Consider the following 72089-nt stretch of genomic DNA (forward strand, 5'->3'; position numbering starts at 1 on the left):
AGCAAATTGGTTTGCTTGTTTCTTCCCTTCCTCTCCTCCCACCCCATCTCTTGCTCTCTCTCCTTTACTCTCTCTCTCCCTTTCTTTCTCTGAAGATCAGTATTTCCTTTGGATGTCAACAATTGGTTTACAATTTTAATTTCATGTTTTCCTTTCAGATAGTACATGGGAAAGAGAGTCTTGCATCCTTCAAGGAATTCCCCCTAATTGACTGAGGGGTGGGTGAATTCAGGCTGTCATTGCCTGACATATGCCAATAAAAAGCCAAGGACGAGACAAAAAAAACAGTAGATGACTGACATCTCTCCAGTGGTACAGATGAGGAATTACACATCCAAGCAGGAAAGACATGCCTGTATGAGGAGTCCAAGTTATTCCATAGGAAAGGATCTAAAACTAACATGGAGGGATTTGGGTCCAAAAGATTGAGGCAATGGGAAACACAGTAGAGAGAGAATATAACAGCCTCTGTGAGTGGTAAGCACCTCTCTCCACCCAGCCACCTGTTCCACTGACTCTTATTGAAATGCCCATATGTTTTACTCCTTGAAGCCAATGTTCTATTTTGTTCATGTTATGAGCATATACTCCTGCTACATGAAGCCATAGAATTTCAGAACTACAGGGATAATGTCCTCTACTCCAGCATTTTTCAAACTTTGCGTGATGACCCACTAAAGGATCGTAAAATTAATTTAATGGGCGATGATCAGCAATTTTTAAAAAGTAAAATATAATGAAAGTATCAGATTGATATTATTCTGTTTCATGGAATGTATTATATTTTTACATACATATATGTAGGTGTGTATTGGGTCATGATGTACAATTTATTTCTTATAGGGAGTGGTGTATCAGTCATTATTGCTGCATAGAGATCCAACAAGCATTTGTTATCTCACCATTTCTGAGGGTCAGAAATTTAGGGGTAACTGAGCTTAGATGGTTCTCATTCAGGATCTCTCATGAGGTTGCAGTCAAGTTGTCAGCCAGGGCTGTGATCACCTGAAAACTTGATTGGGACTGGAGGATTTGCTTCCAAGATGGTGCACTCACATGGCTAGAAAGTTGGTGATGGTTAAGTGGCTGACGGCCTCATTCTTTGCTGCGTGGTCCTTACTATAGAGTGGCTTTAGTGCCCTTGCAATATGGTTCTGGCTTCCCCCAGAAGAAGCAATCCAAGACAGCAAGGAAGAAATGACAATGTGTCTTATGACTTAGCTTCAGAAATCACATACCATCATTTTTGCCATATTTGGCTGGTAATACAGACCAACATTGATACAATGTTGGAAGCAACTATATAGGGGTGTGAATACCAACAGATGAGGCTTATTAGGGGCCATCTTGGAGGTGGCTACCAAAATCGGGGTCAAAAAAGTTTGAGAACCTGACTGTCCAAACACCTACTTTATGCAGAAATCTCTGATTGTCAACAAACCCTGAAGACTGACCATTCATATGTAGGTTTTCCTGTTGTAATTACATGATACTTACAGAGTTAATGTGGCATGTATTCGGTGATTAGTGAGCACTTACTGAGGCCATGTAATAATCAAGCTATAAAACACTGGTGGCCTCCTAACTGGTCTCCCTGCTTCCATCCTTGCCCCCATCAGTCACTTCACAACACAGCAGCCAGAGCAACTTACCTACTTAGTTACCTATTTATTTTACTTTTTGTGATGAACGTTTTCAAACACATAATGAACCCTCATATATCCATTACCCAGCTTCAACATTTATTAACTTCTTGTTGTTCTTGTTTGCAGACACCTTTCTCTCTTTGTGTTTCTATGTCTGTCTGTGTCTGTCTGTCTGTCGCTTTTGGCGTGTGAGTCTCTCTGTCTCTCTCTCTCTCTCTCTCTCACACACACACACATACACACGGGGTTTGTTATTATTGCAGTTGCTGCTTGGCTGCAGTATTTTAAAGCAAATCTCAGACATTATATCATTTCACTTGTAAGTACTTCAGGATGTATCTCTAATAGATAAGAACATTTTTGAAAATCATAACCACAACCCTGTGATCACAACCAATAAAATTAACAATAATTCCTTATTATTGTCTAATACTCCATTCATATTCATTTTTCCTTGATTGCCTAAATGTCTTTTGTACAGTTGGTTTGTTCAAATCAGGATCCTACTGTACTACATTTAGCTGGTATTCTTCTTAAGTCTCTTTTAATCTATAATAGCTATCTGTCCTTTTTTCATGTTATTCACTTATTTAAGAAACTGGGTCATTTATCTTATAGAATTTCCTGCTTTCTGAATTCAGTAGATCATGCATTTTAAGGTATTTATTCTTCTTATTTCCTGTAAATTAGTGATAAAGCTAGAGGCATGATTAGAATTGGGATTCATTATTTTTTCAAGAGTATTTAAGGGATTTTATCATAAATTTGTGAGACTTTATTTATTAGTTATGTTTCAATCCATTGCAAGTAATTATTTTTTTTATGTTAAAAGCGTCCTAGCTTTGGTCAATGGGAACCTCTTCAAGTTGGATGTCTGTAGAATTTATAATGTTCCGTTTTCCATTCCTGATATAGGTTATTTGTGCCTTCTCTCTTTTTTTCTTGATCAGTCTTTATTCATTCTGTCCACTGTATGTTTCTTTTCTGCTTCATTAATTTCTTAACTTTATTATTGCTTCCTTCTATATTCTTTGCACTTGATTTTCTCTTTATTTTCTGGCCTTGATGCATGTTTAATTTCTAGACTTCTTTTGTAGTATGTGCATTTAAGGCTACAATTTTCTTCTAAGCATGGCTTTAGCTGCATCCCACAAGTTTTAATATGCCAAGTTTTAATAGTCACTCACTTAAATGTTTTCTAATTTCCCTCTATTTCTTTTTTAAATTCAGGTTATTTAGAATTGTGTTTCTTAATTTTTAATCATATGGGGACTTCTTTTTTTTCATATCTGGCTTAATTCCATCATAGTAAGAGACCATATCCAATATTATTTCAAGCTTTGGAAATTTTTTGAGATTTGCTTTATGGTTCTACACATGGTGTATTTTGGCAAATATTTCACGTGCACCTGAAAAGAATGTGCATTCTGCAGTTGTGTAACTTGTTCCACCTATGCCGATTATGGCAGGTTCTTAACCCTGTCATTCAAATCTAGTATACTTTTACTGATTTTATTTTGTTTTGTTATTCCATTAGTTCCTGAGAAATGTATTAAATTCTCGCGCTATGACTGTGGATTTGTCTATATCTCCTTATAGTTCTATAGTTTTTGCTTGGTATATATTTGAGGCTATGTTAATAGGTACATGCAAGTTTAGAATTCTGTGTTATGCTCTGTATAGTGTCTCTTTTTCCACCCTTTTATTTTCAATCTTTCTATATCCTTCATTTTAAAGTGTCGTTCGTGAGCAAGTTTTTTTTCTCCCATTCTGACAACTTTCATATTTTAATTGGGGTATGTAGACCAACTAAATTACATTTAAAGTAATTGCTGATATTTTCAGGTTTAAATCTTGCTATTACTATTTATTTTTATTTGTTCTGCTTTTTACTCTCTTGTGTTGTCCTTTTATAAAAAAGGTTTTTAATTAAAACATAGCCTACATACAGAAAAGATTACAGTCCATAAGCTTAATGAATTATCATTTCATACCCTTGTAGCTATCATCCAGGACCAAAGAAACTTACCAGCAAACCAGAAGCTGCTCTCATGACCCCTCCTAATCACCACACCTCCTCCTTTCTCCCCGAAAGTAACCACTATCCTATTTTCTAATATCATAGATCAGTTTTGCCTACATTCGAACCTTAAATATATTAATTAATAACTACTCAGCCTAGCTTCTTTTGTTAAATTTTTGTGAGTTCAGTGATGTTCTGTGTAGCCACAGTTTATTCATTTTCATTGCTGCATATATCAATACATTTTTGAAATTTTCCTTATCTGTGAAATTCTGAAGTCCTGGAAACACTGATCTATGCATTCTTGATATAGGAAGACTTTTTCCCCCTTAACTTTTTATTTTTATATTATTTCAAACTTACAGAAAAATTACAAGAATAGTTCAAAGAATTCCTGTATACCCTTCAGCCAAAGTAACTAATTGTTAACATTTCATCACATTTATTTTATCACTCTTGTTCTCTCTCTCCCTCCCCATCTCTCCCCCTCCCTGTGTATTTTTATTAGTTCATTTCCCCCTCTGAAGTTTGTAGATGTTCATTCACTACTCTTTTTTTTATTGTGGTAAAGTATACATCACAAAACTTTACCATTTTCACCGTTTTTAAGTGAATGGCTAAGTGGCATTAAGTACATTCACATTGTTGTACAACTCACTACTCTTTTAGTGGTTGCCCTGGAGCTATCACTTTGAGACATCAAAGACTAGCATTATCGCCTACTTGTACTACATTAGGGACAAAATGATGACCTTAGAGCACACTAATTTTATTTACTCTTGTCCCACCTTTTGTGCTACTGCTGTCCTATATTTCAACTATGTACATGTTTTAAATGTTGTAGGATTTTGCTATTACTGTTTTATAGAGTCCATCTTAATTTTTATTTACCCATACATTTACCTTTCCTGTTGCTCTGTATCTCTGTGTTTCCATCTGTGTTCAGTTTTTTTCTGCCTAAAGTATTTCCTTTAGGTTTTTCCTTTAGTGCATTTTTGTTTGTGATAAATGTTCTCAGGTTTTTTTTTAAGTCTCCATTTCACCTTCATTTTTTTCCACCTTCAGTTTTGAAGGAAACTTTGTTTTATATCAAATTTGAGGTTGACAGTTTTTTCCTTCAAGGCTTTGAAGATGTCATTCCCTTTTCTGCTGGCTTTCAGTATTTCTGTTGAGAAGTCTACTATGAGGCTTATGATTGTTTCTTTGAGGCAATGCATGTTTTTTGATCATTTTTAATACTTCAGTTTGTCCTTGGCTTTCAACAAAAAGAAAATCAACAGAAAGAAAACTTGGTTTCAAGTTTTATTATGATGTGCTTAGGAAGGGTTTTCTTTGTATTTTTCCTGGGGTCCGTGGTGCTTCTTGAATCTGTAGCTTGATGAATTTTGTCAGCTTTGGAAAATTCTTAGGTATTATTTCTACAAATACTTTTCATGTTCCATTGTCTCTCTCCTTCTGGAAAATAAGGCATAGAGCCTTTTAACCATGCCCTGTATTTCTCTTACACACTTTTCTGTATTCTTCACCCTTTCATTTTTTGTGTATGCTTCAGTATGAATTTTTTTTCTTCTAATTTTCCTTCCATTTTACTGACGTTCCTTCAGCTATATCTAATCTGCTGCTACACCTGTGGATTGCACAGTTAATTTTTTATTATTGTATTTTTTAGTACTAGAATTTCCATTTAATTCTTCTATATGATTCTCAGTTCTCTGTTGGTAATCTTTAGTCATGTGACGACATTTAGCCATGTGATTTCTTGGACCTATTAATCACAGTTATTTTAAAATCCACGTCTCGTAGCTCTGAAATCTGTATCTTCTGTGGATCCATATCTATTGTTTATTTTTTGCCTCTTGGCCAGGTGATTTTTATCTCCTTGTATACTTGATAACTTTTTATTGAATGCCAGACATTATATATGAATATATAAAGAGAAAATCTGAGGAACTGGATGATGTCGTCTTCCTGGAGAGAGGTCTACTTTGACTTCCTGCAGGTAGTGTGTGTAGGAGCAGATCAGTTAAGCCTAGAGAGGTACTGAGCCAACTCAAAGCTGGCCTTCAATATTTGTGAGGATTGGTAACTTTCTTGTTCACTCCTAATCCTAATTTTAGCCCTTTGGGGATCCCAAATTTAGAGCCTGTTTACCAGACCTCTCCTCCTTGGGGGGCCCTGACTGACAATGTTTTTTCCTCCAGCCCCGAAAGACTATGGGAATCCTACTCAACGCCCCAGTCTCTTAGCCACTGCTTGGAACTGGCAAATGCCTTGAGGGGAAAAGTGGTGCCCAATGTTGGGCTCACCCCTGTGTGTGTGTCCCTTCTCTATGGTATCGTGGTTTCTCAAATCCTCACTGCATGGTAGTTCCCCAGTGTCTTCAAAGAAATTGTTTTCCATATTTTGTTCAACTATTCTAGTTGTTCTCTGCAGAAAGGTTGGTCTGCAAGAAGCTAATCTGGCATTAGCAGAAGTGAATTTCCTCCTATGACCTTTTGACTCGACTGTAAGTAACCTTTGATAATTTTAGGCACCACAAGACGTTTTCAGCTCATCTTGCATATTTTCTGCCACAGCCCTGAAATCAACCATTTTTCCAATGATCCCTGGCATGCTTCAGTGGGAAATAATATTTAAAGACCATAAGCTGGACATTAAGAATGTTCTTTACTACTGGATTGCATTGTTTCTTTGCCTTTTCAGTGGATAGAGTAAGGAAATATGCACCTTTTCGAAAGCAAAACTAACGAGTTCATACTGATAATTTCAATACCTGAGAAAGATTATAGTGAATTTTACTTAAATTCTTTGATTTTATAAGCTCTCTTTTCTCTTATGCTGAAAATCATTGTTCCTAATAACATGAATATTTTTACTTATTTGCTTTATATATGTATGTATATATATACATATATATAATTTGTTTAAATATACATAATGTTCTTTATTTTAGTATGTATGTCTGTGTTAAAATAACAATACCATCATAACCACTAACAAAAGACTGAATGCAATTTAATACCTCTTTCCGTTTGTCTTCAGTATGTATTCCACCAGGGATATGCAGTCAGCATACTGTGTTTCAGAATCTTCAAATTATTCTGTTTTGTATGATTATGCCATCAATTTGATATACAGATAGGTTTACTTATTTGAATTTGTTTTCAATTTTAAGGGATTGATTTTTTCTCTTTGATTTAATTTTGTTTTAAAATTATATGAAATATTAAACGATTCTCAATCTAACACTAGTAAGCAAGTTAGATTTCGAGAGGTGTAACTTTCATCACTGTCTCCTCTCCCCATTTTCTCTCTTCACGTACAGGCAACCACTTTTTGTTACTTTTTCATTTATTCTTTCACTACTGTGTGTGTCTGTGTGTGAGTATGCTTTCACTACTGTGTGTGTGTATATATATTACTATATACTATACGTCACTATATATAAATATATATGTATATGTGTGTGTGTATATATATACATATATACATATATATAACAGGGACATGGAGGTATAGAGAGATATATTTTGAAGACATATAGAGATATCTGCAGATCCTCATTTTCTTTACATGAAAGATTTCATACCATGTACATTCTTCTTCACCTTGCTTTCTTTACTCAGCTACATATCCTCTATAGATATCTCTATAGCAGTATATCAAGATCTTCCTTATTCTTTTTCAGTACAGCTTTATGTAGATGGACTTCAGTTTATTCAACCAATCCCCCACTAATGGACATTAGGTTGTTGCCAAACATTTGATATTACCAACAGTGCTGCAATAAAGAGCCTGTGCACATATAATTTCATATTTTTGTCAGTGTACTTTTGTGATGGAATCATAGATGTAAGATCGTTGGCTCAAAGGGTAAAGGAATATGCAATTTTGCTAAATATTGCCAAATTCTTTTCCATAGGGGTTATCCTATTTTAGAATGAACCTTTTAGAAATACAAATGTGACCATATCTGCCCTCTGTCTGAAACTCTTTAGTGGGCTTTCTGTGGTCCTGAGGATATGATCCAAACTCATCACCAAGGGCAACAAGGATGGGCACAACCTGGCCCTGTGGGCCTCCTCAGCCTGACACCACTGATCCTTTGTGCAACATGCCCCCTGATCTTACCTTGTTCTCTCTCTCCGTTGTGCCTTTTCACATGCTGGAATTCTGCTCCCACAACTCCCTGGACTTCCGTGATCACAGAACGTATCATCTGCATGCATGGAAAGTGGCCATTCAAAAGTCCATCCTCCCCAGAGGACTGTGACCTTCTAGTACCTCTATTTTTAGCTTTTTAAGGAACCTCCATACTGTTCTCCATAGTGGCTGCACCAATCTACATTCCCACCAACAGTGTAGGAGGGTTCCTTTTTCTCCATAATTCGAAAAGATATGTGTACCCCAATGTTCACCTCAGTACTATCTACAATAGCCAAGACATGGAAGCAACAAGGTCCTACTGTATAGCACAGGGAACTATGCTCAATATCTTGCAGTAACATATAAGGGAAAGGAATGTGAAAAAGAATATATATATATATATATATATATATATATATATATGCATTTGTGTGTGTGTGTGTATAACTGAATCCCTTTGCTGTACACCTGAAACTAATACGACGTTGTAAATCAACTGTAAATCCAATAAAAAAGGAAAAATAAACATTTACTGAGGCCTCTTTCGGTTCCAGAAGACATACATACCTATCACAGCCACCACTTCAGGTAATCCTGTTATCTATCTGTGTTCTGGACCTCTCCACTTGGATGTCTAACAGGCATTTGAAATTTAACCTGACCAAAACCCAAGTCCTGATTCCCAAGCACCTTAGTATGGAGAGATAGCATAGCATGGTAGTCAAGAACACTGAACCTGGAGTAAATCAGTTGGTTTCATATCCCGTCTCTGCTAACTTACTGTATGACTTTGGCAAATTATTCTCTGTGCCTTAATGTCTCATCTGTAAAATGGGCATGATAACAGTGGTCCCTAGCTCATCAGGTTGTTAGGAGTATTAAATCCATTACTGTACATAAAGCACGTAAACAATGCCTGGTACAGAGAAAGTACTGTAATTTTTTTCCAATAACACTCCCAAATCCACTCCTTCCCAGGTATTGCTGGGGAGGCCATATTCAAGAGAAAACCTAGATACCATCCTCGAGTCTTCTCTTTTCCTCACTCTACAAATTCCATCCATCGATAAGTCCTAGCGCTAATTCCAAAGTATATCTCAAATCCCAGCAGAGCTGCCTTTTCTCCTGCCTGGACAATTGCAACAGCCCTCAGCAGCCCTCAACTCATCCATTCCTGTGCCTCCCAAAGCTGGCACCCTGCTGCAGCCAGACAGAACTTTTCCAAGGCACTTTTCAAAAGCAGCACTAATCTGCTCCTTTGCCTTCTGGGAACCCTCCCACATCCAGCACGGTCTCGTTCCAGCCTTCTCCTCCCTAGACCGCTAGCCACATTGTAACCTGTGCCTAGATACACATACGTTCTCCCAACACTCCCGAGAACGTGCCAGATCTTCTAACACTTTTTCTTGAGCTGTATACCAAGCCCTATCCTTAGATATTTAGAAAGCAGAGATGATTTAGCCTAGAGCTGCCTTCCCTAAAGGAGATCTTGGCTGTGAAAGACCCTGTAAAGTAACGCAGAACTGTGAAGATGTAGGTGTTGCCATGAGCATCTCACTGAGCATCTATTGGTATCCCTACCAATCCCACCCCTTTCTGGTCCCTGCCCTTCCCCCATCTGGCCTGGTCCTCGAGACAGTACACTAGGCAGTGAGCTGTCCCTACTGCTGCTGCTGCTGGGGTGATTTATAAAGGGCATTGGCTGTTATGCCTTGTAATGGCCTTGCCTCTGGAGCCTCAGTCGTGCCCGCCTTTTTAAAGAAGCAGCACGGGGTCCCGTGCCAAGGACAGCAGCGAAGCCAAGCTGGTAGCCTTGGGGAGCAGCGGCCTTTCACTGCATCCTATTGCCCAGGCTCCTGGAGCCCCACAGGGGCCAGGGTGCCCAGAGAGCCTGGGAGCATCTTCCTCCAGCCTGCACCCTCCAGGCGACACAGAACAGCTCCATAGTGCCACCCAGAGGCCGCCAGAGCCAGTCGGTGGAAAGAGTTTTTGTCTCTGAATGGGGGACTCTGGGGGATTGCAGTAGCTGGTACTTTGGAGGTTTGGAAGTGTGCCTGGCTGAACTATATTTGGAGAAGGTCATTTCTGGGTGTGTGGCTGTACATTCAGTCCTCTCAGAGCCTGTCTCCTGTAGCTGTCACCTCACCCCCAATGCATCCTCTTATGGCCACCATGACATAGAAAGCTCAGGAGACAGCCAGGAGCCACCCCCAAACCTCTAGTCTTCACCAACTAGTAGAAACAAGAAAACATGTCCTGCAAGTCACCCCCATGCAGGAGTTGTTCAGAAGATGAGATAAAGATAGCATTGCCAGGAACCGAAGTGGAGGGACTGCCAGTTTGGGTGTTGGGACAGTGAGGTAGCCATTTCAAAAAAGGCCATTTGAACCTCCACCACACAACCATGCTTTCAAATAACATCCAAACGGATTGAAGAGTTTAATGTCACTGTAGAAGAAATTATTGGTAAATGTTTGTAAAGACTTGGAGTGGGAGGACTTTCTAAATATGACACCAAACACAGAAACTATAAAGGCAAAGACTGATACATTTAATTCAAAGTTTAAAAACTTCTGTGTATTAAAAAAATCATAGATAAAGTTAAAAACCATAAGAATGTACTTGGAAATAATGACATATATGAAAAACAGTGATGAATAGCCTTAATATATAAGGAACTTTTATAAATCAAGGAAAAAAGACAAACACCCCAGTGGGAAAATTGGAAAAATACATGATAAGCAACTCATCAAAAGACAAACAGATGACTGAGAACCATTAAGAAATGGCCAGCCCTAGGAGTAATCAAGGGAATGATCGTTAAAACGACACAGAGATTTTTTTTCAACTACCAAATGAACAAAAATTTCAAAGAGTGGCACTGACTCGTGGGGGGGAAAGATTATGTGGAGACCAGGCTGGCCCACATGCTGCTGAGGGATGGAGCAACGGCAAGGCTTTTCTGGAAAGCAATTTGTTGTCATAGATTAAAATCCTTGACAAGCTTTACACATCCTTGTACCCAGCAGCTTCATTTTTAGGAATTTATCCTAAGGACATAATACTAGATGCATGCAAAAATTTAACTGCCCAGGGGTGCTCACAGTAGCCTTTTTAAAAATAGAGGCATAGGGCTTCCCTGGTGGTGCAGTGGTTGAGAGTCCGCCTGCCGATGCAGGTGACACGGGTTCGTGCCCCGGTCCGGGAAGATCCCACATGCCGCGGAGCGGCTGGGCCCGTGAGCCATGGCCGCTGAGCCTGCGCGTCCGGAGCCTGTGCTCCGCAACGGGAGAGGCCACAGCAGTGAGAGGCCCGCGTACCGCAAAAAAAAAAAAAAAAAAAAAATAGAGGCATAAAAATGGTACAACCTAAGTATAACAACCATTGAAAATGAAAAGAGATGCATTTTTTTCAACTTAGAAAGATGTCCATGCTATATTATTAGGTGAGAAAAGCAGGTTAAAAGGGAATAGTATGCATAATATAATCTCTTTTATGTAAATAAAAGTACTGTGTGTATAATATGAATGAAGAATAGATTAAGCTATGCAAGAAAATATTAATAGTGATTGCCTCCAGGTGGGGAAGTAAGAATTATACATGACGTTTTTCCTTTTGGCTTTTGATATAATTTTCTTTCTATTTCAATGTAGAAATATCCATACTAGCTCTTCTCTGGCCTTTATTTTTCTTTTACTTTCTTAGATTTTTGTTTTGAATTACAAGAGTAATACAGGCTTGTTTTTTTTTACATCTTTATTGGAGTATAACTGCTTTGCAATGGTGTGTTAGTTTCTGCTTTATAACAAAGTGAATCAGTTATACATATACATACGTTCCCATATCTCTTCCCTCTTGCGTCTCCCTCCCTCCCACCCTCCCTATCCCACCCCTCCAGGCGGTCACAAAGCACCGAGTTGATCTCCCTGTGTCATGCGGCTCCTTCCCACCAGCCATCTATTTTACGTTTGGTAGTGTATATATGTCCATGCCACTCCCTCGCTCCGTCACAGCCTCCCCCTCCCCCTCCCCATATCCCCAAGTCCACTCTCTAGTAGGTCTGTGTCTTTATTCCTGTCCTACCCCTAGGCTCTTCATGACATTTTTTTTCCTTATCTTAAAAATTCAAACCAGACAGAAGTATACAGAGGCTTTTCCTCTCACCTCTACACTCCCCAGACAGGACTGCTGTGGACATGTTGGTATATGTTCTTCCAGACATTATGTATGTACATATAAACAGATACATGTGTATTTTAATACAAATGGGATCACAATACATACACTGTGCTGTAACTTGTGTTTTTCACTAAACTATATGTTGTGGACATCATTCCACGTCAAGACATATAGACCTATCTTAGGCTTAAAAAAAATGCATGCCTTTCAACAGCTACATATTATTATCATGTACAGATATACCCAAATCTTTGTTTTCTGATTGCTCTGCAACGAGTACGTATTACACATGTAATGGAAATACAATAAAATGTTTTCTTGAAAAAAATAGGAAAAAAAAGATCAAGAAAGGAAGGGAGAGAGGGAGACAATTTTGTTTATTCACTTTCACTTTCATATGCATTTGGGCTCCCTACTACTAGGGAGATACCTTTGATTCCAGAGAGCTGTCCGGGCTTGATGAGGTCCAGAAGAAAAGATGCACCTACTCCATGAGTAAAGAAAAGAGATCCAGGGACTTTGGGATTTCTGGTGGGCTTGGAGAGGAGGCCAGAGTCAGAGCAGAAGGTCTAGCTGGGACTCCAGTGACATTTAGAGAAGACGACAATCAAACTAGAAACGAAATCAATCATAACAGCTGTTACAGCAGCAAACAAACTGCCTTTTGATCACTTGCCAAGACACAGGACAAAGCTCTCCGTCCACCTACACCCCAGTGATGTGTCCTCTGGGTATGATGACCATAAGCTTTTTGTACGGTGGCCCAGTTCACCTGCTTTCTTTTACAGAGGTAGGAAAGGAGGCCCGGAGAAGAGAAGGGCCAAGGCCAAGGCCAGCTGGGAGCTGGTGGCAGACATGAGCCTAAGACCCAGCAAATCTGATCCTGACTCACTGATACCTTACCTTTCCCTCTTTTTTTCCTTTTCTTTTTCTATTTACTGAGACTATTTCCATCATAAAATGTATACATACTAATTATGTAAAATGTGGACAGTAAACATAAAAGCAGAAGTAAGGAAAAGACCCAATTCCACCACCTATCTGTGGCAGAACGTTCCTGGGTCTCTCTGTGGCTCTTGTCTGTCATCTGTCTTTTAGCCATCTTTCCATCTAGGGTGCATTGAGAGCTGCTCTTCTTATTTCCAAGCAGGCCTCTGTCTGGGTGTGGGCATCCTTCTCTCTGTCCCTGCACGCCTGTGGTTCCACTCAGGGGTACCTTGCGGTATGTCGAGTTGGCATCTCTCAGCCAGTGTTTGTCTGGCATCATTTCCACGGCAGCCCCAGGGCCAGATTTCATCTCAGGGATGGCACACGATTATCAAGAGGTTTGTGGCTCAACTCTGGCCCCAGGTGCAATATGGAAGCATTGGGCATGTTTGCTGTATCACTCAAGCCTTGCCTCGTGCTTGGACTGAGTTCTGTAGCTTTGAGTTCCAGAAGAGAAAAGACCCCAAGTGAAGGAGTCACAGCTGCAGCCACACAGCATTGATCTGCAGTAAAGGAAGAGCTCCCCACCCCTGTGAGAGTCCCTCTGGGATCTCCGAGAGCTGCTCCTCTTTACTGGGGGAAAGCATGGGTAGGCGGGTCAGACCAAGTCAAGCAAATCAAGAATGGGCCGTGGGCATGTGGAGAGACTAGGATTATAAGAGTGAGAAATTTAAAAAAAAAAAAGAAAAAGAAGAAATGAGATTGTAAGAACAGGCCCTTACTGTGTGCAAGGTACTGTTGTAAGGCTATTCCATGCACTAAGTCATTTCTCCCGGTGACACTGTAAAGTGCATGCCGTTTTACAGGTGGGGACAGCTACTGGGAATGCCACTGTCTGTCTCTAGAACCCATGGGCCATGGCGGGGGGGGGGGGGACGGGGCGTGGAGGGGAAACAGCATTCATTCGTTGATTGATCCATTCAAGGCACATTGGTGAACGCCACGATGGATCAGACACTGTGCGGGGTGCGGGCAGGGTGGGATGGGCGGTTTTGGCGGCGGGGGATGGGGGGCGACACAAAAATCAGTCAGATACTGACCCTGTCCTCCAGGAGTATGTAGACGGGCGAAAGCAAACGGCTGACTCTGAGACGAGGTACAAAGGACACGTGCATGAGCGGCCATGAGAATTCAGAGAAGGGAGAGGTGCCATCTTCCTGGAGGAATCAGGGAAGTCTTCACGGAGGAGGGGGCTGGCTTTGCAGCGCGTTAGGTGGCAGAGGGCGTGGCAGCACAAGAGGCCAGGCACAGTGTTGGGGGAGCCCAAAGTGTACATGGGGAACATCACGGGGGCCAGTTTAGCTGAAGAGCAGGGAGCCTGAAAGTAGAGATAGAAATAAGCTGGAAAGATCCCCAGGGTCCTGCCTATAGAAGGCCTTGGATGAGAGGCCTAGAAAAGGAAGCTGAGGCCTGGGAGTGGGGGTGTGTGGCGTAGTGAGACGGGGACTTGCCCAAGCTTGCAAAGAGAGGTAGTAGAAGACACCAGTCGGAGCCGGGCCCACCGGACCCCCACGTTAGCGGTTTTCCACCACCCAGCAGGTCTCCAGATCCCCTTCCCACCACACTGAGCCAGTGTGGAAACGTTTTATGTGCAGAAAGGATGAACAAAGAGGGAGGTGACCCAAGGGTGTGAGACGAGTATCGGTTTTGGACTCAGGCAAGACCTGGATTCCCGTCGAGGCTCAGCCCTCATTCCCTGTGTGACCTTGAGCAGGTGACTCAACGTCTTGGAGCCTCAGTTTCCTCAAGCGTGAAGAGCGTCTGTGGGAGGAAGAAATGAGCTAGTGGATGCAAAGGGCTCAGCCCAGAGCCGGAAGTTAGCATTTTTGCAGCGGTTGATCCTCTCGCCGGCGCCGTCATTCTTATCCATTTTAATAAGGGGTGAGCATGCGTCCCGGTTGCTAGGGACAGGCCCATGTGTGCTGCTGTTCCAGCGTAATTATTAAACAGCTGCCCCGCCCACGCTCAGAAGTAGCCCGGTTTGGATGATAAATGGCCTGTTCACTGTAATTACGAAAAGCAGGCTGGCTCTTGAACTGCTGCCAATGTTTCTCGTCCACCATTGCTGTCCTCTGTCTTTGTCCAGTCCCAGAACCGAGGCCACGTGTACCCTCCATGAGTCCTGGATTAAGCACGTGTGAGGACAGCCTGAGTTCTGCCCCTGAGTTGCAGTGTGTCCACAGGCAGGTCCTTCCGTCACTCTTCCCATCTGTAAGTGACAAGAGTGGATTAAATGATCTCCACGGGCCCTTCCGGCTTGGACCTTCTATGCTGTGAAATTCCTCCATGCCTAGGGAAATAACAAAGGCCCTCCTGCATGCCACGGCCATTTACTGGCCACCTCCCATAGGCAAGCCCTGTGGGACGCAGACATGTGCACCGTCTGCGGGGCTTGGTAGATGGCAAGGTGAAGCTTCCCTGTGACCGCTCTTGGGGCCTGATCTGTCCTTTGATGGTGGTTAAGAGCGTGGAGTCTGGAATCAGATGCTGTAGCACTGATGACTTCCCCACTCTGATCCTCAAGCTTCCTCATCAAGTCGTCATTATTGCCCAAGTATGGCTGGGCTCGCTGGTGGGTGGGGCAGGCACTCCCCTCTCATCAGTGAAGGTTACAGTGGGTGCCTCATGGCTATAGAACACCCTGAGCAGTTCCTGCTCAGATTAAGCACTCTGTTTCTTAAACTCAATATCTAAGTCGCTACACCAAACAGGTGTCACCATTCAACATGCCTGAGATTTGAGACGCCAAGTTCCGTAAAAAATGAGCAGTGTTCTATTTGTTTGCTTACTGTCAAGCCAGAATCCCACACAGTCGTTTCATTTAAAACACTAGAAAGCTTGTTGAAACGGTTGCAAGATGATTCCTAGCAGAAAAGGGGCGGCTTGGGGACGGGCTCTGTGCTGTGACAACCCCGCCCAGAAAATGAATAGCCCGGAAGCAGTTCCTGTCCCAACACGTGCCATCACTTCTGTTGTGGAGAGAGGCCCGAACAGCTCGGGGCTGTATGTTTGTCCCGGGAAGTGCAGATTATTGGAAAAGTCCAACCCAACGAATCTGTGCCACTCAGGTGGTCACTCAGGTGGTCCCTGGGAGTGGCCCCCCTTCCTGTTTCATAGTAGCAAATCCACTTGACTTACACGGGAAAGACGTCAGACATAATTCCCAGTAAAAGTAAGGGACACTTTGGGAAAAGTAGGGGGCCCACAAAGAAAGCTTACACTGTTGGCCCCAGGATTTCACCAAAGAAATATGTCTTCAAAAGAAGCTGTCCATAGTAATTTGTTTAAGGGAGATGACCATTAAAATTCATAACATAAAGGACAAAACTGAAATACTGGCCCAAAGACAACTTGATCAAATTAGGGAAAGTGTACAGAGTGCTGCACCCAGGTTGTGTAGCTGCACTGACCGCATTCTGTTGTTCTTGACTTTCCACTCACTGCCTGGCACTCCTGTACCCATTACCTTGCTTCATCCCTATGGCAACCTAGGCAGGAGCATCAGCTTTACCTGTGGGGTCCACTGGGGATTAGTGTCCCCAGCGGGTGGGGATTAGATCCTCCATTTGTTTTACTGAATGGGTTTCTGGTGGAAGACGAGATAGGGCAAGAAATGAAGTCCCCTACACAGGATAATTTCAAGGACAGAAAGATTTAGGGTAGAAATACAGGCTGAATGCAACAAAGCTCCGGTTCTGAAAAAAAAAAAAAACACCAGCTTTTTTCAATTAAAAAAGAGAGGTAACCAATTGCAAATGATTGCAAATCCATGTGACTAGGCATTATGGTGCTTCAGAACCAGATAAGTACTCTGGAAAAGATTATACAGAAAAGCACACCCTTTGAATACAAAATTGAGGCCATTATTATGCGAAAATATTCCCTGGGCGTTTCATAGACTAATCATCCCTCCTTTACAAAATTATTTCCCTTCTGTTATGTCATTTGATCCTTACAGCAGCCCTATGAGGGATGAAGGGCAGGGTGATTATCCTCATTTGGGAGATACGCAGATTGCAGCTATTACTGCCAAAGCAACATCAAGAGAAGAGTGTGGCAGGGCTGGACCTGGAACCCAGGGCTTGGATCTCCAGACCATTGGGTTTTCTACCTCACCCAGGAGTCTGCCTCTGAGCAGATTCAGAGGTGAGGTGAGAAAGCCGGGCTTGGTTTCTAGTGGGAAGCACTGGGATCAAGGCCTTGGGAACTGGCCATGGGTGGTGGTAGAGCAGGGGAAGAGGGCACTTTGCCCCAGTGCAAGCCAACCCTGCTGATGGGCCCCCATACCCCAGGACAGAGCCGGTGCGAGCACTTTACCATGAGCAGGAGTGTGGACCACTCTCATATCAACTCCAGGAGTTGGTAGGCTCTATTATTCTGCTCATTTCACAGATGAGAATGCAGAGGCACAGAGAGGTCAAGTGTCTTGCCCAAGGAACACAGCTACCAAGTTTGAGGTGATCTGAACCCACCTGGTCTGATTCCAGAATGTCCTCTCCCTCCAAGTCTCCTTGTTCTTCTACCTGCTGGCTAGACCTCTTTTATTCTGATGAATCCATAAAGAAGCTGCTTCTGTTTTCAATCCTCTTATTTGAGGTGGGCCATTACTCCTGCCCACGCACCGATGGTTGGGAAATTGCTCCTTGATTCGGTCCACCATTCCTGGGCAGCTGCCCCAGTCCATTCATCCGATTTTCCCCAAACCTGTCTCCCCTTATATCCTAGTAAGCGTATCCTGCTTTTGTTCATAGAGACTTGGGACGGGACTGTTGTTGCATGAACGGATTCTGTCCATGTTTTCCTCGGTACACTTCGCAGAGTTGGGTTACGATTTAGTTTTTCTTCCTTTTTATGGCCTCGGAGGAACCCAGAGGGCAGGAGGGGCCCTGCAGAGTGGCCCCGCCCCTCGCCGCCTTCCGGAGCCGGTTCCCGCGCCAGGCGGACTCTGACGCTTCACTTCTGCTTCTCTGGCAGTTGGTAGTCCCGGGACTTGTCGAAAAGCACAGCGCTCTTCCTGATGTGGGAATGTGCGGAGCGGCCCGGTCGGCCTTAGACTGGGTGAGGTCAAGGAGGATTCGCAGCCAGGGAACAAAGCAGCCCCCGCCTCACTCCCCCAGACCGGACGGGGCCCTCGCGGAGCATCCGCCGGACAGGGGAAGGCGGGGCGGGCAGGGAAGAGGTCTCTTAAATGACTTTTCCCACACATCCCAGACAAGCTGTAAAACCATGAGAAAGGGTAAAATATGAAACAAAAGTCAGCCCTAACCCTCCCAACCGGTGTAAACCATTGTAAACATTTTGGTATATATAAATAAGTAAATAAATAAAAAATAAATAAATTTACTGGGATTTTTACAAATTTGGATCACCCATTACCCAGCTTGGATCTTGATATTTTAATATTTATTGAGAATTTCCCAATATTATTCAACATTCTTCAAAAATGTGAATTAAAACAGCTCCATTATATTAACGAGCCAAATTAATGTAACTATTCCCATGTTGTTGGACATTTATTTTGTTTTCACTTTTTCACCATTATAACATCACTGAGTTGAACGTCCTCGAACATAGTGATAGATGGTATGTCATGGTCATTAAATGCTAGGCATTTTGCTAAAAACGACATTAGGGCCATCATATAGGTGTACGGAACAAAGGTGCCAGCCAGGGGACAAAGTAGGTGCTTACGTCAAGCCCACTCTCTACTCGGCAGGCAAAGTATCCTGGACATCTGCGTGGAAAAGACACAGTTCACGCCCAGAGTGCGGACACCTTTTATGAATTTCCCCAAAGGATCATACAGGTTAGCAGCCCTAAGGGCATGGTCTCATTAATGCTCAGAACAAGTCTACGACGAAGGCACTATTACCCCCGTTTTGCAGATAAAGAAAGTGAGGCATGCCAATCTGATGACTTCCCTAGAAGTAATGTCTAGAAGTAGAACTGTTCGATGTATGTGGCCAAGTGTCCTACAGAAACATGCACATTTGTACTCCCATCAGCAGCATAGGAAACAGATGTTTTCCTTCCCTCCTCACACTGTGAAGACCCAATGAAATGTTTACCAGACTTATGGGTGAAAAAATATATCATTGTTTTTAATCTCTTTCTTTGCAAGTGAGGTTGGATATTTTTTATGTTTGCTATTCATTTATGTAATTTCTTGTGGGCACATCCTATTGAAATCTTTTACCCACTTTCCTCCTGGAAGAATCAGTATTTTTCTTGTTGACTGGTGATAATGTTTTAGGTTAAGGGGATTATCCCTTGGTCCAAAATGTTTGTTGCAAATGTTTACTGACAAATATATTTTTCAGGTTAGGTTTGTTCCTGGATATTTTATATATTTTATATTACATTTGTGAATAGGAGCTTTTTTCTATTATGTGTTCAAATTAATTATTGCCAGATTATAAGGAAGCTTTGGCTTTTTGCGTATTTAGTCTGTGCCCAGTCACTTTGGTGAAATCTTTCATTGGTGCCAATAATCTTCCAATTTTCCAAACTATTCAGAGTTTCCTAGCATCAAAAATTTAAAGTAAATAAGAATAAATTTGACAAGAGATATGCAGGGGTATTAAGGAAGGCCTAAATACATTAAGAGATATACTGTGTCCATGGTTTGGAAATCTCAACAATGCAAAGATGACCATTCTCTTCCAAGTTAACCTGCAGATTCAATACATTTCTAATAAAAATTTCAACGTATTTTTCTTGTGGTATTTGACAAGCAGATTCAAAACTTTAGATGAGAGAACAGATGGCCAAGCAAAACCAAGGCATTTCTTGCTGGAGAGGGTGTGGAGAAAGGGAAACCCTTCTACACTGTCAGTGGGAATGTAAATTGGTACAGCCACTATGGAGAACAGTATGGAGGTTCCTCAAAAAACTAAAAATAGAACTACCCTATGACCCAGCAATCCCACTCCTGGGCATATATCTGGAGAAAACTATAAATCAAAAAGATACAAGCACCCCAATGTTCATAGCAGCACTATTTACAATAGCCAGGACATGGAAGCAACCTAAACGTCCATCGACAGATAAATGGATAAAGATGTTTTATATATATATATATATATATATATATATATATGATGTTTCTCATATATATATATATATATATATATATATATAAAATGGAATATTACTCAGCCATAAGAAAGGATGAAATAATGCCATTTGCAGCAACACGGGTGGATTTAGAGATGGTCATACTAAGTGAAGTAAGTCAGACAGAGAAAGACAAATATCACATGATATCACTTATACGTGGAATCTAAAAACATGATACAAATGAACCTATTTACAAAACAGAACTAGACTCACAGACATAGAAAACAAACATATGGTTACCAAAGGAGAAAGCGGGGGAGGGATAAATTAGGAGTTTGGGATTAACAGATATACGCACTACTATACATAAAATAGATAATCAACAAGGACCCACTGTATAGCACAGGGAACTCTACTCAGTATCTTGTAATAACCTATCATGGAAAAGAATCTGAAAAATTATATATATATATATATATATATATATATATGTATAACTGAATCACTTTGCTATATACCTGAAACTAAAGCAACATTGTAAATCAATCAACTATGTTTATATAAAAATTGAAAAAAAGCGAGGCATTTCTGAAGAAGGGAACGAGGTGAGGGACGTGATCTTACCAGATATCAGGGCCATCTTTATAGATCATTGGGGTGCAGAAAGTGGACTATTTGCAAAAATGGTCACAAAACAACTGATTCTGAAAAAATGAAATTGGATCCCTACCATTCACCACACGCAAAAATAAATTCCCTACGGGCTTCCCTGGTGGCGCGATGGTTGAGAGTCCGCCTGCCGATGCAGGGGACACGGGTTCGTGTCCCAGTCCGGGAAGATCCCACATGCCGCGGAGCGGCTGGGCCCGTGAGCCATGGCCGCTGGGCCTGCGCGTCCGGAGCCTGTGCTCCACAACGGGAGAGGCCACAACAGTGAGAGGTCTGCGTACTGCAAAATAAATAAATAAATAAATAAATAAATAAATTCCCTGGGAATTAAAGACTTAAATGTGGGTCTCCAGGTCCAGAAAAGATGGATTAAATGCAGTCCACCCTACTCCTCCCACTAATTGCCATGGACATTAGGGATAAGTATCAGAAGACTGAGAGGTGAAGAACGGAGGGAGGACTGACTAGGGCTCTCAGGATTCAAGGGATGGCCGAGCAGTGAGTTCTCTAGATGTTTGTTTGTTTTTTTTGCCTCATAGCTTAGGTGCTAGAACAGGCCACAACCCAGAAATGCAGACAAAAGCAGTCCTAAGAAAAGCCTATTCCTTCTGGCCAGTCCTCTTCAGGAATGGGAAGAGGGCAGCTCTGCAGGACAGAACCCTCTTGATAAAACCTGCTCTACTTCACCAAAAACGTAACCATTAAAGAGTTGATAAATTGGACTTCAAAATTTAAAATGTTTGCTCTGTGAAAGACACTGTTAAGAGAATAAAAAGACAAGCTATAGACTAGGCGAAAATATTTGCAAATCACAAATCTGACAAAGTACTTGTATCCAGAAAATATAAAACACTCTCTGAACTTGGCATTTAAAAAACAAAAGAAACCAAAGTGAACAATTCAATTGGGCAAAGAGAGTTAAACTGACACTTCACTGCAGAGGAAATATAGCTGGTAAATAAGCACATGAAAAGTTGTTCAACATCATTAGTCATTAGGAAAACACAAATCAAAACCACAATGAAACATCAGTACATACCCATCAGGTGGCTAAAATAAAAATCATAAATAAAAAGTAAATAAAATTTTGTGATAGCACTAAATGCTGGTAAGACTATGGAGAAACTGGATCACTCACTCATTGCAGTTTCTTATAAAGTTTTACCATATGACCAACAATCCCACTCTTGTATATTCATCCCAGAGAAATGAAGCTTCATGTTCACACATAAACCTGGACATGAATGTTCATAGTAGCTTTTTTTTTTGTCATAGTGAAAAGTTGGAAACAACGTAAATGTCACTCAGTAGGTGAATGGAAAAAGAAAATGTGGTACATCCATACAATGGGACACTACTCAGCAAGAGCATTACGCTGAATGAAAAAGAAGCTAGTCTTAAAAGATTCCATACTGTATGATTCTGCTTATATAACATTTTTGAAAGGACAAAACTAGAGTGATGGAGATCACGTCAATGGTTGCTGGGGGTTGGGGTGAGGGGAGGGTAGTTGGAGGTACTACACTGACTGTGATGGTGGTTGAACACATCTATACGTGGGGTCAAATTTCATAGAACTATACACCAAAATGAAAAAGCCTGCATGTGAAAAGTAGTGAAATTTAATAAGGTCTGTAGTTCAGTTAATAATATCATACCACTGTCAATTTCCCAGTTTTAATAATTGTGCTATGGTTAGACAACTATTAACATTAGAGGAAGCTGAGTGAAGAGTACAGGAACACTCTGTACTGCTTTTTTCAATTTTTATGAGTCTAAAATTACCTCAGAGTAAGAGCTTTAAAGAACACTAAAATGAAAGACAAAGCTATAGAAGTTTTAGAAAGTAATACAAAATGAAATCTTTATAACCTTGGAGCAGGGAAATATTTCTTAAGCAAGATACGAAAGTACAAACCACAAGGGAAAAGACTAATAATTTAAAATATACTACTAGTAAGAGCTTCTGTTCATCAGAATAACCCCATATGCTGTCTCCTGAGACAGCATATGGTATGGCACCTTTTAAATATAGCTAATAAAGCAAGCAAAACTAAAGAGTATATTATTTAGACATACATAAATATGTAATAAATGTTTTAAGTCAATTAAATTAGAAACACAAAATTTTATACAGTGATTAACAATAGCCGGGGTTCAAATTCTGACTTTGTCACCAAATGCTGGCATGACCTTGGCAAGTAACTTGACCTCTCAGTGCTTCAGTGGCCTTGTGTGTAAAACGTGGCTAACACAGGGTTATGGTAAGCTTTAAATGAGCTAATGCATATAAAGTGTAAAACAATACCTGGCAGGTAGTGAGAACCGTATAAGGGTTAGCTACTATTATTATTTTGAGGGAATGAATGGCAGAGGGATGGAATAGGTGATGAGGCCATAGGAGAACTTATGTTATTATTAATGTTCTAGTTTTTGAGTTGGCAGCAAGTTCACAAATATTCATTATATTATTAAAATAAAAAAATAAAACACATGATATGCCAGCATAGACCAGTGAGGATGGTATAAAATTGAGTGAAAAGAGAAGCGACACACTGAGAAGATATAGGTTGCAATACGTATATGGCCAAATGATTAAAGTCTGGAATATATAGAGAGGTAGTCAACAAACTAACAAGAAAAAGACAACCCGAGAGTAATAATAACAACAGCAAATGGGCAAATGGTCTTACTAGCCATTTTCCATGGGTGAGGAAGCCAAATAGCCCATCCACATATGAAAAGATGCTCAAACTCAGTAAATGCAAATTTCAGTTACAGCAAAACACTGACACTCTACTAGTTGCCTAGGGTTGCCATAACAAAATACCACAGACTGAGTGGTTTCAGCAACAAAAAGCTCTTATTTCACAGTTCTGGAGGCTGGAAGTTCAAGATCAAGGCACTGGCAGGTTCGGTTTCTCCTGAGGCCTCTCTCCTTGGGTTGCAGATGGCCGCCTTCTCCCCGTGTTCTCAGTCTGTCTGTTGTCTGTGTCCTAATCTCCTTCTCTTAAAAGGACACTAGTCATATTGGATTAGGGCCCACCTTAGGGATCTCATTTTGTCATAATCATCTCTTCAAGACTCTATTTCCAAATACAGTCACATTCTGAGGTACGAGAGGTTAAGACTTCAATATATGAATTTGGGGGAGACACAGTTCAGTCCATGCCATACACCCATAAGGATGGCAATGTCTATTTCCGAGGAGAACCTGTGCACATGTGCAGCTGGAGACATACAGGTGTATAGGAATATTCATAACCACATTTTGCTTATTACAAATGTTCACCACCAGTAGAAAGCATTAATAAATTACAGTAGATGCATATACAATCAGATCATATATGCAGAGAAAATAAATGAAATGCAGTTATATATGCAACAATATAGATTAATCTCAGGAGCATCCTTTCTGGCAAAAAAAACAATCACAGTAAAGTATGCAGTACAGCTGGCCAAGGTAAAATATTTAAAGGGCCCAGAACTCTTTACACAGAGCAAGCAATAAGGGTGAATTTGAAGGTAAGAGGCAACAGATTGATAACTGGCACACCAACCTAGCTCAGGTAATAGTAACTCTCTAATAGTGTTAGCTCCTAGCCCCAGCTCATCTTCTGAGTGGTCTCTCTTCCTCTTACAATTTGGGATGAGGAGATAGAAATCACAGTAAAGTACGCAGTACAGTACAAAGTTCAAAAGCAAATGAAAGTAAGCAGTATGTTGTTTAGATATAAATACAGGTGTTAAATTTAAAGAAAATCAAGGGAGGGCTTCCCCGGTGGCGCAGTGGTTAAGAATCCATCTGCCAATGCAGGGGACACAGGTTCGAGCCCTGCTCTGGGAAGATCCCACATGCCGCGGAGCAGCTAAGCCCATGCGCCACAGCTACTGAGCCTGCACGCTAGAGCCCGTGAACCACAACTACTGAGCCCTCACGCCCCAACTACTGAAGCCTGCACACCTAGAGCCTGTGCTCCACAGCAAGAGAAGCCACCGCAATGAGAAGCCCACACACCGCAACGAAGAGCAGCCCCGCAGCTAAAGAAAGCCCGCGTGCAGCAACAAAGACCCAACGCAGCCAAAAATAAATAAATTAATAAATTAATTAAAAAAGAAAATCAAGGGAATAAACAACAACAAAATAGAATAGTGGTTAGCCCTGAGAGGGAAAGGAAAAGGATACATGTTTTAAAAATAAACTGAGTGGTAATTATGTGGCTATTATTTTAAAAATAATTTTTTTAACATCTTTATTGGGGTATAATTGCTTTACAATGGTGTGTTAGTTTCTGCTTTATAACAAAGTGAATCAGTTATACATATACATATGTTCCCATATGTCTTCCCTCTTGCGGAAAAAATAATTATTAAAAAAAATTGTCGAGTCATTATTTTTTAAAATCTTGTACATACTTTATAAATATTTTCTATTTACTCATTATTTTATTTTAAAAATATCTTCAAGAACTAGGCATTTGAAGAATTTTAAGGAAAAAAAGAGCTGGAATTGAACCCATAATGACAATTCTTTACAAACAAACAAACAATGAAAGGATTCTACATACCTTCTCAGCCAACATTCCTTGCTAGGCAGCCTCTAAAATGCTCTCTAAACATCCTCACCTTCTTGTATTTGTGTCCTTGTGTAATCCCTTCTCCTTGAGTGTGGGCCAGACCTAGAGACTCATTTCTAATAAATAGAATACAGCAAGAGTGATGGGATGCCACCTACAAGATTAAGTTACAAAAAGCCTGCAGCTTCTGCCTTGCTGGCCCTCTCCTGATCTCTCACTCCTTTGCTTCGCTGTGAAGTGAAATGAGGAGACAGAATGTTTGTTGCTTTAGACCACTGAGTTTGGGGGTAATTTTTATGGAGCAATAGATACAAATATAAACTCTGGACTTACCTAAAGTCCTTTCTAGGACTTACCTAAAGAAGTCAGACATCCTTACAAAGCTGTATATACATATGTGTTGATCATACTCATAATGGTGAAAAAACAAAAGTAACCTAAAAGTTCAACAATAACAGAATGGTTAAATAAATTTTGATACTTTATATAATGTAATATCAGGCAACTAGAAAAATGACAATATACTACAGACATTAACAGCATAATAGGGACTATAAGTAATACACTATGCCCATAAATTTCACTACTTAGATGAAATAGACATATTCCTTGAAAGACACAAACTACCAACATTTACTCAAAAAGAAACAGATAACCAGAATCTATTAAAATGAATTGAATGGAATTCTGACTTGAAAATCTTCCCACAAATTAAAGCCTCATGAATTCATTTTCAACTTTTATCAAAAGTTTAAGGGACATGTAATACCAATTCTACAAGAACTCTTTGAGAAAATAGAAAATGAGGGGATACTTCTTAAATTATTTTATAATGCCAGCCAGCATTATTACCCTGACACCGAACCCAGACAAAACAGTATGTTAAAAAAAAAAACACAACCCTAAACTAAAACCCAATATTCCTCATGAACACAGTGCAAAAAATGTTCAGCAAAATATTAGCAAATTGATCAAGTAATATGTAAAGAAACTAAGTGATGTTCATTCTGGCAATGCAAAATTGTCTCAACATTCAAAAACAAATCAGTGTTATGCATCATATTAAGAGTCTAAAGAAGCAAAATCACATGATCACACATTCATTCATAATAAAACTCTCAGCAAATCAGGAATAAAAGGGAACTTTCTCTTCTTGAAAAGGGCATTTACAAAACAAACAAACCAACAATAACAACAACAAGATGCTCCTAACATTATAATTAATTATGAAAGACTGAATGCTTCCCCTCTAAGATTGGGAGCCCGATAAGGATGTTCACTCTCATCACTCCTATTCAACATCATACCTGAGGTCTTAGTCAATGCAATAAGTCAAGGAAATGTATAGAAGCCTTCAGATTGGAATGGAAAAAATAAAGCTGTCTATATTCACAGGCAACATGATTGTCTACGTAGAAAATCCCAAGGAATCTACAAAAAAGCTTCTAGAATAGGATATAAAGCCAACATACAAAAAGTCAATTGTGTTTCTGTAAAATAGAAGACGAATACAATAAAAAATAACAGAAGTATCAATTTAAAAAAAGAAGAACCAAATTGGAGTATTCACACCATCAAATTTTAAGACTTACTGTAAAGCAATGGTAAGCAAGACAATGTAGTACTGGTGAGAGGACTGACACAAATCAACTGAATGCAACAGAGTTCAGAAATAACTAGATATAGTCAACTGGTTTTGGACAAGGTACAAAGGTAAAAACCAGCACAAGTGGTGCTGGAACAATAATTGGCCATCCACATGTTAAGTAATGAACTTGGACCCATATCTTGCACCACTTACAAAAATTAACCCAAAATTCTTATAGTCTTAAATGTAAAACCCAAAACTATAAAATATCTGGAAGTAAATATAGGAGAAAATCTTTGTAACCTTGGCTTATGCAAAGATCATTTAGATAGGACACACAAAATACAAACCACAATAGAAAAAAACTGATATAATTTATAAATTGGACATCATCAAAATAAAGTTTTAAAAATTGTGCTCTTCGAGAGATAATGTTGAGAAGGTGAAAAGATAAGCCACAGGTAGGGAGAAGATATTTGCAAAGCACATATCTGATAGAGGACAGTGAATCAAAATCATGAAGAACTCTCTAAGCTCATGTGGTAGGCTGAATAATGTCCCCCAAAGTTATCCAGGGCCTAACTCCTGGAATCTATGAATGTCACCTCATGTGACAAAAAAGAACTTTGCAGATGTGATTAAATTAAGGGCCTTGAGATGGAGAGATTTCCCTGGATTATCTGGATGGGCCCTAAATGTAATCACAAGTGTCCTAGTAAGAGAGAGGCAGGAGGAAGTTTGACTACAGAAAAGGAGAACACAATGTGTCCGGGGAGGTAGAGAATGGAGTGTTGTAGCCACAAGCCATGGAATACAGGCAGCTACCAGAAGCTGGGAGAGGCAAGGAATGGATTCTCCCCCAGAGCCTTCAGAAGGAACTCACCCTGCTGATACTTTGATTGACACCTTGATTGACACTCCAGAAGACTCAGTTTGGACTTCTGGCTTCCAGAACTATATGAAAATTTATTTCTGTTGTTGTAAGCTTTTATATATAGGATGGATAAACAACAAGGTCCTACTGTATAGCACAGAGAACTATATCCAATATCCTCTGATAAAACCATAACGGAAAAGAATATTTTTAAAAAAGAATGTATATATATGTATAACTGAATCACTTTGCTGTACAGTGGAAATCAACACAACATTGTAAATCAACTAGACTTCAATAAAAATTATTGATACAATTTTAAAAAATTAAAAAGAATTTATTTCTGTTGTTTTGAGCCATTAAGTGTGTAGTAATTTGCTACAGCAGCCCTAAGAAATTAATATAGCTCAGCAGTGAGCAGATAGCCTAATTAGAAAATGGGCAAAACTTGAACTGACGCTTCACCAAAGAATGGCAAATACGCACATGAGAACATGCTCGACATCATTAGTCATTAGAGAAAAAGCAAATTGAAACAACAATGAGATATCATTACATACCTAACAGAGTGGCTAAAATTTAAAAAAGAAATGACCATGTGGGGCAACTAGACTTCTCATGGTTTGGTGGTGGGAATACAAAACGGTACAGACATTTTGGACAAGAGTTTCTTATAAAGTTAAACATACCTTTACCATAAACCCAGCAATCCCACTCTTAAGTATATAATCAAGAGAAATAAAGACATGCCCATTAAAGAAAGGTGTACGTCAATATTCATAATAGCTTTATTCATGATTACTAAAAGCTGGAAGCAACCCAAGTGTCCCTCAACCAGTGAATGGATAAACAAATTGAGGTACATCCATACAATGGAATGCTAATTAGTAATAAAAATAATTATTGATATATAACAGTGTGAATGAATCACAGAGAACACCGTTCTAAGTGAACTAAGCTAGACCAAAATTCTATGCACTCTGTTATTCCATTTATATGATATTCTGGAAAAATTAAAACTGCTGGGATATAAACCACATCATTGGTTGCCAGGGATCTGATCCGGAGGTGGGAGAAGGCAATTTAACTACAAAGGGGCTTGAGAGGACTATTTGGGATAATGGAAAAATTCACTCTCTTGATTATGGTGATAATTACACGACTGTATACATTTATAGAAATGCATAGAAATGTACACTTTAAAAGGATGAATTTTACTGTAAGTAAATTATATTTCAGTAAACAAAAAGACAATTTGAAAATTGGTACAAACACTATGTTGAAAAAAATCACAATGTAGATCAACGGTTATGGACATTGGAAATTGTCCTTGAATACGTTTAAGTGGGAAAAAAAGTTTGCAAAATAGAAATTAATGAGAAAACGACGTGTGTGGTTACATACACCCATCCATCCATACATACACATGTGCATATATTTATATATCTGGAAGAAAATACATAAAAATATTTATCGTGGTCATCCATGGGTGTTAGGATCTCTCATTCATTCACTCCCTCTGTGATGTGTGGCCTTGGAAAAGACATCTTCCCTCTTTTGACCTTAATTTTTTCATTAGCAAGGTGACAGAACCGTACTAACATATTTCTGTCTCAGGGCCTTTGTACTTGCTATTCTTCCCTCACTGTTCCCTTTGCCTGGGACATGGCTTGGCTCATAGCGACACAGCAGGAGACAAGCGGTGGGCAAGCGAGCGAGCAAGCGACTGAAGCTTCATCTTTATTTACAGCTGGTACAGGTCCATGGCCTGGGGGTTGGGGACTCCTGTTCTAGCAGGACAAACAGACAATAAGCATAATATGTATACAAGACAACGTTGGGCAGTGATAACTGCCATGAAGAAGATATAAAACAGAGTAAGGACACTGAGAGTGATGGGGGTCTTTGCAGTCCATGACCTGTTAGGAACCGGGTCACACAGCAAGAGGTGAGTGGTGGGTGAGAGAGTGAAGTTTCATCTGTATTTACAGCCTCTCCCCATCATTCGCATCACTGCCTGAGCTCCGCCTCGAGTCAGATCAGCTGCCGCATTAGATTCTCACAGGAGCGCGAACCCTACCGTGAACTGCGCATGCGAGGGATCTAGGTTGCACCCTCCTCATGAGAATCTAATGCCTGATGGTCCGAGGTGAAGCTGAGGCGGTGATGCTAGCTCTGGGGAGCAGCTGCAAATAGAGATTATCATTAGCAGAGAGGCTTGACTGCACAGAGACCGTAATAAATCAATTGCTTGCAGACTCATGTCAAAACACTGTCAGTGAGTGGCAAGTGAAAACAAGCTCAGGGCTCCCACTGATCCTGCATTATGGTGAGTTATATAATTATTTCATTATCTATTACAATGTGGTAATAATAGAAATAAAGTGCATAATAAATGTAATGTGCTTGACTCATCCCCAAACCATCCCCCCCACCCCGGTCCGTGGAAAAACTGTCTTCCACGAAACCGGTCCCTGCTGACAAAAAGTTGGGGACCGCTGTGCTAGAATATGAGCTCTGTGAAGAAAGAACTTGTTTGTTTTCTTCACTGCTGTTTCCCAAGCACCGAGAACAATGTAGGCACGTAGTAGGTGCTCAATAAACACTTACTGACTAGTTGGCTGACTACATCTTCCGAGGGATCCTTCTAAAATCTGTCGTCTCCTCCAAAATGTTCACGCTCTCAAGGAACTCACAATCCAGTTGCAGGGACACAGTCCAAAAGTGAAACGGCTACCACCTGAGGCACCATGAGCAGCACTGAAACAGAAGGAAGGGGAAGAGTTGAGTCAAGGAGCAAAGAGGGGACTTGGAATTGGCAAAGTGACTTTTGAGGATAGCTTTTGTGTGTCTGGGGTGTGGGGATGCCAACGAGGAGGACTCCTGTGATAAATCCTGCCCTCAGAATATGCCTTGATCTTACAACTCTTTCAGGAGTCATTCCTCCAAGAAACACAGAAACCACTCTCTGAATCCTCCACAGCCAAAACTTTTGTAGTTCATGCATCACTAAAAATTCAGGACTCGCCCAGTCTGTTCCACCAGCCTTCCCAGGTAAGAGGAAGCCCAGCTCAAGAAAAAAGTGATGCGGTCCCATGGGAGTGGCAAGGCTGCAGCCGAACTTCCTACTGCAGGCCCTCATTAGCTAAGATGCTGAAGGGCTTTGGCTCCCCCAGCCGCCTCTGTGCCAGCTGCCAGGGTCATGTTTGCTCCACAGAGGCCCAGCAGCTGCCAGACTTGGCCACAAGTGTTTACCCTGCTGTGCTGGCCATGGCCCCGGTTCCTTGCCTGCTCCTGTGCCTTCTCTAACTCAGCAGCAACTCAAGGCACTTGGTCTCTAAGAGTTCTCTCTCGAAGGATCACCTCCCCAAAAGATGCTTCTGGGCGCAAGCAACCCTGGGGCCCTTAGTGAGGGTTAGAAAAACTGCGAGATGGCCAGCCCCAAGCTGCAGGTTCAAGGTGATGCAGTTACTGCACAAGTCTCTCCATGAGGCCCATAATGACCATCATCTCTAAAATTGCAATCCCTACCTGCCTACTCCCAACTTCCCTTACCTGATGTTTATTATTTATCATTATTTATTGTACATCATTTATCACTTCCTAATGCAATTTCCTTTGTTGTTGTTGCTGTTAATTGTTCATCTCCCTCTACTAGGATTTAAGTTCAATAAGGGCAAAGATTTTCATCGGTTTTGTTCACTGATGTATATACTCACAGTGCCTAAGATAATTGCTACTGCTTAAATAGAGCTTACTATGCACCAAGCCAGGTTTTAAGCACTCAGTATCAATTAAATCATCTATAATCCTCACAAGAACCTATGAGGAAGGTGCTGTTATGGTCCCCATTTTACTGATTGAGCAACTGAGGAACAGAGAAGTTAAGTAACTTGGCCAAGGTCACATAGCTAGCAAGTGACAGAATTGGTATTTGAACCCAGGCTTACTCATAACCGCTAGGGTACACCACCAAAGAACGAAACCAAACAGCGCCTTGTATGAAGCAGGCACTCCATAAGTGAATGAATGATTGAATCAATGAATGGAGCTGTGAAGTGTTCCCCCTCGTGTGGAAAATCTGGTCTTCCATTCCACCACCGCCACCATCACGCATGTCTCTCCCCAGGAAGCTCTCAGGACAATGAAAGCCTATGTGTTTTCTCAACAGCCCTCCTTCCATCCCTCCATCTCAGCATCCCTTCCTCCCCTCCTTTCCTCTGTGCTCAATAAATGAACAACGGGAAGGGAAGTCTGAGCAAGGGATAGAGACGCGATCCCCAGTACACCAGCGCTGATCCAGGAGAAGGCTGATGCAAAGCAGATCGAGATGAGTGCCGAAGAAGGGGACATCTCGGATGGTGGGGATGAAGAACGACGTGTTGACATTGAAAACTGCTTTACTGAAGAGGTGGCATTTTGGCTGAACTGTTAAAGATGGGTGGGATTTCAAGATTATCAGTGAGAAGTGCATTCCGAGCCCCCAAGGCTGTTGGAATTGTAAATTGGGGACAGAGGGTTCCACCTTCCACCGAGGGCGGTGGGGTGGGAGAGAGAGAGACTAGAGTTGAGGAACAGAGGGACCTGTTCAGTGTTGGCTGACACCCCACCTCCACAGGGATGACGTCTTTCCTTGAGCTTCCAAGTCACACCTGAGGGAGGTACGGGCTCATGTTCTTGGTCCTGTCACATCACAGGGACCCATAGGGTGATCTTCCGCAACAGGGCTGCCCTCCTCCTTTCTTTTATGCCTCCTTTCCTGCTCTCTCCCATCTGTCCACGCAATCTCATTTCCAGTTCCTGTGTATATCACCATCTTACCGGCAGCCACCTCTGCATCTCATTTGGACCCCACTGCCTTGCCTGGGTGGTGACAAAGACTGATCTCTGGACCCACTCTGCCCTCGCCTTGCTGGGCTTGTGGTCAAGCAGGCAAGCAGCAAGCCTCTGGTAGGTTCCAACTATGTGCCAGGCCTTGGGCCAGGGAAGCCATTCCCCTCCCCTCAGCCCCGTGGCCAGTGCCTTGGCTTCACCATCTAGGAAATGAAAGGGTTGGATTCTGTGATCTTGAAAGTTCCTTCCAGCTGCAACCTTCTAGGGGAGTATTTGAATGCCCTCCTTTTGAAGCTCCGAGTTCTGTAGGGAAATGATTACCATAAAAATGTTTCCAGGTCGGTGCACTGGCTTCTGTCAGGGCCTCACTGTTTGACAACCACTGTGCAGACTTAAGTGATATTTACACACAAAAATGTTTTACTGTGGGACGCCATCATTACCCCAATGTCAGGGGCCAAGGATAACACCCCATTACAGGCCTTCCCTGTTATATGAAGAAAGAAAGATTCATTCACTCATTCAGCTAAGCCCAACTGTGTACACAAATCTGTAGTAGGTGCTATAAAAAATAGGCCTGATCTCACCAAGGGCTCAGACAACAAAAAATCATCCGATCTGGGGAGGAAGGGACTAGTCACCTAAGAGCATCCACCCTCCGCTTCCACCTCCACCCCAGGGGACGAGCCCACCAAGGGGGCAGATGCTTGCGTGCAGAAGCTCTAATAGTCTGACAGGTAGAAAGTGATTCTTGAGAATGAGAGGAAGCAAACTCCCCATGGCTTCTGCCCTTGGATCTACTTCTCTACCTGCTCCGCTCTGTACTCCCTACTCATTTCATCTCCCTTCCCTGTGAAAGCCCTTCAAACACCTGAAGACAGAGCTCTTCCCGTCCTTTTCTTCCTCAGGCTACATGGCCTGTTCCTGCAGCCATTCCTCAGGTGACACCAGTGTGCCAGAGGCTTACCACCCACTGTACTGACTCTCTGCTCTCATTCCTTTGAAGCAGCGTCTGGTGTTTCATCCTGGGAATCTTTCTCTTGCGGCAGATCACAAAACTGTCCGTGGAACAAAGAGATGCCTTGGCTCTTAGAAAAGAACTTGCGCTTTCAAAAAACAGATGAATCTCCAACTGCCACCTTTCTTCACGTATCCTGGAAAGCTAACTGGACATGCCTTTAGTCCCACCCAGATCTAGTTCAGACATTGACCGATGGGAAAGTGAAGAGACTTGCTCAAGGGCACACAGGAGTTGCAGACAGAGTCACACGTGGCCCCCAGCTCTTTTTGCCCCCAGCCCAGTTCTCTGTCTCCTGTGCCACATCAGGGCTTTGCAGTTTATCCAGTGACTACTACACCTGCTTGGTCATCAGATCCTCATAACAAACCGTCTCCAGATGAAGTAAACGAATGCCCAGAAAGGGATATCGACTTGTGGGTGGTCCCACAGTAAGGAAGTGACAGAGGAACCCAGATTCAAGTCCAGGTCCTTGACGTCAAGTCTAGTCCTTGCCACAAGTCTAGTCCTTGTTTCCCCCACTGGCTCTTGTGCGTTGGCCTTGTGGACACAGAGGTGAGATGCCACAGTGACCAATGTGAGGACACACATTTGGCTCTAAAAATCCACCTGGGACAGGACAGAGAAGACCTGCAGAGAGATGATTTGAGGCCCTTGTTGACAGTGAGATGAATGTGTTTCAGCAATGAAATGTGGTCAGCAACAAGTGTTGGCAAGGTTAATAGGAGGCCACCATCCACAGGCTACCTATGGAGGCAAGAAAAAAATTTTGGCCGTCTTGGGAGGCACTGAGCTCCTTGTTTCTGGAAGGGGAAATAGAGGCTGAATGGCCACTTGGCGGCAGTTCTAGGAAGGATTTCTTTTGTGGTGGTGTGAGCCTCCATTGCCTCACACATTTCCAGAGGCAATGCTTGCTCTAACTTGTCTCGTGGGGCTCAGGGCCTTTTTGAGAGGAAAGATAGGGATGGTGGCTGTCTTGGCCAGGCTCTAGGACAGGTGGAAAACCAGACGCCAGTGCCATGAGTCCAGATAAAGTATGTGACACCAATGTCAAGGTGGCGCTCCTAAACGAAATTGGGTGGTGGGTTGCTGCCAGGCTGCCTTCCTAGTGCAGAACTTTCCAGGCAAAAGTTCTTTTAACTATCATTTTCCTGCGGTCAGATCTCAGCATGACCTGGAATCAGAGGACTGAGCATACACCTTCTCCAAATCAGGATTTCCAAAAGAGCCACAGTTATGTGGTGCAAATTTTGGGCTTCTTGGTTGACAGGGCCAAGGATGGACCCACCTGGACAGGCCTCTCCAGGAAGCTGGTTCCTCTCTCACCCCCTCTGGCTTCCTCAGGCCTGAAGTACCAACTTGTCCCCCACAAGGGGGTGCTGGACATAATTCCTCGCAAGAAAACCTAGATTCCCTGGGGCTTTACACAATGAGTTGCTCAGAGCCTGGAGGGTGGGAGGCCACGTGGGGAGGCACGAAGCTTGGCCCTGAAATATTTCAAGTGCTCTGGGTCAGCTCTGTACTCTAAGGATTCTTAGCGGAATTGTTTTGGGAACAGATCTTGTAAATTCTTATTCTTCTGGCTTTAATATTCTCAGAGCAGAGTTTAGGGAGCAGGGAAGCAGATAGAGGGTGGGAGGGGGGAAGCTAGAGAGGTGGGCCTAGCAGGATTCTCAGTGCAGCTCTGACTGAGGGCACATGTTCAAGGCAGTAGAGAGATGAGGTAAGGGAGGAGCCAGGATATGTAGGAAGTTTTGCTAAAAAAAAAATAGTGTAGTTGAACATCAAAAGATTACTGTTAATCACAAAACCCAGACATCTCAAGTTAATGATTTTAGTGCTTTTCTGTGTATGGGAAGATGCAAGAGTCTGGGCTCATTGAAATTAGTCCTTGGATATGCATCCTAACTATCGAGGACCAGTATCCTGTTTTTCTCCATCCTGAATGCCCCTCAGGGCTCACAGGTGGAGGTGGCTACAACAGCTGTTGGCTTGATAGCAGGCAGCATTTTCTCATCCACAGCAAGATCGCAAACTATCACGTAGGCCTGAAGTGCCACAGGGGATACTGAAAGGAGAGATGGCACTTGGGAGGTGGCAGAAATGGGGGCAGTGTCACTTCAGGTGGGGACATGGAAGGTTCCGATCCATGACTGGCCTGTTTTGGATATCCTACAAAGTGGTCCAAGGTGTTTGTGTTGGGGTGAGGGGAGAGCACACTAGAGAGGTGGGTGTCTTGGGGCCACGTGGGGCCAGCCCTGACCCGGGAGCCGAAGGAGCCAGCAAATGTATTATATATAAATGTTTTTAATGAGTTTTGTTAACTGTAGGGTGGAGCTTATTTCTGTTTTCTTCACGGCTTAGTTCTTAAGATGCCACGCTGTGCAAAGATCCCTTCAGAAAGTATGGGTTGGTGTTTCAAGTATGACTGTTCCTCTGCAACCCTATCGCGGGCCACCCAAAGGGGGACTTGAGGGGGAGAGGATGTTATGGTTTTGAGTCAGTAAAGCAAATTGGGGATTGTTGTCAAATTGAACTTTGCGGGAATTCCCTGGCGGTCCAGTGGTTAGGACTCCGTGCTTTCACTGCCACGTGGGGGTTCCATCCCTGGTGGGGGAACTAAGATCCCCAAAGCCGCGCAGTGCGGCCAAAAACAAAATAAAACCAACAAAAAAATTGTACTTTGGGTGTACACTTTCCATGTCACTGGGTTTGTACTACAGAGTATAAAACGATACAGTGGAAAATAATTATTAGAAGAATTAGGAACTATGAATTCTCTAATCCCATCACTGATCCAGTGGATTTGAAGCAAGTCATTTCCCAACTTTAGCTCTCACTTTTCTCAACTAAAATGAAAGGGCCTGACTGGCGCTCTTTCAGTTTGAGAATCATTTTCTGATTCACAGGGGGAAGACCGGAGGTGCTACTTCCGGATGCCTCCGTAATGACCACGCCCCTTGACATGCCATTTCATTCCCATGGCAACAGCTCTGTTTGGGCTCCACTGGCCTCTAGCTCTTTAGCAGCTGCTGCAGGTCCGAGGTTTCAGGACTTTGTTCAGGGGCCCCAGGACTGGCTAATTTCTGTCTTTCTCTTCCAGTTTCGGAGTTTATGCTGAAAGTTCTCTCTCCATTTACTGTGAGGTGAGCTCACAGTAAATCCTGGTAGAGTGTAGAACTCAGCAAGAAAAAGAGGTACAGAGGTTTAGTTTATATGAAACACTGATATGCAAATAATATTAGCCAGGCATTTTGTCCCCCCTCAAATCTCATTTATGAATGGTTCTTGATTGAGTCATCACACAACTGCCCCAGAGGCTGCTAAAGTGCCATCCTAGGAGGCAAGAAATTGAGCTACTAGATATATGTGTGACTCCTGAAAAGTCCCTTCCAGACCAGTTTCCTCATCTGTACAAGGAAGAGTTTAGAATACTGCTATGGGCTGAATTGTGTGCCCCCCTCCATCCCAAGTTCATATGTCAAATTCCTAACCCCCAGTACCTCAGAATGTGACCTTACTTGGGAATAGGGTCATTGTAGTTGTAATTGGTTAAGGTAAGGTCATACTGGAGTAGGTTGGGGGCTCCCTAATCCAATATGACTGGTGTCCTTATAAAAAGGAAAACTTTGGATACAGATACAGACACAGGGAGAACGCCATGTGAAGAGAAATACAGACATCAGGGGGATGCGCCTACAAAACAAGGCTCACCAAACCACCAGAAGCTAGGGGAGAGGCACAGAACAGATTCACCTTCATCACCCTCAGAAAGAACCACACTTGCTGCCACCTTGATCTCAGACTTCTATCCTCCAGAACTATGTGACAATAAATGTCTGTTGTTTAAGCCGCTCACTTTGTGGTATGTTGTTATGGCGGCCCTAGCAAGCTAATACAACTACATCAGTGGTTCCCCATCTTTTCGCTACCAAGAATCCCTTTGCTCTTTGTCCTTTTGTGGACTCCATTTACTTAACAGATATTTATTGAGTACCTACTATATGCCAGGCCCTTCTCTAGTCATTGGAGATACACAAAGTCAAAAAGCAAAGATCCCTCCCTCTTGTATTCATTCTATGTTTTAAAACATTTAGTTGGCCAAGTATAGTAGAGTTTATTTTAGTTTAGTAATAATTTGGGTATTTTCTCATGAGATAACCAGGATTACCTCATCAGTGTGATATAATTAGTGCCAAAAATCAAACGAAGGTGATGTTTTTAAGTAGCTGTTGATCCCTTATGGCAAGTAAATACATTCAATTCATTAGGTTTCTAAAAATATTAAAAATTGTCAGAACCCCCTTTACTACATTTATGGATCCCTAGGGGTTCAAGGGCCTCATCACAAGGTGATTAGCTAGAGCAGGGGTCCTCAAAATTTCCTGGTAAGGGCCAGATAGTAAATACTTTAGGCTTTGTGGCCCATACAGTCTCTGTCACAAACAACTACACAATGCTACCATTGTAGCATGAAAGCAGCCATAGGCCGTGCAAAGAATGAGCATGGCTGAGTTCCAATAAAATTTTATTTATGGACACTGAAATCTGAATTTCATGTAGTTTTCTCGTGTGACAAAATGTTATTCTTCTTTTGATTTTTTTAAACCATTTGAAAACGGAAAGACCTTTCTTAACGCATGTGCTGTAGAAAAACAGGTGGCAGGCAGGCTGTAGATATTTGGCCGTCTGGCCACAGTTTGCTGACCCATGAGCTTAGATTCTAATTCTGCTCTAGTTCTGGCATTAGGTGGTTCTTATACCCCCAAGGGTCTAGGTGAGGACCGGTGAGGGATTACGAATTTAGTAATTCGAACTCAGACCCGGGCTTCCTGCGCTCCGGTCCGAGGCCCCTAACACTGCTCTAAGCTGCTGGTTTAGTCATGATTTCAGATGTGGTCTTTGTATCCATGTGGTGCAGAAAATAGATGTGCGGTCAGCGGCCCTTTCCAGGCGTTGACCATGTAAGGGCTGTCCTCTTATTAGCAGCCAGTGGCAACCTAATTCTGTCAAGCCTGACCCTAGGCTTACGCACCCTTTTCGTTTATATATTTCTCGGGTTGCGCAGCCCGGGAGGCCCATCTGTCCCTTACTATTTGAGTCCCTGTTGTCTCATTGGCAGCTTTCTGAGCAGCTGCAAAATGTTTTTAACTTTAAGGGGAAGCTGGGATCACCAGCGTCTGGCCTGGAACAGTCTCTCTCAGCAAGGGCTCTTTCAGCTCTGACATTCCCTAGCTTTACGGACTCGGTGAGTGTTAAACTAACTCCTCCCAGCTTCCCACGGCTGGACTTTCACTGGGGGCAATAATTAATGAGGCATTTACTCAAGGACTGGGGAATAATGTGCACTACTTTTTTGTGTTTTTGTCGTCGGAAACTGCTTGGTTGCCTAGCACCCCAGTCGTCTGCCTGGTCTTCCTTGCTCGCAGATCATCTGTTCCAGTCGCCTCGCAACCACAGCTCGGCGACAGGGGCCGGAACGGGGACGAGGAGTGCTCGCGCGCGCTCAGGGGGCGGCCGCAGCACCGCCCTCTCCGGAGGACCATGCTGCGAGGCAAGTCCCGACTTAACGTGGAGTGGCTGGGGTACTCGCCCGGCCTGCTGCTGGAGCGCAGGCCTCTCTTGGCAGGGCGCACGCCCCGCAGCCCCTGCCGGTAAGTCACGTGAACGCTCGCGACCGCGCCTGCGCCTGCGCCCGGCGTCACCACGGCGCGCCGCGCCTGCGCGCTGCGGCCCAACGCCCGGCGCTCGCCGGCACTTCCGGCGCGGTCTGCTTCGACCGGTCTCCCGCGGAGCCGATTAAGCGCGGACGCCGGGCCCAGCTCGCCTCTGAGCGCCTGCTGCGGGCGTGGCGACGCCATGGAGCGTTTTGATAAAGCGGCTCTGAACGCGCTGCAGCCGTGCGACTTTAGGTAGTCTGGAGCAGGGGCGGGTCGGGCGGGGGCCTCAAGCACGAGGCGGACCGTCCCTGGCTGGGAGTGGGGCAGGAGGGAAGGCCTGGGCCGACCGGGCTGACCTGCGGTGGGTGGGCGTGAGGTCTGGACCCTCGGGGCCGGAGCTGCGGGCTAGAGGAGAGAGGGGAAGTAGGTTGGGACCTGCAGTGTTTGCATGCCCGGCCCCTGCCCTTCGCTCGGGAGCAAGGGGCCCGGGGTCTTGGGGGATAGGTAGGGAGGCTTTCAGCTCCTGTTTCTGGCCTAGCACCACTTCTCGCTGTTGTCTATGTTGCGATCTTGCTGTCTGCAGTCTTTTTCCCCACTGCAGGGTGAGCTCCCTGAGGACAGGAACCTGGCCTTCTCCGTCTCCGTGTCCCCCACAGGGCCTTCATCGTCGGGGCTTAATAAATGTTTGCTGTACGCATGAACGAATGGAAGGGAGAAAGGGCTCTCCCTGATTTGAGCCTTCTTCACTTGGGGAGTCAGTCGGATGGGGGCTGGTGGCCGAGTAGAGGGAACCTGAGGAGAGAGCGGGTGGTTCTTGATATCTCACGAGGCAAGAGGATGGGGAGAGGTTTAGCCGCCATTCAGTGTGTGCCAGGCTCAGCTTAGGTGCTTTGTTATACATACATTATCAGAATTAAGAAAGTGCTTAGTTTCCTGATTCTTAAAAACGATGAAGTTGACTCACAATAAGTGACTTGCCCAAGATCACACGGTTAGGTCACACAATTAATAAGTGTTGAAGCTGGCAGTTGTCCAAGCCCACTGACTCCAAAGCCCGTGATTTTTGGAGCCCCGTGATCTTTTTCACTCTCACAATGGCAATGTAGGTGTTTATTTTTTTTTATTACTGTTTAGTAGTGACGCTACCAACAGGTATTTTTATTAAGTACACTTAGAATACAGTATAGCCCTCCTAGACTGATTCTAGTGTTTCCTAATGGGATTTGCAGTGAAATCTACTTGCAGTGGAAGTCTTGCTTGCCATAAAAGGGAACATGGTAAGCTCTATCTGCTTAGTGTTTGCTGCAGAAGTTTATATGAAGTGGGTAAACTCTAGATGGTTTTAAGAGTGGGGACACAGTAAGGTTCATCCTGAATTATTTGTTTTGTGTGAGGCCAGTTCTAATTCTGAATGTTCTCATTCATTTCTAACAAGTCTCAGTAACACCCGGCCAGAGACACATAGGAGAAATCAGTCGAATGACATCAGTAGCTTTGTTTTAGAATAAATCACCGGTTATACCCAAGCTGGCAAGGAGAAAATGTCCTATAAACACTAGAGGAAGTTTGAAAAACTAGTTCTCAGAAGTTTGTATGCTTAACTTTGTACTTAGTCCTATATTTGTGAGACTGAAAGTCAAATTTTTGGAGCTTAAGGTAAAGAGAGAGGTGAGAAGGAGTTGGAGATAAGCTACAAATTGTTAAGATATGCTATGTGTAGAGCGCGTGGGGCTAGAAATTAACATGCAGAAAAGATTCTGTTTGTGTGGTGGGATCATAAGTGATTTTGTGTGCTTTAAAACATTTTTGTGGTATTATATCATCTTTTCAATAGTAAACTTTTCTCAAAGCCAGGCCAGATAATAGATATTCAAGAGATGATCTAAAGAACAGGAGAACCGGTTAACCTTCCCTTTCTGTAGATTCTCAAGCTTTGCTTCTTTATCAGGTTAGATGATCTGAATTTTGAACACCAAAAACACATACTTTATTTTATTTATTTATTTATTTTCACACACACACACACACACACACACACACTGTATTTTATTTTTACAAGAGATAAATAACCTGACACCAAGCATTGTAAATGGATGACCACAACAAAAGCAACAATGATTGCAATTACCAAACACCTAACACACTCACACTATGTCATAATATTGACATTCAGTCCAGGAATCCTCCACTGTAACAGCTCCTTTGCTTTGCAGTGAAAATTGATTTGTATATTTTTTGCCCCTGAGTCCTTGTGGGATTTTTTTTTATTCAAACAGAAAGTGACAAAAATTATAATCATCCTCATCAGTTCACTCAGTCCCATGTAATTTTTTTCATCTTGATCTTTTGTTGGCACTTTTATGAGTTCATCAGTCTTCCCTTAGAGTTCTGAAAATGCTTATTCATTCAGTTCAGCAGTATATTCAGTTACCAGAAACCTGTACTTGTCAGTCTTTTCCATGAATTCCTTGATGATGAAACCCTTTTATAGGAACATTTTTGCAAAAGCATCAGAGTACACCCAGAACTGTCTGTAAATGACAAAAGACTTAAAAATGACCACGGTTAAAGACTTGATGAAAGTTCATAATAATGCAATTGACAAGGAAATTTAGTTATTTCTGAGATATACATTTTAAAGTAATAACTAGAATTATGACTTATAACGTTATACAAGAACATACAAGATTTTTAGGAATTTCATGTAATGTCTGAAACATTTATATTAACGTATTTACGTACAAATAACCCAAAGAAAGTTTAGTATTAGTTGTTTTTTTTGTTTGTTTTTTTTTATATACTGCAGGTTCTTCTTAGTCATCAATTTTATACACATCAGTGTATATCTGTCAATCCCAATCGCCCAATTCAGCACACCACCATCCGCACACCACCATCCCCACCCCACCGCGGTTTTCCCCCCTTGGCATCCATACGAAAAACACATACTTTAACTCCCCAAAGAAACACCATGAAGGTCAAGTTTTTTGTTGGGGTCCACAAAAGAATTGGCCAAATACTGACTTTATGTATGTATGCATTAATTTTTTATACAATTTTTAAAGGGTTACACTCCATACATAGTTATTACAAAATATTGGCTACATTCCCCGTGTTGTACAATACATCCTTGTAGCCTATCTACACAACAGTTTGTATCTCCCACTCCCCTTCCCCTGTATTGCGCCTCCCACCCTCCCCACTGGTAACCACTAGTTTGTTTTATATATCTGTGAATCTGCTGCTTTTCTGTTATTTTCACTAGTGTGTTGTAGTTTTTAGATTCCATGTGTAAGTGATATACAGTCTCTGACTTATTTCACTTAGCATAATGCCTTCCAAGTCCATCCACGTTGCTGCAAGTGGCAAAATTTTGTTCTTTATGGCTGAGTAGTGTTCCATTATACGTATGTATTGATATGTTTGTGTCTGTGTGTATACATATATATATCGTATCTCCTTTGTCCATTCATCTGTTGATGGATACTTAGGTTGCTTCTGTATCTTGGTAATTGTAAATAATGCTGCTGCGAACATTGGGGTGCAAGTATCTTTTCAAATTAGTGTTTTTGTTTTCTTTGGATGTGACTTTTTGTATTTTTTACATAGAACTCCTGCAGACACTCATATTATTCATAAAGATTACGCAATAAATTTTTCTAAAATTTTTCTGTTAGGAAACAGTGTAAGGGAGTTTATGTATGTTAGATGAGAATGTATAGCTGAGTGGTCACCAAAGTGGTATGTATTAAAAGATGATTCACTGAAGTATGGAAAGAAAATAGTAGAATTTCTACATAAATTAAAAAAATTTAACCTTATCCCTTTTAGTGCCTGGTTTTGCATGTGTTTTACATTTTAAATAATGAATGAGTAATATGTGTATAGATAATTTATTTTAAAAAACCATTATGCCTGTATGGGGGTATGTGCTCAAAACTTTTATTTAATGATGGATTGCACAGTCAAAAGAGTTTGTAGACCACTGGTATAAACGTGAAATGTTCCCTTCCTTTGTGGCCTGCCAGAAGCCTCTCCTGTAGTGGTATACACAATTATAAGAACTCCTTTGCCTGGATTGTCTAGGGGTACAGACGAATGTGCAGGACTGTCTAGGACACAAGCTGTCATGTTAAGTGCTGTAACAACAGGCATGAACTAAGTGTGGTTGGATCCCAGAGCGATGAATCGTTCCAGCTGGCATAATCAGGAAAGGTGCCTAGAAGAGAGGTTATCCTGGGGGGACCTTGAAGGCTGGGCTGTATTCTTCCTAGAGATATAGATAAAAACTGGAACCTCTTGCTGAGTATTACCAGAAAGAATTAAGTTCAAGTGTTGACTCTGAGCATAAAGTTGGACGTGTGTTAAGGTTGTAGGGGAGCGACACTTGCCACCCCGAAATGTCTCTTTGCTATGCAGATTATTTCACACTGAAAACAGTCAAGGCCCAAAAGACTCAGGAAGAAACTTTGACCTTCCCCTTAATTGCCTAAAAAAATTTAGATAGAGGGCCTGTTCCTGGAAGAGAGCTATCACCAGAGATACCTGCAAAGCGTATGGGCCAGGCGTGGGGAAATGGGGCATAGAGACCGGTGTCCACTTTGTGTCCCATAGACTCTGCATGGCCCAGCAAGCACTTGTTTACCAAACATTTGCTTTGCCATCTTCATGTGAATTGCCGCCTTCCCCTTTGAAGTCCCCAACCCCTACCCGCAACATCCTTTTTTGTCTTTAGCTGAAGGTGGTATTTAAGGCAAGGGTTTCGGCCATTTTGGCGAGTTACTCAGTTCTCCTGGGTCTCTTCCACGTATACATGTTACTCAGCTTTGTTTGATTTTCTCCTGTTAATATGTCTCATGTCAGTTTAATTCTTAGAACAGCGGGAAGAACCCAGGAGGGTAGAGGGAAATTTCTTCCTCTCTGACAAGGTAGTGTGAGGATGGTTAGATTTAAGGAAAAAAAGCCTTTATCTAAAGGTTAAAAGCTGTAGGGCCTACTGCTTTTAAACGTAACGTATGAGGTGGTATGTACGAGGTATGTGTGTGTCCAGGGTTGCTGGAAGCTTACTACGCTTCACTGTCAGTAGTTGCTCATTTGTGACAGTGCATTAGGACAAATGCTGATGTAGGTCTACTTATCAGTAAAACAACGTTAAGGAATATTTGAAAGTGGGGAAATAACTTTATTATTGTGTATTAATCTGGAGTCCTTTTTCATGTGCACACGTTTTTAACATAATTGGAATAGTATACATCAGGGGTTGGCGAAGTTTTTCTGGAAAGGGCCAGATAGTAAATATTTTAGGTTTTGAGGGCCATTTGGTCTGGCGCCACCACTAAGCTCTGCCTCTGTAGCTCCATGAAGTCTTAGGTGATGCATAGACAAGCAGGTGTGGCTATAATCTTTACATTGCTAATATTTTAAGTAACAGTTTATCTGACTTGTTTTTCTTTAAGCATATAATTTTCAAAGCTTAATTGCATTCTTCAGAATCATTTTATTGTATTGTGGAACAAAACTTCCCATTGCAATATTTCCATTGATTTTAAAATAGTCTGGAAGAATAGAATTCACTGAACAAAAAGTGTCTCGATATCAAACTTTTAATGCATCCATGTGTGAAGGCCGTCTAAGTTGTACTCTAGCTACTTAATTACAAAGAAATTTGAGTACGTTTCCTTCAGCTGCATTCAGATTGTTCTAGGCTCCTATTTCTTTGGAGATTCTCAAACCTTGTCTGTACTGTATTCAGCTAGCCACTGATAGGATGCTTTGTGACGGGACGTTCATTAGTTGTTTTCGGTGTATCTTCTCCCTTGCTACCTCCATTGTGAATTCTGTAAATCGTGTACATTTGCATAGCACTTGGGAGATTACAAACCACTTTTTTGTACTTTATACTTCCTTTCACACTGGATCTGCTGCTGGATTTCTAGGATCTTCTAATTTTGAGTCCCTGGCACTGCCCCTTCTTCCTCTCGCCACTGCTTTCAAGGCAGGGGCAGTGTTCCCAGCATCTTTTCTGTGGGTATTTATAGCATTTATGGACACAAGAATAGTTGGAAATGGCTGTGCAGGCTCTGATTTTCTCTTTGTTTACTTTATTCCAGAAATGAAAGTTCATTAGCATCCACTCTGAAGACGCTCCTGTTCTTCACAGCTTTAATGATCACTGTACCTATTGGCTTATATTTCACGACTAAATCTTATGTTTTTGAAGGTAATCCTAGACCATAAAACAAGACATTTTCCCCCTTAACTATATTTGAGATTCTGTGCTTTTATGACTTCTTTATATCTTTAAACTGGGTATTCTTAATTTTGCTTCTTCTGTTTTGCTTTTCAAAAATCACGTTGCATGAAATGAACTTTTTCATCACTTGGTTATTTCAGTTTGACATCATACTTGCTTATGGTTTTCTGTGGAATAGCTTGCAGATCCTTTCTTTTAACAGCCCTTTGAGAGCAAGAGTTGCCTGACATGGGAGGAGGAATTTGGGGGAATGTACCTTTTGTGGAAGATTGGAAGGAAGAGAAAATAAAGCTCCCTTTTTTAATGTCAGAGTCCTTAGATGAAGTGATCAGTTGTGGTTTTCATTCAACATAATGTTCTTCTTGTGTAGAATGTATTCAAATCTTTAAGTGAATACTTGATTTATCACCATGCAAATCATTCCTTTTTAATTGTCTGACTAGTTAAATATATAGCTACTAAAAATTAGTATGCTTTGTTTTTTGTATTTTGATACATTTTGGAATAAAATGGAAACTTTTTTTCTCTCGATAGGCGCCTTTGGGATGTCCAATAGGGACAGCTATTTTTATGCTGCTATTGTTGCAGTGGTCGCTGTCCACGTGGTGCTCGCCCTCTTTGTTTACGTGGCCTGGAATGAAGGCTCAAGGCAGTGGCGTGAAGGCAAACAGGATTAAAGTGAACATCACCTTTTGATAGCATTAAATTGATTTTTTTTAAACGGTAAATGTGTCTGGGGTAAATGATTTTATGGTAAGTGGTAAATGATTTTAATAAATTGAAAGAACATCAATCTTACGGAATCACGTTTGACTAGTGTAAATTTTGATCCTTCTAAAACAGTGGTTTGTATCATCAGTTTTAACTGTATGAGCCTCTCACTCGCAAATGAGAATTTGGAAAAGTTAAATTGGTTACAAATAAGTATGTGAAATTAGTTACACATTATTCTGGGAGGAATTTGATTATCTTGCAACAAAACAATATTTTATAGCATTTCGTCTTTTGGTTGGCTTTGAGTTTTACTCCTCTGGATATATTCAGATGTACATAGTGGAGCACATCTAAACTTTATTTTTCGCTGGAACACTTTTCCTGACTATCATGAAAATACCACGTCATTGGGTTTTGGGTTGTAAATGCGTATTGGAAATTGCTTAAATTGTGGACACTGGAATTAATCTGAATGTCACTGAGAAATTTTGCATAAAGTGTAATCCCTCGTCAATAGAAATCTTTCATTACATTATTTCATGGGGAAACTAGGCTGAATCACACCCATTCATGTAAAAGGACTGGGTTTATTGAAGAATGTGGACAGCAAAGCAAAGAGAGCTACCTGCCTAGGCACCCAGCCTACTCCCTAAAGGCCCCTTTCAGGCCAGCCTCCTGCTTTCAGACTAATTCTGTAACGATCTGCTTTGCTCTGGTCATTCAACAATGGACTTACTCTTTAATTACAAGGTTGTGTGAACTCCCTTTAAATTTGTTTTTCCTACTTTTTAATAATGTATATGAGTGAATTTACATTTAAATGTGTTCATTTTTGCATACTTAGGGAGTGTAAACAATCCTGAAAATAGGTTATTTTTATCATCCAGGAAGTATTCTTGGAATTTCTACTCTAGTCTTTTAAATCAGTGCTGTTATATCCCAGATACATCAATAGATAATGTATCTAAGTTAGATAATCCTTGAGGTCCTTTCTGATAGAAAAAGACCCTGTGGTTTTACTTTCGTTTCCTTGGTCTGTGTTCTTTCTAGCCACTTGGTACTACTTGTGTGCAATCTTAAAAACACACCCCAAGAAAGTGCATATTAAAACAGGAAGAAAATTTAAATTCCCTGTAATGTTGCCACCTGGAGATAACCACTATTTTGGTTTACATCCTGTGCGCATTTCTTTTTTTTTTTTTTTTTTTTTTTTAAATTTATTTATTTATTTATTTTTGGCTGTGTTGGGTCCTTGTTTCTGCGCGAGGGCCCTCTCTAGTTGCGGCAAGCAGGGGCCACTCTTCATCGCGGTGCATGGGCCTCTCACTGTCGCGGCGGCCTCTCTTGTTGTGGAGCACAAGCTCCAGACGCGCAGGCCCAGTAGTTGTGGCTCACGGGCCCAGCCGCTCCACAGCACGCGGGATCCTCCCAGACCAGGGCTCGAACCCGTGTCCCCTGCATTGGCAGGCAGACTCAACCACTGTGCCACCAGGGAAGCCCTGTGCGCATTTCTTAATGCTAGTTTGTTACACACTAAAACTTTGGTTTAAGTTCAAATTCTGCTCATTTTACCTGGAGGCTATTTGCATTTTCTCAGATGAGTGATTATTGGCCGTTTTCTTAAAAAGCACATTCTACCTTTACTTTTTTTTTTTAAATAGTAATAGCTTTCATTTATTGAGTCTTTTTTTTTAAACATCTTTATTGGAGTATAATTGCTTTACAATGGTGTGTTAATTTCTGCTTTATAACAAAGTGAATCAGTTATACATATACATATGTTCCCATATCTCCTGCCTCTTGTGTCTCCCTCCCTCCCTATCCCACCCCTCTAGGTGGTCACAAAGCACAGAGCTGAGCTCCCTGTGCTATGCGGCTGCTTCCCACTACCTATCTGTTTTACGTTTGGTAATGTATATATGTCCATGCCACTCTCTCACTTTGTCCCAGCTTACCCTTTCCCCTCCCCGTATCCTCAAGTCCGTTCTCTAGTAGGTTACTCTTTTAACTAGATATTTCATTGTACAAATTTCCTGTCATTGATAATCCCTAATACAATGGCCCTTGCTGTGAGTGTTTGCCATTACTGATTTTGTTTGTTCACCCCTACTTTTGATGTTGTGGAACTGGACTAAAGGAGTAGAGAGGTAGTTAGGCATAAAAGCAAAGAAGGTATTTGTGTTTATTTAATTGTTGAGAAGAAATAAAAGATTATTGTAGGACTATTTTTTATTCTTGCTTATAGTTAAATGTTATCTACAGTTTAAATGTCTTAAGTAGTTATTCTAAATGTAAAACGTTTTCTTAAAAAGACTACAGTTTTGGTATAAAATTCTGCAAATTTAATATGGAATTGTAGGATACTCCAGATTGAGTCTAGTGTACTGTATGGTAGATTTCTAGATGGTCCCCTCTTTAGATGCCTTGTTGTACTAAAATTTGTCCACCTAATTTCTTCTTCTATAATGTCAAGGTTTTTCTTGTACTTTTGGGATCTTATGCTATTTGTAAAACGTTAATGTCCTGTGTTGGATTGTTTTGTTTGATTTCAGACATTTGCTGAGTAGATAACATGGGTGTGTTTCTGCAAGTATTTAAACCGGGGATTCATACAAAAGCAGATGTAATTTCCTCTTGGAAAAGGTACCCAGCATTTGAAAGTTAGAATCGGATGCTAAGGTTGATGTTTGGGGTTATTACAATATAGACTTGTTTTCACACCAGTTAATATTTTCTTAGGGTTTTAACTGTTAAGTGAGTAGTTTGCTGCTGTTGAAATAACATGGTATTTGACAAGTAGATTTATTTTTCAAGATGTCTCAGTGATTTCCTCTTGTACAATGTATATACTTCCGGATGTATAGAAAGGAAAGCTACAATTGAGCCCTTATATAAATGTTATAAGGTAGGAATATGTTCACTATTGTTTGAAAACTGATTGTAAGAATAACCTCAATTAGGGAGTGTAACTTGAAGTGTCAGTACAGGCTACTGATTTAACACATGACCTTATTCACCTCACCTCCCATGTTGCCCCCCAGAATATAATCTTTATTCTCATTGTGCTAAAAAATGAAAAGTCTGCTGTAGAATGCATCTGATGTCATTAGCTCTTCAAGTGGATACCATTTTACATATGACAGCAGAATTCAGTTTTGAATTGCTGAAGAAATTTAAACCCTCCATAAAAAAGCAAAGAAAACCAACCTGCGTTTCATGGGAATATAACAGAAATATACTGTAAGATTATTTTCATCATAAAGGTCTCATCAGCTTTGCCCAAAAAGCAGCTGCTTGACTTGTTTGGTGTTTATTTTCTGTTTTCGTATAAATTTTATATATACAGCTAGAGTACCCAAGGAGACCAGTAAAAACAGTTAAACAGATAGGGTGTACCCAAGGAAAGATGAAAGCTGGAGGTACATGAGACAAAGAATTTATATCCTGTTTTAAATGCATCTAGCGTATATTTCTTGTCTCCAGACAAGTTCATGTTTATTGTTTTATTTATGCTCAAGTGAAGTTGTACATTGTTGGTAGGCCATTTTATAAATGGTTTGCCTGTGGTACAAGTTGATTCACGCAGCCTCTGCTCTTCCATTTAAGATAGTGTTTGCAAGAGCTGGCCTGAAGCAGCACACTCAAGAACTTGACAAGATTTCTTTTTCCTTTTTGTAGGGGGAAGGGTCACCTGAGAAAATAAATTGTTTTCAGGGACTTTGGGAACCTAACGATAAATATTACGTGTAACCTGTGAACAGATTAAGCCTTTATATATTCATTAAAGTACTCTGGAATTCCTCAACTTAACATCACTCCTGGCCACACTTTCCTTGCCTGTTTTGTTGCTACGTGTGCTTGAAAGTAATATCTGCGTTCCTTTGAAGATGTTCTATAGGTCATATTTGTCAGTTACAGACTAGTCTTCCTTTTTCTCAAGTTCAGTGAGATCTCACTGAACGGTAATAATAGCAATAGCTAACATCTGCACAGCACCTTACAGTTTGCAGAAAACGTTCACATTTTCTCGTTTTTTTTTGCATAGTGAACCTGTTATGAGATTTCTCTTGACCTTGATGCTAAAAGTGTTAGAATCTTTGAAGTCGCTAGAGTCACTGAATATGCTGTAGTCTTGAATAGCGCCCCTGACAAGGGGCAGATTTTAGATGCGCTACCTTGAAAGCTGCGTGTAATTATCCAAATGGGGGGCTTGAGTTCTTTACCCACTTGAATCAGATTTACTTTTGTGAGTGATGTTTTTCTAACTTATCTGGATGGATTTTGTATTCATTATATTCTAACCTGTAACTTGTATAAATTTACCATCTGTTGTCATTAAAAAAGTGTTCGTAATTACACTTTGATGTCTCCTGATTAAATTAATAGTTCAGTTTATTAACCTCTTCATTTTCTTTTACATTTGTTTGCCTCTCTGTTTATACTGTATAGAATATGAATAGAGCTGTCAAGGGTAAGCTTTTGTGCGGTAAATGTAGGCCAGAGATGCTCAAATGGGTGGGGGCTGTGAGGGATGCTGAGACTGGAAGGGCTGTGCTGGGCCTGTCAGAACTGGTGTAGGTAGCAGTGGGGGAAAGAAAGCAGCTCCTTGCCTTGTGCCTTAAAAAAAAATCATTTGGGGGCGAATGGGCTTCAAATACCACTGAAGGAGTGATGGTGGGGAATACCTGTGGCTAAATAAAGACAGGGATAGTCAGTTCCTGGCAATGTCCAGCACACCACTCCCTCATGCCAGTGCCCTGTTTCCTCTGTCCTCTAGGCCACTTGTGGAGTGTACAGTGGACCCTTGAACAACACGGGTTTGAACTGCACGGGGCCACTTATTCGCGGATTTTCTCAGTAGTGAATACCACAGTGCTACACAATCTGGTCGGTTGAAGCTGCAGATGGGGAGTGTGGAGTTAGAGGATTTCCCACTGTGGGGAGGGTCGGTGTCCCTAATCCCCGCTGGTTCAAGGGTCAGCTGTACTCATTCCAGCTCCCTGCTGCACTTTGGAGGGTTCCAGCTAGTTCTCATTAATAAATATCCACTCCAAAAAAAAAGATTTGAGACATCTTAGTATCAAAATGTACAGGTTACGTACAATTGTATTTATATACAAAAGTACAGATTGTAAAATGTCCAGGGAACTCAGGAGACAGGTAATGACAATGCAGAAACCACTGGAGTCACCTTGTGGGATTTAGTGCCCAGACCTAACCCCAACCTGAGTCAGAACCTCGGGGCGGTGGGGCCTGGAAATACATATTTGTAACAGGTTGTGCTCTGATGCAGCCGGTTTGAGAACCGCTGCTAGAGATGGAGAATTATACATGGATATTTTTAATGCTGGACTTGAAGATGTTTGTATAAAGCAGGCCTGAAATGGCAGGCACTTTATTAGGCAAAGGTAGAATCCTGTGTAAATGCTATATTGAAGGTTTAGTTTAAAATCAGAATTTACGGGCTCCTTGACCATCCATTATTGACTTTGCTTCACTATTAATGAATTATGTTAACTGAAAACTGTAGTATAGGAAACAGCCCACTTGGAGACAGCTTAGGTGTGCCAAGAAATGGCCACTGCTGCTCCTCTGATGCCTTCACCTTATTTGGAATCCTCACCGCTGTGGTCTTTGGAGAGAGGCGAAACCTAACCCAGGAGTGCAAGTGAATTTGGTCTGAACAGTAAAGGAAGTAGTGGAGAAAACCAGAAGGGTTTCCTAGGCATATCTACTCCATTAATAATATGACTCCCCTGCCCCCAAATATTTTTCCTCGCATCGCTGACATCTTTCCACTTCATTTCACGCACACCCTGCTGTTTTGCCCATTAAAGATGCATTTAGGTTAATCCTCTTAGAAAATACAGGATTTGGGTGGAGAGCAGCTCACATCCTGGCGACTCACTTGATAGCGTCCCTTCAAAGGAGCATCGGGCTACCCTGAGGGAATGCATGCTAGAGATGAAAGTCCCTGTATCTTTCTGCTTCTCACCATCTTCCCTGCTACTGCCTGGGTCTGGACCAGCTTCACTCCTCTAACTGTAGTCATTTCGCCACAAAGCAGCTAGAAGTTTTCTTCCTTTAAAAATCTTCGATCGAGGGCTTCCCTGATGGCGCACTGGTTGAGAGTCTGCCTGCCGATGCAGGGGACGCGGGTTCGTGCCCCGGTCCGGGAAGATCCCACATGCCGCGGAGCGGCTGGGCCCGTGAGCCGTGGCCGCTGAGCCTGCGCGTCTGGAGCCTGTGCTCCGCAACGGGGGAGGCCACAGCAGTGAGAAGCCCGCGTACCGCAAAATCTTCGATCGATCGGGCATGCCATACCTCTGCTCAAAATCCTCCAAATAGTTCCCAGTCTCCCTCAGAGTGATATCCCGGCTCCATGCACAGCCTACAAGCCAGGCCTCCTCCCTTTGTTTCATTCGCTCCCCCTTGCTCAGCGTCGGGCAGCCTGCTTTCCCTTCCGCAGATCTCCCATGACCACTCCCACCGCACAGCTTTGCATGGGCTCTTCCCTCTCCCTTAGATCTTCCCTCTCCCCTGGCTCCTTCTCAGCCTTCAGGTCTCAACTCTCAAGTCACCTCCCCAGAGAGGCCTCCTAATCGAAAGTCGCAAGTCCCACATCACTCTCATAACACAGAACATTGATTGAAATGATCTTATTTGTTTATTACCTGCCTCCCTCCATGAAAGCATAAGCTCAGGAGAGTAGGCACTGTCTTATTCACCACTGAATCCCCAGGGCCTAGCACTGGGTTTAATAAGGATGTTCTTGGTTAACTGCAAGTAACAGAAAATGCTGTTCAAACGATGCAAAAGGCCAGAGATGGGGCTAAGCCATTGGCACAGTTAATTAGGGTGCCCGCTCCATTCCTCTGCGATTCTTTCTGCATGTCCTTCTCAGTGTGTTGGTAACATCCTCAGGCTTCCTTCCCTCATGAGGACAAAATGACTGCAGCCATTCCTGGGCTTCATCAGCACACCACAGACAGTCATCCAACCACCGAACAGCCCCCCTGGGCTTTTTACTCTGGAGTAACTCAGTTTATGTGCCCACCAGTGAAACAATCACTTTGGCCACGCAGTGCCAAGCATTGGTGGGTTTATGCAAGTGCCCAGTCCCAAACCAATCACTTGGGGCTTATACTGGTTAACTCAGGCCACTCAATGCCCACCCATGGAGGAGGGGTTAGATGCTGGTAAGGCTCCCAGCAATGTTTGCTGCAGGGCTCAACTGATTTGTTAACTGGATGAGGCAACGTGCAGTGTATACACGTATATGTACAATAGATTCGGATATGGCTGCGGGCGTGGATATGGACATACACATAGATATGGAATGGAGGTGTGAGAGGCATGCACTTGGGGGTCAGGACAGGGCAGGGCCTGGGGCGGGACCATCTTTCAGAGGACTTTACAGCTGCATGAGGGCTTGGCCCTAGTTGGTGGCAAGATACCAATACAGTCCCTCCACGAAATTTGGTCAGCTCTGCCTCGGGAAGAAGGCTGAAACAGTTGGAGGGTCATCAAATTCTTTCTCCCATCGGCATCTGTGGCTCTCTGTTCCCAGGGTGTGCACTCCCACCCTTCAGCACCGCATCTGTGTTTCTTCGGAAACACAGGTACACACAGGGGGCGTGCTTTATGCCTGCACACGAGCAAAGTGTGTGGGTGTGCTGGATGTACTCTTCATGGCCATGGCACCAGGATTTTCCTGTTCAACGAATTCTTATGGAAGGTAGCAACTGCAATTGTTCAGCTGGGGTCCCGCTGAAGACACGTCCCAAAGACAACAGTGGCGAGAGGCGGCCAGACATCCCGCTCCAGGAATTCTCTCCAGTGCTCTACTATGTGATTCCGCAATTATCGGTAACATCATCAAGTTCAGCTCTGGCCTGTTAACATGCGCAAAAGCAGAAAGAATGAGAGTAGAAACAGAATCTGATTTTCTCAGCTATGTGCAAACTATACAAATATGTATTTTAAAGAAAAACGTATGTGGCATAGCCAGACTTTGTTATTTTAAAAAGACTCACAATAGAAAATGAAAATGTTTTGGGACTGTGAAAAATGAAGTCTGTTCACGTTTCTATATTCCATTTCTTTCCGAAAAAAATTGGATGTAGGACAGATTGAGAGCGCCGTGCCTTTTTTCCTAGTATTTCTGCTGCTCTTAGCTAGAGACACAGTTCTCATCCTCCACTCTTTGCTCACTCTTCCCTCCCAGCCCACCTTGAACCAACTAGAATTTAAGATTAATAAGCTGAGTGATTAAGAAAATAAATTTTAACAAAAAAGGTGAGTGGGAAAGGAATAGAAAGCTCGGGAAAATGGAATGAGCAAAGAGAAGTTAAATGAGTTCTTCTGACTGACGTGGCAAAAAGGGCTGGTGGGTAAGGCCCCCTGTGGAAGGCAGAATTGTAAGATACCCCCAAGAGCCCCATTCCCTATATACATGCTTGTAAAGTCCCTTCCCCTTGAATATGGATGAAACCTGTGAATATGTTGGGAGAGTAGCTCCCTTGATTTGGTTACTGTATTAGTTTGCTCACGCTACCATAACAAGGTACCACAGACCGTGCAGCTTAAACAATTGGAAATGTATCTTTTCACAGTTCTGGAAGCTAGAAGGCAGAGATCCAGGTGTTAAGAGGGTTGGTTCCTTCTGAGATCTCTCTCCTTGACTTATAGATGGCTGTCTTCACATGGTCTTCCCTCGGTGGGTGTCTGTGTCCCGGTCTCTTCTTACAAGGACACCAGCCGTATTGGGTTAGAGCCTGTCCTATTGACCTCATTTTAACTTAATTATCTCTTTAAAAACCCTATCTCCAAACACAGTCACATTCTGAGGTACTGGGGGTTAAGACTTCAACATATGAATTTTGGGGGAACACATTTCAGCCCGTAACAATTATGCTGTATCTGTGGTGGGCAGAATAATGACTCCCCCGAAATGTTCACGTGTTAATCCCTGGAACCTGTGAGTATGTTACCAGACCTGGCAATGGGGAGTTGAAGGTGAAGATGAAACGAAGGTCGCTATTTAGCTGACCTTAAGAGGGGGAGAGTATCGTGGATTATCTGGGTGGGCCCAGTGTTATCACACAGGCACCCCAAAGATATATTCACTTACTAATTCCTAGAATCTGTGAATGGCAAAAGAGTGGATCTTACCTTGTATGGGGAAAGATGTGATTAAATTTAGGATCTCGAGAGGGGGAGTTTATCTGGATTATCCTGGTGGGATAATCTTTGCTAATCCCTGATAACCTAAATGCAATCTCATGTATCCTTATAAGAGGCAGGCAGAGGGAGTTTGAAACAGACCCACACAGGGGAGAAAGCCACGTGAAGACAGAGGCAGAGAGTGGAGTGATGTGGCCACAAGCCAAGGAAGCCTGCAGCCACCAGAAGCTGGAAGAGGCTTCTCAAAACACCAACCGCCCGGTGGCGAGTTTAAGAGAGTTCAAGGGGAGCTTCACTATTTGCTTCTCAACGGGCCTGACTCCCACCCCCAGTGTCTGCCTGGGCGAGCTCTAGTGTTCCATGCATTTCCACGCGGGCAGATACCACAGCAACCAATTTTGCTCACACTCTGTTTGCCCAGTGCCCTGCCCTGTGCCTCTGACACAGAATAGTTGTCCAGTGCGTATGTTGGGTGAATGAATGTTATTCCATATCATGTGCCTTGTAAGAATTCTTTCTGGTGAGTTTGACATTTATATATGCGTCCCGTTTCCTTGAGTCCCTGAGGCAGCTGGATCTGCCATGGAGGGGGAGTCCTGGGGGCAGGTGCAGCCCTGCGAAGAATTAGGCCTCATATCCGCCCTCAACACGGTGTTTGCTACAGAATGCACATTATTCATATTTGACATCGTTCGAACACATGGTTCTTCGTATGTCAGAGATAGATGTAGTTTTCATTCTAGAACGTGTGTGTTCTTTCCGTTAACGCAGTGGGTTTAAAAAGTTTAATCTGTGGCAGTTCCATAATAATAAGTGATAATTTTTGTGTTCTCATTTTCTGTTTCATTAAGCTTTGGTTTTACTAACAGTAGTTAGTCTCCCCCTTATAATAACCTTCAGGTAACTTGATGATTGTGTCCAATCCAACAGGCTTAGCGTAGACTGCTAGGGTAGCTGTTTCAGCATGACCCCTCTAACCAGAAATGACAGATGTTTTAATCGTCACATTCAGCTCAAGGAACAAGCTTCCTGAATCCTGATCACACGTTAAAATGTATTTAATTGTTTTAACAAAATAAGCATTGGTATGTTGAATCTTTAATTATTTTCATTATGAATATGCCATGTGGTTGTTGATGCTTAAAGAGATCTTCTCTCTACTAAATATCAACTTCTTTGGGGTAAAGTCATGATCTTTCATATTCCAAAGAATGTTTAGTGAATTTTCTGAGAATCCATCTGACTGTCCCTTGTAAACTGCCTCAATGGTACACTCGGTATAAAGCAATGAACCCACACCCAAAGTCCGTAGTTTACATTAGGGTTCACTCTTGGTGTTGTACGTTCTATCGTTTTGGACAAACGTATAATGATGAGGATCCACTATTATCATACAGAATAGTTTCACTGCCTTAAAACCGCCCCTGTACTCTACCTATTCATCCTTCCTCCCTCTGCCCCCAACCCCGACCCCAACCCCTGGCAACCACTGATCTTTTAACTATCTGCGTAGTTTTGCCTTTTCCAGAATGTTATATAGTTGGAATGATACATTATATAGCGTTTTCAAATTGGCTTCTTTCACTTAGCAATATGCATTGAAGGGTACTGCATGTCTTTTCATGGCTTGAAAACTCATTTTTTTAATGCTAAATAATATTCCATTGTCCGGATGGACCACAGTTTGTGCATTCACCCATTGAAGGACATCTCGGTTGCTTCCAAGTTTTGCCAGTTATGAATAAGGCTGCTATAAACATGTGTGTGCATGTTCTGTGCGGAGTTCAGTTTTCAGCACCTTTGGGTAAATACAAAGGTGTGTGATTGCTGGATTGTATGGTAAGAGTGTGTTTAGTTTTGTAAGAAACTGTCTTCCAGAGTGGCTGTACCATTTTGCACTTCCACCAGCAATGAATGAGAATTCCTGTTCCCCCACAGCCTCCCTAGCATTTGGTGGTGTCCGTGTTTCAGATTTTGGCCCTTCCAATAAGTGTGCAGTGGTATCTCGTTGTTGTTTTAGTTTGCAGTTCCCTAATGACATATGATATCGAGCTTTCCATGTGTTTGTTTTCTGCTTGTATATCTTCTTTAGTGAGGTGTTAAAGCACATCTTTATAACAAATGCTTTAATAAAGATAAAAAACCTGACGAACTTTTCAAACCCTTTTTTTTAAAGTCATCTTGTTCGTTTCGCTGTTGCTTCACATTACCAGTAGTAAGAAACAGTTTGTAAAATCTAAAGTCTACTAACTAAATATATACAGTTGACTCTTGAACAACGTCAGGGTTAACCCATGGACCACGCAGTAATGTAATATCTACTATTGAAGAATGTTTGTGTGTAAGTGGACCTGTGCTGTTCAAACGTGCGTCGTTCAAGGGTCAACTGTGTAAATTAAGAATGCCCGATTTGGGGGAGGTGCATTGGTCAAGGAGACAGAAGATCTGAGTTCTGGTTCCGTCTTGCCACCAAATGTTTCAATTTAGGCAAGTCACTTCCCTTTCTGAATCTCAGTGTCTTCTATAAAGTAAGGGTGATATCTAAGATTCAACTACGGCTTTCTTTTTCTTTTGTATTTTAAGTCAGTCACTATAATGGCCCCTGTCAATACAGAGACATCTGAGCCCCTTGATTGCCTCGTGGTAAATTTTATATTATCATCTTGAAATTTTTCCATATTTCTGTTCTGTGCTGAAATGAAGAGCTTTGAATGAGGCTGAAACCTAGCAACCAGCTCTCCTGAAATACCTCATTGAATGTGTTGTACATAGAGTGTATCAGGGGAGAGTATATACAGCAAAAATGGTAACCACGCTTCAGCATTAGTTTCATTTGGTGACTCACCCACTTTGTCATCCAAAGATGGCATTGATCTAAATTGTGACCTTTTCTTCTACTTCATATCATTAGAATAATGCCAGTAAAAGGGCAGTGACTCACCACTGGAGCAGATTCTTCTTGAGAAAATTAGCAGAGCTTTGTCATGGAAATCTTGGTCAAAGGGTCTTTTATTAACTTCATCAGGTGAGAAAGCCCATCCCTTGCCCAGCTGGTTAAGGGCCTATTGTATAATATGTCCTGTGGATTCCATCTAGCCCAACCATATTATTTTGTTGATGCTTTCCCCTTCTGTCTGTAATTTAGACTTTGAATGCACGAAATAATTTTTCACCGAATCAGTTGTTAATTGTCATTGCCTCTGTAATTTGAAGGGTCTTAGGGGGCTTGTTTTGCACTCTGGACTAGTTTTCATACATAGTTTGTGGATGCAAAGCTCTTTACGCATGTATGTTATTTGTGTGTCTGCACTTGTAGAAGTGGATACTCGATGGCAAGAGTGTTGAAATTATTGTTTTCCACTAACGAAATGAGCACATCAGGAGTTTGGGTATTAAAAATAAGGCCTTGTCATTAGACACAGTTTGCTTATTATTTCAATATACCCTGGTCTTATTCAATTATATGTCGAGGCAATATTTAATAAGTATAATAATCATCATTTGTGCTTAATTTAATCCACACTTCTCTAGCCTACTTATATTCCTCTTGTAAAATACTAACAGAAAATTGCACATACTGGAAAATTTGATAAATACCTCACACAACTGGAAGCAACTATCTCACGATCCATCATCTAGTCTCACTCTTCATGTGCATTTGAGGCCCAGAAAGGGGAAGTAGCTTGCTGAAGGTCACACAGCAAGCCATGGAAACGCTGAGGCAACACTTTAGTTCTCCAGCTCCCAGGCCAGCCCCTTGGTATCTCAGTAGCCCCTCTGAATCGGAGCCCCTGGGGATAATGTTGAGTGTTCAGGAGAGTGTTAAATGATATTCTGTGCCATCTGCTTGAGAAGTCTATAGTTATATTTAGAAACATTGCTTTTCCAAGTGGTCCCAGTATATAAGGTCTGGGATTCAAAGAGGGTAAATTAAGATATTTTAACAATTCCTTTCTGTGTTGCCTCTTGGTCTCTAGTAAGCAAGATGCTTTTAGATTCGTGATGTGCTTGTAAGTCAGTAAGATTGATTTCCACAAGAGACACAAGAAATTTAGTGTCATAACTTCACGGAACACCAGGTATAGACTTCTGCTTTGGCATAAGGTACTAAGAAAATCTTTTCCTCAAAGTAGTGGAAATAAAATCACTAATGTGTAGTCATTGGAACAGATCCTTCTGGTGAATAAGGGGCCGATTATCACCTTTTGGAGGCTATATTAACTCTTTTATCCCTGGGTTAGGTTACTAGTTAGTCTCTGGTCATCCTTTTTATAAATTCACTTCCTAGTAGATACGGATTTTCTTCTTCCTAAAAATTTACATACTTTCACAAGAAGCCTGCCTGAACTGAAAGTAGATAACTGAGTCGATTGTTTATGTTTCCAAATCGTTTTAAATGAATTTTAAGAAAACTTAGGGCAATTCAGTAATTGGTTGAATCATCAAGCAAAGTGAAGCTTCAAAGACTATAAATAGCAGTATTTACTGGTTTCAAATATCCACGGGGAAGAGTCAGTTAGATTGGACTCTGTCATACACATCCTAGTCTGTGTAATTCTTGAATTCGTTTTTCTGGGGGCTAATGCCATAGAGATCAGACTTTTTATTCATTCATTCAGATATTAATTCATCAAATACATTTAGTGAGTAACTTCCATTTGCCAAATCAGGGGTGAGGTCCAGAGAGGCACGAAGGACATGGTTCCTGAATGCAAGTAGCTCCCAGATTGGAGAGGGGAAGTGGCAAGGAAGTAGGGGTACTCCATGTTTAGAGGTGCTGGGAGGAGGGCACGTGAGGGACAGTGCAGAGCAGGTGGTGGCTTATCAGGGTGGGAAAGGGGAAGAGGGTGTGGGGTTTGGGGAGGTGGCAGGCTCAGGACACAGAGGGCCTTGTGAGCGCCATGCTTGCCCAAAGGGAGTTCAATATGGCTGGAACAGAGCTGCAGATCTTCAAGGGCAGAGAGTAGGGGCAGAAGCACAGGTCTAAGGGTCATGAGATTGGGCAACAGGGAACCAGCGAAAGGTGTTTTGGCAGGAGAAGGACATGATCAAACCCGTGCTGTTAGAAAGCTCCCTTACCAACAGTGGGGAGAAGTGTCGGGATACTTTGCTAGTTTCCATTATTTTGCTGATACAACTCTGCTGCAGTGAACACCCCCATATAAGTCTCCTTGAGTGCAAGGAAAATCATAGGCGAATGACCAACTTCCCCCCAAGCTGGGGAACCACTGGATGAATTGTGACTTATTCATAGAATGGCAAAACTGAATGAACCAACTCCACATGTATCAACATGGATAGTATTGAGGGGGAGAAGGGAAGTTGAAAATAGGCTACGTGCAGTGCAATACCACTTATGTGAAGTTTGAAAACACACAATAAGGCATACTGTCTGTGGATAAGCAAGTGCATAGGGTGAATAGAAGAGCACACACCTACCTCAGCTATCGGGTGCCTCTGTAGTGGGAGGGGAAGGGAGCAGGGTTTGGCCCTCAGCTGTTTGGTAAGGCTTTATTTATTTTAAAAAAAGTATATGTCAATCCCAATTTCCCAATTTAGCCCTCCCCCGCTTTCCCTCTTGGCAACCATAAGTTTGTTTTCTATGTCTGTGACTCTATACGTCTTGTAAATAAGTTCATTTATACCATTTTTTTAGATTCCACATATAAACGATATCATATATTTGTCATATACACACTACTATAAATATATATAAAATAGATAACTAGTAAGGACCTGCTGTATAGCACAGGGAACTCTACTCAATACTCTGTAATGACCTATATGGGAAAAGAATCTAAAAAAAATGTGGATATATATATATATATATGTATAACTGATTCACTTTGCTGTACAGCAGAAACTAACACAACATTGTAAATCAACTATACTCCAATAAAATTTTTGTTAAAGTTAGATAATAACAAAAAGTTATAGGGGCTTCCCTGGTGGCGCGGTGGTTGAGAATCCGCCTACCAGTGTAGAGGATATGGGTTCGAGCCCTGGTCTGGGAGGGTCCCACATGCCGCGGAGCGGCTGGGCCCGTGTGCCGCGGCTGCTGAGCCTGTGCTCTGGAGCCCGTGAGCCACAACTGCTGAGCCCGCGTGCCGCAGCTGCTGGGGCCCGCGTGCCTGGGGCCCGTGCTCCACAACGGGAGAGGCTGCCGCATTGAGAGGCCCATGCACCGCGATGAAGAGTGGCCCCTGCTCGCCGCGACTAGAGAAAGCCCGCGCACAGCAACGAAGACCCAACGCAGCCAAAAATAAATAAATAAAATAAATAAATTTATAAAAAAAGTTATAAAAATAAATAAATAAAAATAAAAAGTAAAATGTTAACATCAGTGAAATCTGGGTAATGGGGACATAGGTGTCTGTTGTATTATTTTCTGTGTTTGAAATATTTCAAAATTCAAATTTATAGTAGAACAAAGAAAAGAAAAATACTATTGTATCAACTATTGTACTCTTGGCTGCAAGTAAGAAAGAGACCTAAGAATAGATTTTTAATTATCCCATTAAGCATTGACAAACTACAGCCTGCTGTGGGCCAAATCTGGCCTGCTATTTTTTTTTAAAACATCTAATGATATCATCACTTTTTAAAAAAAAAAGTTAATTAATTAATTTTTGGCTGCATTGGTCTTCGTTGCTGCGTGCGGGCTTTCTCTAGTTGCGGTGAGCGGAGGCTACTCTTTGTTGCGGTGCAAGGTCTTCTCATTGTGGTGGCTTCTCTTGTCGCAGAGCACGGGCTCTAGCCGCGCAGGCTTCAGTACTTGTGGCGTGCAGGCTCAGTAGTTGTGGCTCACGGGCTTAGTTGCTCCACGGCATATGGGATCTTCCTGGACCAGGGCTTGAACCTGTGTCCCCTGCATTCACAGACAGATTCTTTTAATTAATTAATTAATTAATTATTTTGAGGTATGCGGGCCTCTCACTGTCGTGGCCTCTCCCGTTGCGGAGCACAGGCTCCAGACACGCAGGCTCAGCAGCCATGGCTCACGGGCCTAGCCGCTCCGCGGCATGTGGGATCTTCCTGGACCGGGGCATGAACCCACGTCCCCTGCATCGGCAGGCAGACTCTCAACCACTGCGCCACCAGGGAAGCCCAGCAGACAGATTCTTAACAACTGCGCCACCAGGGAAGTCCCTGCTCTTGTTTTTATATGACCCATGAGCTGAGAATATTTTTTACCTTTTTAAGTGGTTGAAAAAATTCAAAAGAAGAATTTCCGGGTTGGGTGAAAATTGTATGAAATTCCAACTTCAATGTCTATTAATAAGGTTTTATTGGCACACAGCCATGCCCATTCATTTACGTATTGGTTACGGCTGCTCTTGCATACCAAGGGCAGAGCTGAGTTGAGACAGAGATAGACTGCAAAGCCTAAACTATCTACTGTCTGGCCCTTTAAGAGTTTGCTGACCCCTGCCATTTAATGAAATGGTCCAAACATCACGTATCACATGACAATGTCCAAAGGTTGAGGTGGGTTGGTTGGGAGGGGTGGCGGTATTGCCTCATGTGTCTCTCACTTTTTTAACAGGGAGGATATTCTTTCCCAGAAACTTTCTAGCAGATTCCACCTTAAATCCCACTGGTCAGAAGTGGGTCACATGGCTATCCTGGGGCTGAGGGAAGAAGCAGTCAGATCTTCTGAGTGTAGAGAAGGCTTCAGTTAGGAGGGGGGAAGGGATAGAGCAGCAAACAGGCAACAGTACCTGCTCCAAGTATAAAGTTAAAAATGAAAAGATTGGATTAGAAGGGGCAAGAGGGGATGTGGGGAGACCACTTAGGAGGCCAGTGGCCAGTGCCATCGTCCAGGAGAGAAATGATAAAATGATGGGGCCTCGGACCCAGGGACCTTTCACAGAATGAAGGTGGTTGGATTCTGGATATAACTTGAAGGACAAGCCAATGGACTGGATATTGGGGGAAATAATTGAATTAAGCAGGACCCCCAGGTTTCTGGCTGGGACAACTGGGTGTCATTCCAGGAGATGGGGCAGATGCAGTTTTGATGTAGATGTGAGGAGCCAGTCTCAATGTCTTGTTTCACCATATTTTCACATAATAGAGATGAGAAAATAAAGCAGAGGCAGTGTTTTTGCTTAAAAGAGCTATAACTCAGAGTGATATTTTTCTACTCGGAAGAAATAGAGCTGTTACCAAAACAGGTTCATTTTGCCCAGACACGCAGCAAGTCAAAACGCTGACACCGAGGTTTGCAGCAAAGGCAGGGTTTATTCGCAAGGAAGCCAAGCGAGGAGATGGGAGAGCAAGTGTCAGATCCACCTCCCTGAAGGCAAGGGGCTTGGGGTATTTCTGGGATCCAGAATAAAGAAGCAGGGTGGTCTGAGGCGTGGGGAGCAAGGGGAAAGATGATTGGAAAAAAAAGTGTGGAAATTGTCCTTCTGGGCAGGTGTAACTAAGCTCCAGGCCTCTGCATGTTCAAAAATGGAGGTACTTCCTAGGGTCTAAGGGTAGAATTTTCAGCCCTCTGGCGACAAAAGTTCCCAGCTGGAGGGTCAGTGGTCCTGCCCAGTCTTAACCTGCTCAGCTCCAACTAGACACAGTTGACTCCAAGTTCCTGGAAAACCACTTGAGCAAACATCTTATTGTTTAGGCTCCCTGCCAGTTGGAGGACCTGCAAATCATTTGTAGCAACAAAAAGACCTTGATTAGTGAAGGCAAGTGAAACGGATTTGACTAACGTTTACCCACAGGTTCAGAGTCATTCATGAGTAAGTGGAACGATGTCATATACGGGTCCAGCATTTTGCAGTTTACAAAGTGCTTTCATATCCACTTTTCCATCTGACTCTCAACTCTGGAAGTTGGTACGACAGGATTCATCCTCATTTTCCAGGAGAGGAAACTGGGATGCAGAGAGGGGGAAGTCCAAAGGCTGGAATAGGAGGTGTGTCCTCTCTTCCTAGGTCAGAACAGGGCTGTTAAAACTGAGCCTTCAATAACAAAAAAACAAACAACCCAATCCAAAAATGGGCAGAAGACCTAAATAGACATTTCTCCAAAGAAGATATACAGATTGCCAACAAACACATGAAAGAATGCTCAACATCATTAATCATTAGAGAAATGTAAATCAAAGCTACAATGAGATATCATCTCACACCAGTCAGAATGGCCATCATCAAAAAATCTAGAAACAATAAATGCTGGAGAGGGTGTGGAGAAAAGGGAACACTCTTGCACTGCTGGTGGGAATGTGAATTGGTTCAGCCACTATGGAGAACAGTATGGAGGTTCCTTAAAAAACTACAAATAGAACTACCATATGACCCAGCAATCCCACTACTGGGCATATACCCTGAGAAAACCAAAATCGAAAAAGAGTCATGTACCAAAATGTTCATTGCAGCTCTATTTACAATAGCCCGGAGATGGAAACAACCTAAGTGCCCATCATCGGATGAATGGATAAAGAAGATGTGGCACATATATACAATGGAATATTACTCAGCCATAAAAAGAAACGAAATTGAGCTATTTGTAGTGAGGTGGATGGACCTAGAGTCTGTCATACAGAGTGAAGTAAGTCAGAAAGAGAGAGATAAATACCGTATGCTAACACATATATATGGAATTTAAGAAGAAAAAAAAATGTCATGAAGAACCCAGGGGTAAGACAGGAATAAAGACACAGACCTACTGGAGAATGGACTTGAGGTTATGGGGAGGGGGAAGGGTGAGCTGTGACAGGGTGGGAGAGAGGCATGGACATATACACACTAACAAACATAAGGTAGATAGCTAGTGGGAAGCAGCCGCATGGCACAGGGAGATCAGCTGGGTGCTTTGTGACCGCCTGGAGGGGTGGGATAGGGAGGGTGGGAGGGAGGGAGACACAAGAGGGAAGACATATGGGAACATATGTATATGTATAACTGATTCACTTTGTTATAAAGCAGAAACTAACACACCATTTTAAAGCAATTATACCCCAATAAAGATGTTAAAAAAAAAAGATAAAATACAAAAAAAAAAACCCCAAAAACTGAGCCTTGTCTTTCATGGGTGACATGTTTGCTTTTGTTTAACTTTGACATGCACCCAGCTAAGAATCCACTTTGGGTTTTTCCGCTTTTAATATTACATGAAAACTTTGTTATTTTACACTTTAAAATATCTTCCTATTATTTTAATACTCCCACACCAAAAAAAGAGACAGTAATTGCGTTGTTCACTTATTTTTAGACAATTTCACGTGTTTTGAATCATCTCTAAAACCTTATTTCCACAGCACATAACAAAATTAATTAAATTGCTTTTTGAAGCAAGGCTTTGTTTCCCACTGAAACGATGACTCATGAGGTCCGACTGAGTCTCATTGATATTCCTCCCCCAGCAAGTAATTTAAATGTGAGTTATATAGAAAGGAAAAGAAAGAACAAGGAAAATGAACACACAAAGAAAACTTTCCCTTGCTTACCTCTTTGACAAGTTTTCCTGATAACAGTATTGATAACCAGCATCTCCGTGTCCTGGGCTGTGTAAATGGGCCAGGGAAGGTAGATTTTGGCCCAATATGAGGAGACATTTTCTGATCCACTGAGATGCCCAGTGTTGGTACCATTTGGCTTGGGTGCCAGTGAGCTTCTTGAAACATGGATGTAATCATGGCTGCTTGGTGGCGGTGGTGGTGGGGTGGGTATAGGATTTTTTAGTTAACAGTGCACGGACTTGGCATATTGAAGGAATAGGAAGGAGCCCAGCCAATCTGAACCTTGGGAGACGAGGGCAAGGTAAGTCTGGGTAGTAAGGTGTGGCAGGATGATGGGATATCTTGAGTTGAAACAATATCCTGAAGAAGAAAATGCTTTTGACAAAATCACTTTTTTATTTTATTTAGAAACTTTTCAGCATTTGGAAACATAGCACCTAGCACACAAGACATGTAATGAATGTTTGCTGAATGCCCCCTACAGGGATTAGGGAGGAGGAATGACAGAATGAACGAGCTAGCGCTTAATAGAGCATGGTGGACTGCAGAGCAGTGGGAGGGATTCGGGATGCTTTTATGTGGACTTTTTTTTTTTTTTTTTTTTTTTTTTTTTTTTTTTTTTTTTTTTTTTTTAAAAATCAAATGCATTTTATTTTCTTACACTTCATCATTGACTCAACAGCAGGCAAAGTTTAGTTTGGGTTTATAATTCTGCTCAATTGTCTTCCTTTATGTTGTTTAGATCATATACACCCCCATTTCCTCTAAGGAATTCAGATTTTTGAAGGCTGGCTTTGAACTAAGGGGAACTTGGAGCCTGCATTCTATGTGAATATCGTGGCTTCGCTACAAGCCTGTGTTCTTTGAGTGACGGGCCAACTGGGCATTTAACCTGGTGCTTCTTCTGGTGGCAGTGGGCATCAGGAGACTGTCCAACCTTCTACTTAGAGACTATTTTTCCTTGATTTTCAGAAATACAAGGGTGGGTAGCACCCAGGAACTGAGACTTGATGGAGATGATTTGGGCCCACGTTTGTTTTTTCCATTTTTAAGAGGCATGTCTCACGGACAAGCAATAACATTAGGGAAAGTGTATCACAAGTTTCGGGGGACACTTTTGGCTAATTCCCATAATCCTGCAGGGGGTGGGATGGTGAATTCAATGTGCCCTTATTGAGATTATTACTCCTAGTTGCTGATTAATGGTGCTTATTTTGAAATTGATTTTGGAAAATGTACCCAAACAAAATGAAAATCCACTCCTGTGGCTAGCATGGTCCACTCTGTGAACTCACAAATGTCACTCAAAGGCTACATTCTGCAGAAAATAACTGCAATTTGAAAATATGAGCCTCTGATAGAACCACCTTGGAGTCTGCACCTATTTCATTACCCTTCCAGCCACAGCACAATTACCTCCTGAGCTGTTTGCTAGCAACATTAATTAACTGCAGGCCTGGGGACAGACAGACACATCCAGGTCAGAATACTTTACCAGGCTGACACTTAGATGGTGAGCAGAAACCTTGCTTTTATCATTTCCAATGGTCACTGCTCAAGAGCTCTAAAAGAAACCTAACATTTTCTGTATCTACAGAAAACATTTTTTCCCGAGTGAACCTCACTGCCACCTCGGACCAAGTCAGATTACATAACTGCCACCGAATATTAGGAATTAGCTACAAAAGTTTCAGAAAGACCTTCTTATTTTTCAAAGTCCAACGTTTTTTCTTACCAAGTACCTATGAACAGTAAATAAAAGAATAATTCGTAATAGAATAACGATCCCCTCATTATTCCTTAATCTTTTATTAATCTCCTTATTATGAATTAGGGGAATATGCTAGAAAAGAAGATATTATTACTCTTTCTGCTTCCATAATAAACAACAGTAAAACAGTAATTTTCTGGTGGAATGCATCCCCCTTCTCTACAGGGAATGACTTACTTGCTTCAGGAATGAACAAAATGAGGAATTATGACATCACAGAATCCACTTTTAAAATTAATATGAAGTGCTTGTCATGAAAATATGGATCTTCCCAGTGGGGGAAAAATGTGACTAACATCAAATGAATCAGAAATCCGAAAATGTCAGGCTGTCACTTACCTGAGCAGTTTGTTTTGGTTCTGTACAAGGAGGCTGGAAGGCAATTGACAATTGGGAATAGAAACATGAAGATAAACAAACAAGACCAAAAATCAAAATAAAAAACAAAAAGCAATTGGCACCCAAATTCTTATTAGCTGGCCATATTTTCACCGACTTCTTATCTAAGTATGGAACCAACAAAGCTGCCGTAGAGATCATAGAATCTTAGAGCTTGAAGAATCCAGAAGTTTCTTAACAGTCTTCCTTTTTTTTTTTTTTAACAGAACATCTTTTCCTACCAAAATTTAATGTCATTATGGGAAAGTTTTGTGAGCAAAACTACCCTGGCTGAAGTGCACACACGTGTATGTATGTGTGTGTGTGTGTGTGTGTGTGTGTGTGTGTGTATTGGGGGGCTGAGGAATGTTCTCTCCACCCATACCCACTACGCCCACCTGCAGCCCCTGAGAAACTTTCCAGGAAGCTCATGGCCTTGAAGAGCTTGGGAAAAAAACTCAATCCATTCTGAAGTCCTCTGGTGCTGGAAGACTCAGAGTCTCAGAGCTGGCTCAGGACAGGCCTGAGATCACCCAGGCAAACCAGAGCCACAGCAGAGCCAACCCTTCAAGCCAGGCACACGCACCCCACGCAGGGCTCCTGAGCTGAGCTGTGCATCTCTCCCCACACTCACCTTTTTTCTTGGCCCCTCTGAGGAAAGTTTGTCACCAAAGGGTATTGCTATCATTAGCCGGCTCCACATTTCAGATGTTAAGAAACTTCCCAGCTCTGCCGTTAATGTGGATCCAGTCGGAATTGAGTCTTAGGCACGAGTCATCTGTGGTCCTTTTGTCCTTGATTAATTTCGTGACATTTATTATTAGAAAGGAAGCTTAGAAGCTTGAAACAGCCTTCCTCATTAATAATAAATTTTCGGGACTTCCCTGGTGGCGCAGTGGTTAAGAATCCGCCTGCCCATGCAGGGGACACGGGTTCGAACCCTGGTCCGGGAAGATCCCACATGCTGCAGAGCAACTAAGCCCAATGCGCCACAACTACTGAGCCCGCGCGCCTAGAGCCCGTGCTCCGCAACAAGAGAAGCCACCGCAATGAGAAGCCCACGCACTGCAGTGAAGAATAGCACCCCCCTCGCCACAACTAGAGAAAGCCCACGTGCAGCAATGAAGACGGAATGCAACCAATAAATAAATAATTAATTAATTAATTTTAAAAATAATAAATTTTCCCTTTTGGTAATATAAACATCATTCAAGACCCAATTAAAATGACCCCAATGTTTTCAGTAAGGAAAGAACATTTATAACTCAACTTTGCCATGTGTTCTTGTCCCAAATGCTTGTCATCTCGATTAAATTGTTCATAACTGTTTGAAATGTAGAAGCCTTGGTGGACTTGGGCAGTCATATTTCAGTGCCTGTATATATAGCATTATCTGATCTGTTTGAATGGGTGATGGTAAAGGAGCCAACTTAGATACTGGATCACGTGCTATTTTTAGTGCATTTCTGAGACGTTATTAATTGAATTCAGTTCATCTCTGCTTCAACTTGGCCTGCCATCGATTAATTGCGGAAACCCGGGACAGAACTAAAGGCTAGCAAAACAAAGTTCAAATTCAATTTGTTGGTCAGTCTACTGTCTTGAAACCAAACAGCATGATTAATAACATCTCACCAGTTCAGTTCTCTCACTAGAGAACCACTAAATAGGTACTGTGCCACAGCTGCTCCTCAATTCTGGAGCCATTCCAAAGAAAGGTGCCAGGGTCTGGGCCAGAAGCACAGCTGACTCAGCCCACACCATCCACGACGCCCTTACTCCTCCCAGGAGTAATGGAACCCAACCCATACACACCAGCTGGCTTGGCTGTAGGCGAGCAATGCCATGCACTTCCACTGGGCCAACCACACCGAGTGCCTGTGGTTTACCAGGCCCTGTACATGGCAACATCAGTACCGAGACGGATAAGACATGGCACCATCTGAATGTAGTGACAAGCAGGCCAGTACTACGTGGAAAGTGCACCAAAGGAGGCATGGACAGGGTGCTTTGGGCCCATGAGAAGGAAGCGGCTAACTCAGGCTGGAGCGGATAACTCAGGCTGGAGGGCAAGGGCAGCAAAACCAGAGATTAAGGGGAGCATCTGGGAGGCAGTGATGCCTGCGCTGAGTCTTTTGTAAAATTTAAAATATATCATTTGTTTCTTATTATCAGAGGATATATATTCATCGTAGAAAGTTACTATTTCCAAAAAGCAATATATATACATATATAGAGCAAAACCACCACCAGAGATAACCACTGCTTACATTTAAAACAGATCAGAAGTTTAGTCTTTCTATCATCTACACAGGTATGTTACACAAATGCTTTAACAATGTGCTCATAGAGTGAGTGACTGATTTGTTGCTTCCTCTAAGAAAACCTAACAATACACAATGAATATTTTTTCATGTCATTAAATATTCTTCCACATAATACTTCGTTGTATGAGGTACCCTAATTGACTTGACCAATTCTCTATTATGGAAATTTAAATTATTGCAACATTCTCATATTATTAACTAAGATGAATATCCTTACACTTAAGTCTTTTTGCACGTCTATAATTATTTCCTTAGGACAGATTCCTAGAATGTAAAGTGGTGGGTCAGAGGTTCTGCACATTTTAAGGCTAAATACCAACAAGCAGTGTGTGAGAGTTTCCATTTTCTCCCACTCTTGCTGATGCCAAGTCACTTCAAAGTATTAACCAGGTAAAAATATCTCTAGTAGCCAGCTTCCAAGACAGCCTCGATGGTCCTCACTGCCTGATTTTCACACCTTTGTGTGGTCCCCTCTCATAAATAGGGTTGTCCTGTGAGACCAACGGGATATTGCAGAAATGACAGGTATGTAGTACTTCTTTATTTTGATTTAATTTAATTAATTTTTGAATATAGTTTTCTTTTTTTCCTAGCTGTATTCAGGTATAATTAATGCATAAAATTGCATATACTTAAGGTGTGCAATTTGATGTTTTGATATGTGTTTACACTGTGTGTATTGTTGTACGATCATCACCATCAAGCTAATTAACACCTCTATCGCCTCACATAGTTACCTTGTATGTGTGTATGTATGTGTGTGTGATGAGATCACTTAAGATCTACCCTCTTAGCAAACTTCAAACGTACAATATATCAATAGTATTGTTAACTATAGTCACGTTGCTGTACATTAGATCTATAGAACTTGTTTATCCTGTATAAATGAAACCTTGTACGCTTTGACCAACGTCTCCCCATTTCCGCAAACCCCCAGTCCCTGGCAATCACCATTCTACTTTCTGCTTCTGTAAATTAAGCTATTTCAGACTCTACATTTAAGTGAGATTGTGCAGTGTTTGTCTTTCTCTGTTTGGCTTATTTCACTTAGCATAATGCCCTCCGGTTTCATTCATGCTCTCACAAATGGCAGGATTTCCTTCTTCCAGGCTGCATAATATTCCTTTGTATATATAACATAGGTACTTCTGAGACTAAGTCATAAGCAGCATTGCCACTTCTGCCTTGCTCCCTTGAGTTAATTGTTCTAGGGAAGCCAACACCACATCATGAGGACGCTCAAGCAGCCCAATGCTCTCTTACCAATCACCAGCCCGACTTGCCAGCCATGTGAGCGAATCGCCTTGAAAGCAGGTCCTCCAGTTCCATTTAAGCTTTAAGGTCACTGCAGCCCCAGAGACCCTGAGCCGGAACCACCCAGGTGAGCCACTGTCAAATTCCTGACCCACGGAAACTGCGAGATAATCAATATTTATTGTTTCTGTAAGCCAGTCAGTTTGGGAGTAATATGTTATACAACAATAGATAACTAATGCAATATATCACTTTTGCTGTATTTTTTCTTTGAGTTTTAGTGAGGTTTACGTCTTTTTCAAATGTCTATTGACCACTTTATTTTCCTTCTCTAGTTTATGCCATATTTCTAGGGTGTTGGTCTTTTTGGTTTTTCCATTGATTTTAAGATCTTCTTTTCCCTCAGTGTTTATTTTCCTGAGGTGAGGCGTAAAGGCACCAGGCGAGATTGGATGATAGGGAGAGGACAGGAGATTGCAGGG

General features: G+C 42.0%; 1 protein-coding gene across 1 annotated transcript; it reads left to right on the forward strand.

The window, feature by feature from the left end:
* The first annotated feature begins 39311 nt into the window (after positions 1 to 39311).
* On the forward strand, positions 39312 to 50584 carry VMA21 (vacuolar ATPase assembly factor VMA21). Its single transcript, XM_032620626.1, has 3 exons — positions 39312 to 39511; positions 45370 to 45479; positions 46047 to 50584. Exons 1-3 carry the CDS (start codon positions 39459 to 39461, stop codon positions 46187 to 46189), a joined length of 306 nt encoding a protein of 101 aa, XP_032476517.1. The 5' UTR covers positions 39312 to 39458; the 3' UTR covers positions 46190 to 50584.
* The last annotated feature ends 21505 nt before the right edge of the window (positions 50585 to 72089 follow it).

This window comes from Phocoena sinus, chromosome X (genome assembly GCF_008692025.1).
Source record: "Phocoena sinus isolate mPhoSin1 chromosome X, mPhoSin1.pri, whole genome shotgun sequence".
In the NCBI taxonomy this organism is placed as follows: Eukaryota; Metazoa; Chordata; class Mammalia; order Artiodactyla; family Phocoenidae; genus Phocoena; species Phocoena sinus.

Excerpts from the sequence above, each read along its gene's own strand:
- VMA21 (XM_032620626.1), top strand. The coding sequence starts at position 39,459 with ATGGAGCGTTTTGATAAAGCGGCTCTGAACGCGCTGCAGCCGTGCGAC. Across the intron at positions 39,512-45,369 it reads CTGCAGCCGTGCGACTTTAG|AAATGAAAGTTCATTAGCAT; the intron begins GTAGTCTGGAGC and ends ACTTTATTCCAG. Across the intron at positions 45,480-46,046 it reads TAAATCTTATGTTTTTGAAG|GCGCCTTTGGGATGTCCAAT; the intron begins GTAATCCTAGAC and ends TTCTCTCGATAG.